The sequence below is a fragment of the Sciurus vulgaris genome (assembly GCF_902686455.1).
Source record: "Sciurus vulgaris genome assembly, chromosome: 7".
NCBI classification, from domain to species: Eukaryota; Metazoa; Chordata; class Mammalia; order Rodentia; family Sciuridae; genus Sciurus; species Sciurus vulgaris.
In genome coordinates this window covers 111,159,469-111,231,557 of record NC_136467.1, presented here as the reverse complement: position 1 = coordinate 111,231,557, position 72,089 = coordinate 111,159,469, and the positions used below count along the sequence as shown (strand labels likewise).

The 72,089-nt window shown below is 38.4% G+C and overlaps 1 protein-coding gene across 3 annotated transcripts; it reads right to left on the bottom strand.

The window, feature by feature from the left end:
* Positions 1 to 20,365: 20,365 nt before the first annotated feature.
* Positions 20,366 to 63,913, bottom strand: ADGRF1 (adhesion G protein-coupled receptor F1). Of its 3 annotated transcripts, none has more exons than XM_079147972.1 (15): positions 63,586 to 63,913; positions 51,883 to 52,038; positions 50,531 to 50,579; positions 48,161 to 48,310; positions 46,521 to 46,694; positions 44,856 to 44,956; positions 43,953 to 44,011; positions 35,247 to 35,398; positions 33,391 to 33,554; positions 31,497 to 31,685; positions 28,570 to 29,937; positions 26,878 to 26,919; positions 25,762 to 25,821; positions 22,056 to 22,119; positions 20,366 to 20,658 (listed from the first exon to the last, which is right to left on the bottom strand). In XM_079147972.1, the coding sequence occupies exons 2-15, from the start codon at positions 51,985 to 51,987 to the stop codon at positions 20,570 to 20,572; spliced, it is 2,766 nt and encodes a 921-aa protein (XP_079004098.1). In that variant the 5' UTR covers positions 51,988 to 52,038; positions 63,586 to 63,913; the 3' UTR covers positions 20,366 to 20,569. The 3 variants fall into 3 exon arrangements, with proteins under 3 accessions (XP_079004098.1, XP_079004097.1, XP_079004099.1); XM_079147971.1 differs by lacking the exon at positions 63,586 to 63,913 and adding an exon at positions 59,479 to 59,600; XM_079147973.1 differs by lacking the exon at positions 50,531 to 50,579.
* Between the last annotated feature and the right edge of the window lie 8,176 nt (positions 63,914 to 72,089).

Below are 72,089 nucleotides of genomic sequence, written 5' to 3'. Positions count from 1 at the left end.
AAAAATTCTCAATTTGAATGTGGGCTCTCCTCCATTTTGAAAGGCTATTGGTTGTTGTTTCTTTCCTCCGACAGGCTCAGTTTCCATGTTTCTCTCCCTGAATGTGTTTCTAGGATTGAAACACATTGCTCAGATCACACAGCCCTTAAATGCAAGACAGGGACTTCATGCAATACCAACACAGCCCACATTTCTAACCTTGAGATAACATTGACTATCTTGGGTTTACTGAGTTATAGTATGTCATAAACATTTACACTTAGATAGGTCTCATTAAGGATTATTCAAGAGTAATTTTGATAATATTTACACTTATTCAAATGCTGATCCAAATGACTATCAGGCCTTTAGCATATGTGGGCCTTTGTGGTACATTTAAGATCAAAAATCATGAAAATAATGAAGTCATGTTAGGGGGGAAAATGAACAAATTATGGAAGAAATGCTTAAAGGTTTGCAAACTTAGGCTTGACAATCACTTGTTGGGGCTATTAAAAATATTTCTTTGAAAATTATGTTTCTCTCCTAAATGAAGATCTGAATATAACGTCAAGATAAAGCCAATTATTCAAGAATAAATGTTCTCTATTGTACTCTCAGTTTCATAAGGGGTAAGAGACACCTACCTCACATGTCCTGACTTCAGAAAGTCTTTTTCTACCAGGAAGAATGTAAAGTCAAGACTGGACTTAAGTATGTAGGCAGAAAAAAAAGACCACTGACCATCATGTGAACTCTGGCTCTGCCACTTACTGTACATATGACACTGGGCAAGACTTCTAGCCACTGTTCGCCTCAGTTTCCTTACCTATAAAATAGGAACAAGTATGATCTGCCTCTCTCATGGAGTTGTAGACTTACATGAGTTAATATGCATAAAGTGCTGAGTCCAGTGTCTGGTACCTAGTAAGTGCTCTATAATTTTGACTAATGATATTATGACATACTTTTTTACTTAGTAGACTTAGAGACAATACTGAATTTTGTGGACATACTAATAACAGGTTTCTACAATCTGGAAAAGCATACTTTGGGGCATAAATGGGAGAATCATGATCCATGTATACTTTTAAAAATTACTATAATAGTTATAATATATTGTACATCAGGCAATGTGGTAAGTACTGCACCCACACTATCTTATCTTATTCAATCCTCATAATGACTTTTAAATGAAATTGTAAATTTTAATAGAGGCTAGGAGAGCTTAAATACTTGCCCAAAGTCACACAGTAAATAATGAAGCTGGTATTTGAACCACAGTGCTATGCTTAGGCAGACTGGGAACCACAGGCAACGTGGCTTTCTGGTACAATGCGGTTTTATTCTGTATGCAACTCTCATATATTTATCACTTCTCAAATCTTTAAAATTATAATTAAAAAGCAAGAGAAGCTAAGAATGAAAACTAAAGGGGAGACAATCTTCATTGAGAGTGAGATCTTTGTTAAGGGACTCACATGCTTAAAAAGGGAAGGCATTTCTCTGGTTAGAGGCACAGAATAGAAACATGTTCAGCTTGGCCCAGGTCCTAAGCATGGTCCTGCTATCTCTTCTAGAATCAGGGTTGCAGCTTCCTGGAAGAGTGGAGCCTGATGATTATATTTTTATTCTCTGGTCCATTGAGTGGGGAAGTATTTATTGAGTCACTCATTTGACAAAAATCAGTTGAATGAATTTTTTTTTTCTCTAAGGCTAACAGTGCAAAGAAGAAGGTGTATCTATTCCAAATAAAATGTATTTTCTCCTGGTAGGCTTTGCTCAAAACACAGCTTTTGCTTGAAACAAGCAGTTCTCACATTTGTTTGTCTCAGGACCCCTTTATACTATTAAAAATTAGACTTTTGTCAATGTTTTTGGTTTTTTTAATTTATTTTTATCAATATTAACTGTCTATTAAAGACATTAGAGAGGTTTGCAAAAATGTGAAACAATATTGTCACTCATTGTTTTTTGTTTTAGAAAGCATGACTACTCTTCATAAAAGTGTTATTTTAACATTAATAGGTTTATTATTGCCAAAAAAAATTGAAATGAAATAAATAAGCCAGGTGTGATGGTGTGTTCCTGTAATCCCAGTGACTCAGGAATCTGAGGCAGAAGAATAATGAACTCAAGACCAGTCTAGGCAACTTAGTGAGACCCTGTCTCAAAGTAAAAACAAAAAAAGGACTGGGGATGTAGCTCAGTGCTGAAGTGTCTGTGGGTTCAATCCTCAGTACCATAAGTAAATAAATAAATACACAAACAAATGAAATGAAATAAATACATTTTAAAATTTGTCATTTAATTACTCATGTAGTTAATATTGATAAGGAGGTAATGTTTTCTGGATGAGTGACTTAGTATACATTTTTCCACTTGATGGGCCAGAGAATGAAAAATGCAATCATTAGGCTCCACTCTTCCTGGAAACTGCAACCCTTTCTTTTAAGAGCTGTATTCTCATGTGTATTCATATACTTGTATGTCATCCCTTGGTATCCACAGGAAATTGGTTCCAGATCCCTGTGAATATCAAAATTGATGGTTGTTCAATCCCTTGTATAAAATGGTGTAGTGGGGGCTGGAGTTGTGCCTCAGTGGTACAATGCTTGCCTGGCATGTGTGAGGCCCTGGGTTCGATCTTCAGCACCACATATAAATGAAATAAATAAATTAAATAAATAAATAAATAAATAAAATAAAAGATCCATTGACAACTAAAAATATGTATCTATTTTAAAAAACAGTGTAGTATTTGCATAAAGCCTGTCCACCCTCCCATAACTCTAAGCTATCTCAATATTACTTATAATACCTAATACAATGTAAATGCTATATAAATCATTATTCAAGGAATAATGATAAAAATGGAAGTCTGTGCATATTCAGTACAGAAGCAATTTTTTTCCTCGAATATTTTTGACTAGGAGTTAGTTGAACACACAGATGCAAACCTATGGATATGGTAGCCAACTACATATTCCATCTGTGCTGATTTCACAAGACCTATAGCCATTGGAAAGTTTTACTGTATGCACACCCAAAAGGGTCACTTTCACCTGAAAGTGAAAAAGGCAAATTAAATATTATTATTATTATTATGAAAACCTAGTAAACTGTGGTCCATGATTGAGAACCTCTGGCTTAAACTTTGCCAGCCTTTGTGCATTCATCTCCTGGGTCCTTCTCTGAACAGGTCAAGCCTATCCTGTAATAGGATGATTTTAAGAGGGCCCCTGTGGTCACTCTCTGGTGTTACTCCTGTGATTAGATCCTCTACATGTACTAATATAATTGAGGTCACTAATCAGTAGACCTGAAGATAGACCTAATCTAATCACATGAATCTTTTAAAAGCAATTTCCCTCAGTTGGGAACAGAAGAGGAAGTTAGAGAGATTTGAATGTGAGCGAAAGTTCCTAACTTTGCTTAGAATTTTTTTATTTGCTTATTTGTTTTGCTTTCTCTTTGTACAGGTCCCAAATTCAAAGGGAAAAAGTATCACATTATATGATAAAAAATGATAATTGAAGTTTTGCAAAGGATAGATGTAAATACAGAGTACCAATTTAACTCATTTAAAAAATGAAAGGAAAACATAATATATTTCATAAATTCAAATTTAGTTTTAATTAGGTTTTCTTCCTTATACCAAAGGCAGAGGTAGATTCTGAAAGAAAGAATAGAGAAGAGGAAAAGAAACTTAAAGACCCTGATAAGAAAGGAGGATAAAGACCTAGAAGAGCACAAAGTGAAAACCGTTCATATATTTAGACACGGGGCAGAGAACAGACCAGAAAAAAATTAGCAGATTTTAAAATAAGTGTTAATATGACTATGGGAAACTGCATTGGTAAGATTACTTATTTCCTTGAGTTATACTTTTCTGAGAGCTACCCCAACTTTAAAATGCTTGTAGCAGTTTAGCTACTTAACAGCTTTTGGTTGCCCTCATCAGTAAGCTTTTTGAGAAGCTTCCTGTTATTAGGAGCTAGCATCTGGTGCATAATTTGCAGAGCTCAGTACAAAATGAAAATTAGGACCCCTTGTTAAAAAATTCAGAATTCTTAGTGACAATGAAGCATTAAACCAAGCATGGGCCCTTCTGAATGTAGGGCCCTGTGACTCACAGGTCACACACGCATGAAGCTGGCCCTGGTAGGAAGACAGAATTATTTCTAGGGCTACATTGGCAGTGAGCAGGGACCTATCATCCTTGGTCATCAACCAAGTTGCTGGAAAGTTGAACATCTGTTTTCCATTCCTTTCCAGGCCCAAAGAGCACTTTCTCTCAAAATACAGTAATTTCATCAATCTGTCCAATGTATATAGAAAAGTGTCCTTAGATAGCTGCAATATTCGAAGAACTTATACTTTCAAAAGGTGTCTATTTTTCTAATAACAGACCTAGGATTTGGGCACTGGCTTCCACAAATCTATCCATTTATTCTTTGTCATAACATTTATCAAGCACCCTATGTGTGCAAGAACCTTTCATGGGAGTGAAGGGCTTCCATTATATGTGTTAAGATATTGTTATGGTTTAGATATGAGGTGTCTGCCAAAAGCTCATGTGGAAGACAATGCAAGGCTGTTCAAAGGTGAAATGATTTGATTATAAAAGTTGTGACCTAATCAGTTGATTACTCCACTGATATGGATTAGCTAGGTGATAACTGTAGGTAGACAGGGCATGACGGTAGGAAGTGGGTCACTGGAGGAGTAATTTTAAAGTTTATATTTTGTCCCTGGTGAGAGGAGCTCTCTCCCTCTGCTTCCTGGTTGCCATGTCCTGAGCTGTTTTCCTTTGTCCCACCTTTCCACCATGATGTTCTGCCTCACCTTGGGCCCAGAGATATGGAGTTGTCTGACCATAAACTGAACCTCTAAAACCATGAGCCAAAATAATCTTTTCCTTCTTGAAGTTGTTCTGGTCAGGTCTTTTGGTCATAGTAATACAAAAAGTCCCTGTAAGGTTGAGCACACTTCACAAAATCACCTTCACTGCTGATGTCAGCTGTTAGGGGTGGAGGTTCTCAAGGACACCTTCAGTTTCAATAATGCACTAGAAGGCATCACAGAACTCACTGGAAGCTGTTATACTTGTGGTTACAGTTCGTTATAATGAAAGAATGCAGATTAAAATCAGCTAAGGTCAGATGCACATATGGCAGAATCCAGGTAAGTTCTAAATGGGAGCTTCCATTTGTCCTCTTCCAGTTGACTACAGAGTGACAACTCTCCTGGCATGTGTGTGTGTGTGTGTGTGTGTGTGTGTGTGTGTGTGTGTGTGTGTGAGAGAGAGAGAGAGAGAGAGAGAGAGAGAGAGAGAGAGAGAGAGAGAGAAAATGCAGAGTATTGTCAACCAAAGAGAAAACCACTTGAATCTTGTGTGTCCAGATATTTTACTGGGACTTGATCATGTAACCATAGCCGATTGACCATGTAACTGACCTTCAATCTCCAGCCCATCTGGAGGTAGAGTGGATACCACATGGCCCAAAGCCCCATCATAAACCATATTATTAGACAGTTACATGTGTCCCAAGACCCCAGGTAAACAAAGACATGCTTAGGATATTGCAAGGGCGTAGAGATTATCTAGGTAGCCAAGGACAACAGTGGGTTACTCTTTGGGTAAGATTAATTCTTTACTTTATATTTACAATGAGGGATCGTTTAAATTAAATTTAGTATAACACCATTAAAAAATAACATACCCATTAAAATTCTACTTTGAAACTTATTCATAACACCAGGAAATTTGTAGACTTTAGTCTTGTGTATCTCATTCAGATGCTCTGTGAGTATATGAGTGGGAGTGTGTGGGGAGTGGGGTATATGGAAGAGATGTTTAAGCTAAACAATTGAATATTTGCATTCTTCTGCCATAATAATTTTTTTCAATTGCCCACCTTAAATTTCCATAAAATGTGCCCCCCTTTCAGGTCTATGGTTTTTTAAATGGAATAACAGCTCCTCCTTTTCCTTCCTGTTAATTTTAGGCCAAAACCAGGCTTCACAGCAATATTTAAAATTAAAAAGTGGAAATCTTCCTTGGAAAATCATGAAAAGAGTTTTCAGCAGGATTCTCTGTTTCACTGCCCATTAATTCTTTCATTCATTCATTGAAAAGTTTTATAGAATTAATGCTAAGTCTGAGGATATATAGATGAGTGAGTCCTGTGATCTTTCACTTAAAGAACTTGAAATCTGGCAATAGAAAGAAATAGGTAAAGAACAAACTACCATATGTGACAGAGGAATCCTCTTACCCCATGGAAACCCAAACTGCTCCAGCATGTTCCAGTCTGGAAATAGAAAACCAGTAAGAAGTCACTGGAAGTTAGAGTCATGGAAGCTTGGGTGTTTAAACTAGAACTCTTCCTTTCTTTGTGGGTCCCCTATTTTTCAGACCATAAACAGATCCTGGCCTATGATATTAGGATGGGGACTCAAGCATGTGCCCCCTTATTGACCCACATTCTCAATTATCTTTCTTTTTCTCTCTCTCTTTTGGAATTTGACCACTTATTCTCCTTCCACTCTTGGATTCAAAAGCACATCTCATTGATTTTCAAGACACTAGAAAGGTAGAGCAGCCATGTTAAAAAGGTACCCCAAGTGTTTCCAAGGTTTCCATATCTAATCTTGAGTGATTTTACACGGATCCACCTGGTATCATTTCTGGCTTTACCATTTGTTGTCGAGCAAAACAAAACAAACCACAAATATAAATCATCATTTTATTTGGATTTGTAGAATGAAAAAATCAGAAAGATTCTTAGATGTGTACATTTATACATACATGCATGCAAAGTGAAAAGCACCACAACAGGATGAGAACGAAAACTGTAGCAATCCAGGAACAAAATCGACCCATCATACCTTGAGAGGTAAGATGCTGTCCCTTTCCCACACACAAGGACTTTGCCTCAACCCCCAGTACTATTTAGTCTCAGGACACTGAGATGGTCTTTGGCTCCATTTCTAATGACAGCCACATGCCGCAAATAACATCTAAGTCAGCTCTTTTATGCAACATTAGGTATTTCCTCAAGCATTTCATAAGTCAGTGTTGTTACTATTAAGTTAAAGAACAAGCCCACATTTTGAGCACCATTCAAAGCCCAGGGGCACAGCACGAGCAGGCAGAGAACACATGAGAACACACACAGTAAGAAGTTTATACACCAAACAACTACCAAGAAGGAAATGTGTCTCATTTTGGCTTGCCCACATGGGCTTGGCAAAAAAATAGAGAGCATCGAGGTGGAAAGCTACTTAAAGGTCTTCATTTTTGTGTTTACAGAAAAACAGAGGTGTTGCTTAGCGTCTTGCTTTTTGCTGAGACTGGCTTTAAACTGATGATCCTCCTGTCTCAGCCTCCTGAGCTGCTGGGATTTTCTCTAAATAAATTACAAATAGGGCTGAGATGTGACTCAGTGGTCAAGTGCCCCCGAGTTCAATCCCTGTACCAAAACCAAAACAAAACAAAACAAAAAATGGAGGTGTGAATGGCTTTGGATCATAGTGTGTTGTGGATATATGAAACCACATTAAATGAATGGGTCTTACTTTCCATATCTCATTTGACCAGATTTTACCTATCTTATCCAGAGCTACTTTTTTTGTTACACCAGGTTTAAAAATGAATAATAAAGAAAGCAAAATTGTTTTGACCAGGGTAATGTTCATTTTTCAGATTGCATGAAAAGGGAAAAGTCCTATTACTTAGGACCAGTGCAAGCACTAATTGGTTATCATTGAGAAAATACAGGTCAGTCTTCTGGTGGTTTCTTCCATACATTTTGAATATCTGTATGATGTTCGACTTTATCCAATTGCCTTGTTTTTTGATAGACAATTCCAGCATAATATAGAAGTTCTCTAAGATAGGTTACAGTTAATTCCTCTTATAAATAAAAAATAATTCACACCCCACACACTCACAAATGCACATGCATACACATATTCACATATGAGAAGTTTTTAGGAACAGAAACCAAAAATTACAAGATGGTGTTGTTTTTTAATCTCAAAATTATTGAATTGTTGACTCAATGGCAAACACTATGTTTTCAACTTCCTTTCTATCTTCCATGATACCATGTCATTTAGGATACAACAGGAACTTAAAATATGATAAATGACTACATATGTGAATGACTCAGAACATAACTCAATTATTTAAAACTTTTTAATTGGCAAATGAAAAGCCACCATTCAAATGTTAAGTTTCATGCCAATAAGCTGCCATCAAAAAATAAAGTAACATCCTCATGGTAAGGACTGTATAGTCTAGTTGGTGAAAGAGGATTAATGGAGGCGAAAACAAGCAAATGATGTAAAGAGTATGTAATAATGCCCCACCATAGCATCCTGGCAGCTATCTGAGTACTACAAAATTCAGAGGAGAGGGGGTTGATAGAGGCAGGAAAGTCTTCATGCAGGACATGGAAACCCTGTCCCTTGAAAGGCAGTGAAATTTGTAAAGGTGGAAGAATGAGTGGGTTTTCTAAGTGAGTGAAATAGCACAATGAATGAAAAGTTTTTCTTTTGGAACTAGACATGAAAGCAGATGAGCACTGAGTTATTTATTGACAAGGTCCATGTTCTCCAAATCAGTTTTAAAAAATGACACCTTGCAAGATAACAGAGGTTAAAAGCAAGAAGACACTAGCCAGACAAACTTGAAAGTTGCAGACTCGTAATGAGTTTGTAACAACATGAATGCATGACAAGGGACAGACACCTGGTTTCCATAAGGGCAGGAACTTCATTTCCCTTGTTCATCTTGTTCATCACTGCATCCCCAGTGCTAGAATAGTGCCTGGTTCATAGTAAGTGCCAATACTGTTTTTAAGGCCCAATGTAAGACCCAGTCCATACACCCAGTCCACCCAAGCAGAACCATTTTCAGAAAATGCTGTTTGTTTTCCTGAGTGAATTGTACTCCAATGGTGTTTGCTAAAAATACAAGCTGACCTAACAAGGTTAGTAAAGGTGAAAGAATTCAAGATATATTCTCTTCCCTTAGGAAGTGCATGAAGGTAAATGTCCTTTTCTAAGCCAATCTGCTCACTACCCAAACCTAGAATCACTAAACTTGGTTGCTCGTTCCAAAGTTTGCATGACTACCAATATTAATAAAGGCCACAATCTTTGCAAACAATCTGGTTAATTATTTTTTTCTGTCACATCTGTGCAGTCTGAGGATGGAGCCTGTGTGGTACAGCTTATCATGCATACTGAATTCAAATCTGGTCAGATCCCCTAATTTCCCTGCAGCTAAATGCAGAGAAAGGACCTGTTCCCAAACTATTAGAATACCTTCAGGAAAAGGAAGTGCTCCATGTAAGAACTTATGGAAGTCAACTCCTAAGCCCACATGGTGAAGATTTGGGCCCATTCTTTCTTCTTCTTAGGTGCAGGGTCTCAATTCTAGTGCTTAAGTCTTTGATCCACTTTGAGTTGAGTTTTATGCAGAGTAAGGGATGAGGGTTTAATTTCATTTCTACATATATGTTTACAGTTTTCCCAACACTATTTGTTGAAGAGGCTATCTTTTCTCCAATGTATGTTTTTGGCATCTTTGTCTACTTTGAGATAACCGTATTTATATGGGTTTGTCTCTGTGTCTTCCATTCTGTACATTTGGTCTATGTGTCTATTTTGTTGCCCATATAATGCCATTTTTGTTACTATAGCTCTGTAGTATAGTTTAAGTTCTGGTATTGTGATGCCTCCTGCTTCATTCTTCTTGTTAAGATTGCTTGGCTATTCTGGGTCTCTTATTTTTCCAAATGAATTTCATAATTTTTTTCTAGTTCTATAAAGACTATCATTGGGATTTTAACAGAAATTGCATTAAATCTGTATAACAGTTTTGGTAGTATGGCCTTTTTGACAGTATTAATTCTGCCTATCCAAGAACATGGGACTCCTAAAGTTCAAGAAGTAAAATCAAAGAATCAATAAATGTGATGGACACAAGCCAAAAAGCTTCTTCTCACAAAGGAAAAAATTTAATAACATGAAGAGAGAGCCTACAGAATGGGAGAAAATCTTTACCACACACTCTTCAGATATAGCACTAATCTCCAGGATATATAAAGAACTCAAAAAACAACACCAAAAATCAAATAACCTAATCAATAAATGGGCTAAGGAACTGAACAGACACTTTAGAGAAGAAATATAACCAATCAACAAACATATGAAAAAATGTCCCACATCCTTAGTAATTAGGGAAATGCAAATCAAAACTACACTGAGATTTCATCTCACTCTATTTAGAATGGCAACAATCAAGAATACAAGTAACAATAAATGTTGGCGAGGATGTTGGGAGAGGAGTACACGCATAGATTGCTGGTGGGATTGCAAATTAGTGTAACCATTATGAAAAGCAGTATGGAGATTTCTCAGAAAACTTGGAATGGAACCACAATTTGACCTAGCTATCCTACTCCCTGGTTTATACTCAAAGGATGCAAAATCAGCACAGTGCAGTGACACAGTATATCAATGTTTATAGCAGCTCAATTTACAATAGCTAAACTATGGAACCAACCTAGATGCCTTTAAACAGATGAATGGATAAAGAAAATGTGGTACATATACACAATAGAAGTCTCACCTCTTGGTTATAGATGTAGCTGGCCCCTGATAAAGTGCAGCTTTTTCACAAAGTTGCTCCTTGCTTATACCTGTGTCTCCTGTACATTTTTGCGCATGAAACTGGAGCTTATTGGCTGCAAGGGCAGGAAGGTCCCAGAGTTATACTTTGATTTGAAACTTGACAGCAACATTGGGATGCAGGGGGATTTGGGGGTGAGAGAATGGAGCTGGAGTTGGATAACAAGGGGTTCAGAGTGAATACTTCTCTTGGAATTACTCTGAGGGACAACGTAACAATCTTAATAACTGTGATGGAAACAATATTAGCATCTTTGAGATGGGTATGAATCTTTGTGTTTTTTGTTTGTATGTTTGTTTAAGAAAAAAAGTGCTTCTCTAGACCCACATTTTATGGGCATGAGTAACAAGGTAAAACAAGGCAGTTTAGTATTTCCTTCTGTATTTCATATTGGGTTCAGTTTTCATAGAAAATTTCCAAATTTCTTGGATGAATGTTTTTTCTTTCTTTCTTTCTTTCTTTTTTTTTTTTTTTTTTTTTTTTGTGGAGTGGGGTACTGGGGATTGAACCCAGGGTCACTTTACCACTGAGCTACCTCCCCAGTTGTTCTCTTAATATTTTACTTTGAAATAGGCTTTCACTAAGTTGCTTTCAGTTCTTGCTAAATTAATCAGACTGGCCTAGAATTTGCCATTCTCCTGCCTCAGCCTCCTGAGTTGTAGTGATTACAGGCATGTGCCACTGCTGGATGAATGTTTTTGAAATAAACCTCAAATATAAGTCTACAAGCAGAATGTGTACATGCATGTGGTGGGCTCCCATCTGTGTGGAGGGATAAAGTCTTGAAAGATACATTCTAAACTTTTAATAATGATTATTTCTTGGTGGGGCTTGAGGGGAGTAGAAGAAATCAGGAAGGTAAGCATAATAATGACTATTTCTATCTTACATATGTTTTTACATTAATAATAAAACAAAACCTAATAATAATAATAACTAACTTGTACTGAGCACATACTTTACTCCAGGAATTTTGCTGAAGGTACTATTTCTTCAGTTCTCTTAACAAGCCTATAGGCAGATACCATAACTTCCCTATTTTACAGTTGGGGAACTGAGGATTTGGAGGGACTAAATTAATTACCAGAGGGCACATGGTTACATGTAAGAGCTGTAATGCAAATGTGGAGTCCAGATTCTATGGTACTAGACTTCCTCAAATGAATAAACAAATAAAAGTAGAAATTCTTTTTTGGAAAACAAAGAGTCAATCTCACCAGCTCATAGTCACACCACTTATATATCTTCTACTTATGCTTAGAACATAAATTTTGGTTCATTTAAACCCTCAGTCAAATGCATATTACTGCCATACAAGACTATTCCCGACACCTGAAAGGACTGGATAAGGAAAATGGATATACATTTGCTGGTGGGGGAGGGAGACAGGAAGAGAGTCCAGAAGAAGGTCCCTAAGGGTGGTGGTTGGACTTCCTTAGAGTAAAAAAAAAACAGAAAGCAGAGAGAGAGATGGGCTAGAAAGGGATCTCCATATAACCTGAGAGTACAGTACATTTGGAAATGTCACAAATAGAAGTTATACTAATTGCTTTCTGGCAACGTTTTTAAAGCCTATTTTATATTAACAGGGAAAAAATTAGAAACAACATTATTCCCTTGAAAAGACTTCTTTTGCTTGGGCTGTCTTTCTTTCTCTGTGTCAAGGGTCATTTAATTTTTCTATAGAATAATAACCAGGAAAAACTATTAGAAATGTTCCTTTCCTTTCCACAGCTCCCTTGTAGACTTTCCACTACCTTTAGACAGGCAATTTCTAAGCCAGCTAGATAGAATACCAAAGAAGTATTTTATCTGAGTAAATCTACAGCACACTGACCTTTGTACACTTAAAATTTGGGGGGTTATTTTTCCACTGAATAAGAGGAAGAGAAGGAGAAAGATTTTTTTTAACCACTTTAGTATTCCAGGCACCAAACAGCCACTTTACCTACTTTTCGGTTTAAATATACCAATTACCTGTGAAAACATTGCTGTCTTTGACATTTCATACCTGGAGATAAGATGGCCTGTCTATGCTGCTCATGAGGGAACTGAGGTTTGACATTTGAACTCTATTTTCTATTTTCCTCCCCAACTCCCCACCACCACCCAAATTGTGTTTTTACTTTAAGCATGACTTTTTGCAGTAGTGACCCTGCTGTGTAGAATTCATGCTTTATTATTAACATCAGCATTATTAGTACTAATAATAGCCACTATTTGTTGTTCGTTTACCAAATGCCAGGCAGCTATACCAAGAACTTTCAGGCTTCTGTTCTGTACCCCTAAGGATAACTTTAAAGGAATTTCTACCCCTAACTTACAGATGACGTAACAAGGTTTGGCCATGTAACCAAGTCAATAAGTTTTGGAGCCAGGCCTCAAACCCATTTCATTCTTAGCAGTTATGTATTACAATGCGCAAAATACCACCATCCAATATGATACTTTTCTGCTCAGAACATTCCCAAGACTTTCATGATTACTGAGGCTCACAGAAGTATTAGCAATAGAAAAGGAAACAAGAAAGCCCTCAGGGGCTCCACTCTTCCACAGGGGGAAGCTTCCCATCCCCTGGGATACTCACCACTAGTTCTCAGCCTGTAACTCTCTCAGTCTCTATCACTCCATGCCAGTGGTTCTGAAATCTAAGCATGTATCAGTTATCTGGAAGGTGTGTGAAAACACAGTTTTCTGAGCCTCACTCTGAGAAGTGGCATTTCTAACAAGTTCTTGGCAACCCTGGTGGTGCCGATCAGAGAATTCACTTTGAGGATCATTCTCTAGACTGAGGGAAAGCAGCTCATGAGCAATTCATATTGTTGACGACTTTAATACATAAACAGTTGTTAACACAAATTCTGCAAGAAATTTCATGAATGTGATTTTTTATGTATTCCTTTGTCAATTAGTTGGGGAAGGGGACTGCATAACATTTCCTGCAATCAGGTGAAATAGATGACAGGTGGAACTGGCTCTCCTGCCCAGACTACTTCAGGAAAACAGTCACATTATCACCAGCACCAGGCAAAGCTTCATGCTGCAAAGAGTTATCCTTGGCAGTACCTGGTTTGTTGTTATGGAATTTGCAGATCCTTACCCATGCCTTGTTGAGGGATATGACTGAGATCTAAGAGTCAGGAAGCCTTATCCACAAAACCAATGTGTCCCTTGGCAGCACATCACACTAGGGAGCTCCTCTGCTCTGATTTCAAGCATCAGGTCAGAATTCCATAGGGGTGTTGCCTCCCGTTCAGTTGGCATAATGGAGTTGTTGGCAATGCTTTATCTGTGATTCCTACGCAGCAAGATAAGGTCTTGCCAAACCCACTTGGGCTGGTATTCTTTGTTGATAAATTTCTCTTCTCCCAGGGTGTTACCTATGAAGAGACATAGCAAAGGGTTGGAAGGACATTTCAGCTTATCTAATGAATGCAGATCTTGGTTTTACAGATGGGAAACTGAAATGAAGAGAGACAAAAGGGTGAGCTAGATCCCAGGCCTCTCAAGAGTTCCTTGACCTAAAAGGAAACTCTACATCGCCTCACAGAAGCTAGTCGAGGAAATGTCACAAGGCACATTTGGTTAAGATTGCCCGGTGCCATGTGGATTCATTATGGGACAGTTAGTGGTGATTAGTGAACTACAGGAATCTTTCACCATTACTCTTCCTTTTAGTTTTCATCTCCAGTTCCATTCCCTCTCCTATCTCGTGCTAGCTATCAGGAGAATCTGCCAGTAAAAACTCTTGGAAAAAAGTTACCTTGTGATTTGGTGTTGGGAATGGTATCCTTTTAAAAGATAACCACAGGGTCCAACTTTTATCCCAAAGAGATACATCTCTACCTATACACTTTCTGGCCAACACTCCTCCATGCCTGCCTTTTTTTTTTTTTTTTTTAAAGCAGTACTAGGAATTGAACCCAGGGCCTTGCACATGCTCTCCCACTAAGTTACTCCCTCACCTCTTTGTATTTTATTTTGAGACTGAGTTTTGCTAAGTTGCCCAGGTTCATCTGCAACAGAAGATCCTCCTGCCTCAGCCTCCCAAGTAGCAGAGATTATAGGCGTGTGCCACTGCCCCTGGCCCTGTCCAACCAATAGATCCTTTGTTTGCATACAAGTTAGTGTTTTATATTTGTTTGTTTTCCTCCTTTTGCCCCTAAGGCCTTGGGTACAAATTCAACCTGTGGGGGGCTGGGGATATAGCTCAATTGGTAGAGTGCTTGCCTTGCCAAGCGCAAGACCCTGGGTTCAATCCCCAGCACTGCAAAAAAAAAAAAAAAAAAAAAAAAAAAAATTCAACCTGCCAAGAGTTTGGGTAACTTGTCCATGGTAAAATGTGGTTAATCCTGACAAAACTGTCGAAAATTCTACAAACTATTTCTTCCCAAAATAAAAGATGCATCCCAAAAGCATAGGATATGTACTATGCCCTTGAATTAGCTGTGTATTTGCCCAAGGCATCCAAGGTATAGCCCACTGATACAGCTGAAATATAAATGAAGCACTAGTTTTCTAGCAGGCAAAACTGCTGTTTCCTTCAAATCACTGCCAACCCTGGCTCATTCTTCCTTTGCTTAGAAGCAGCCTTCACTGTTTACCAGCACCTTGTGCATAAATCCAGGAAACAGAGGCATTTGCCCTTCGGAAACTGAGCTATTATGCTCTTAGCTCCCTAATCTCTCTTATTATGATAAACGTAGCAGCAACAATGCAAATTGGTCATAATTAGAATAGTGGGATTAAAACATCTTTCATATCCCTAAATTGAGTGGATCTCAGGTGTGTTTAAGCTGAGCAATTTATCCATGATTTGTTTCTTGGTCAGAGCCTGCCCCCTGAAGTCTGATAAGGGAAGTACAGTACAGCTTCAGGGCCTTCTTACAAAAGGCAAATTCTTTCCACCCAACCACTTGGAAGGAAATAGATTTGAGGTTTTCACTAAAATCTCGTCTGTCTGAAGAACATTCTTTATTTTACAGAGTGGCAATCTCTCAGCCTCTTTATTTGTCCCAGAAGCAGTAGAGAAACTAAGAAAATTAATCTTTCTGAGAGTAGCAATTTACAGATCTGGAAGAACTTAAACAGAGCCATGCAAAGTCAAAGACCATTCTTATGTGTTTGATGTGTATTCAAATTTCCCACAGTTGAATTTCTTACTGTGAGTGCCTAGTATTTTAATACATCAATGGCCTTCAAGTTTCAAATTCAAATGGTCTAATCAGGTCTTATCTTCTCTGACTTGCAGCAATATTTATCCTATTGTTGTTTGTGAAATACTCTTTGGAATGTTTCAAATCCCTCTTGACCTGTTTCTCATAGCAGGGGACGAGATTGGTTTCCCTCCTACCTCATGAGGTTGCTCCTTCTCATTCCTCTTTATTGAACCCTCCTCTTCTCCCTATCTCTAAATGATTGGGGGTGCCAAGGACCTCCTCAGTTTTCTACCAGTACCTGCCAGAGGATCACCTTTGGCTCTGTGGCTATAAACAGCACCTCTATGCCACCTGATGACCCTAAGAATATAGCTCCAGGCCAGGTCTTCCCCTGAACAGTAGACTACTATAACCAATGGCTCTCTGACATCTCAAATTGGAAGTCTCATAGGCATCTCAAAGTCCTAGAGCAGCTAACCAATGCCACCTAAGCTTAGAGAACATCAAAGCCTTGGAGTTCAAGCATATGAAGCAAAGTGGCTTCTAATTATAAGGTATCCATGTTCCCCAATTAACACACACACACACACACACACACACACACACACACTTTTATATGTATTTAACCAAAGTTACATGGATATGGTTTTAAGAGCTAAATAACCCTTATAATACCCTACCTCTTAGAGACAAATCCCTTTATACTGATGATTTTTCTATTTGTTCTCATTTATAAAATGATCATAATGCTTCTTTTTTTTCTTTCCAGAATTGAAAGGAGAGAGTAGGCATGAGGTTGACAGTCTCATCCAATAACAAGCAAGTATTATTTTTTTGGTATTTTTAGATATACATGAGACATATTATACTTAATTGGAGTATAACTTCCCATTCTTGTGATTGTAACTGATGTGGAGTTACACTGGTTGTGTATTCAAACATGAACATAAGAAAATTATGTACGATTCGTTCTACTGTCTTTCCTGTTCCTTTCCTATTCACTGGTCTACTGTCTCTCTGTCAAATATTCCATATTTCCCCACATATAATCTATTGCTAGGATGGGGGAAGGGACAGTTGCTTGAAGATGTGGCTTACAGAGGGTTCTGGGGATCTCACTGTTTCCTAAAATGACTTTGAACCAACCATCTTATTCAGTCCTCTACTTTTTTTTTTTGCCTTTTTAAACAGGTTGATTTGTTTTTTTATAATAAACATAATAAATTGTTCATGTTAAAGATGTAGAGTTTGAAATGTGTTGATAGACAGATGGAAACATTGACAAAAAATAACCACAATCAAGATATGAATACATGCATCACCTTACAAAGTTCCTCAGGCCCCTTTGCTCTGTTTTCTGTCTTATTCTCCTCCCTGCTTCTGTCCCAAGGCAGATGATCTGCTTTCTGTCACTATAGATCATCTTTAATTTCTAGAGTTTGATGTAAATAGAATTGTGCACCCTGTATTCTCTCTGCAAGTTGGTGGATTTGGAATTTTTTGCTCAGACATTTAAGTAAGTACATGGTATTATCTTACCTGAAGGCTTTTACCTGAATTTCCCTAATGGTTGCAGATATTAACTATATATGTACCTTCCTGTCAGTGCCATGTCTTCCTGAGTAAAGTGTCTATGCAAATTAACTTTCATACCACCTTTTAAGGTACTTCCAAGTGTTGAGTTTCCAGGGAATTCTGAAGTGTCAAGTAAGTTGTTTCTTCATTTTCCCCACTGCTGGTTTAATGTTTAACTAAGTCAATCATCACTCACCCTACCTGCTTTCCAAAGTAGTGTTACTATTATCTTCTCTCTCACTTCCTATTCTTGGGAGTCCTGTCTGTGACCTTTAATGATCCCTACCTCTTTGTGTTTGTGACTTTTGAAATCTCCTTCCCTTAATTGTGGTCAGAACCAGTTTCTCTCACCAGTAAAATATGGTAAACATTATGGGATGTCACTCCCTGAATATGCTTATGTTGGAAAAGACTTTTTTAAAAGCAGGCTGGAGTGAGAGTCTTAATGATGTGAAGGGCCAAGCTGGGGAAGTCCATATGGCAAGGATGTTTGGTTGCTCTAGAGCATGAGACAAAGGTCACAGTTCTCACTTCCACACCTGCAATAAAATGAACTCTGCCAACTACCGGAATGAGTTGGAAGTGGATTTTTCCCCCAGTTGAGCCCCCTGATAAAAACACAGCTCAGCCAGCATCTTAAATAAAACCTGTGAAACCCTAAGCAGAAAACCCATCTAAGTGGTGCCTGGAATCTTTACGTATGTCACTGTGATAATTAATGTGCATGGTCGTTAGCCACTAAATTTGTGGCAATTTTTTACACAGCAACAGAAAGGTATTACAATAGAAATCACATCAATAGAGAACTATGACAATGTTTTTTTTCTTTTCTATCCTTTTATTGCTGTTTTAAAAGAATTTTTAGGCAAATGTATACAATCAATGGTTAAAATGCATATGGTGTGTGATCAAATACACATTTTTTGGTCTCAGATTATTATAAAATTTATTAAGTGAGAGACGCTTTCCTTTCCACCGGGTACACTGTTATATTCCAGTACGTCCAGGTAATAGCAACATCTCGATTAATTTAAATACTTGATATTAACTTAAATACTTGATACCCAGTACCATGTAATAACAAGAAACTACAAACAAATTAGCATTAAATTTTCTTGTTCTCCAAGTCCTGCTTTGGGTTTCTATGTGTACCAACACATCTTCTCTTGCTGGTTGGAGTTTTGCTTAGTTTTTCTCACACTTCTTCCACCCCGGCATTAACACCAAGGAAAGCCTCCCCTGCTCCAGGTCACAGGGAAGAGATGGGGGTCACCTTCAGGCTCTCTGGACAATAACTTGAAATAATGAAAGAAGAAGCATTCCAGAACTCTTTAGAAATTCCCTCAGCCCTAAGCTCTCACCTGTGATTCCTTTAATCTTTGCGGATTCTTCTGTGTCACTGGCGGTCACTTGTGACTTGTTCCTTTTCCCATGGCCTGGCTTCACCTGCAAATTCTTGATGTTGGATTTCTCTTCTTCTTTGGATGGCTGTATCAGAGAACCCAACACAACCCCATGTTGGCTCTCTGTCTAGTATATCTCACCATGGTCCATGGGATATCCTTTGCCTGACACACACTGGGCATGCAAAGTCCTAAATGGGCCCAACCACCAAAGCTATGGCCACAGTTCCATGTAAGAATCTAACCACTAATTAGGACCCCTTTCATCCTAATTGTTGTGGTCCCATAGAAAGCTATCTGAGAAGTCCTTTCACTATATTTGAGGTCGGTGGCCAAGCATCCCTCCTTCTCTTACTTTAGGGTAGGTAGAGTGAGAGCTCATGCATAAGCTCTCTCCAAGGAAATGTTTCTCATAAAATTTTCTTTGGAATCTTTTATACTTTTGTGGGATATGGAACCATCTAACTGGTCCACAGTCATTTCCTCTGAACTTTGGTATTTCATATATGCTGTATCTTGGTGCCTTATGGAAATTTAGATCTGAATTTCCTCTATGTATGTTTACTGAAACCACTTCCATAAACTAGAAATTCCCCTATGCTATCTTTATTTGATAATCATGAAGGTTTTTCATTTCAGGAACTAATAGATATTTTAAAACTCTGTAACTCTCAAAACAGCAAGGATGAATCTGAGGGCTTGGATCTTCTGTGCACTGTGGTCAGGGCTGAAACTCAGGTGAACCCCAAGTGACAGAATTATGTAAGAGAAACACTGCTTCTAGCATCTATTCACGTATACTCTGAATCTCATCCAAAAGCAGCACTGACTTTTTATGTAAATAACTTCCCAGAAGTACCTACAGTAAAAGAAAACCAGATGTTTGGAGCTACCTTCTTGGAAGTAGACAAATTTTCCATTAATTCCCCTCTTATACATAGAATTCTAGGAGTGGTGAATTATGTATTTAACTTCATAAGGATTTCTTAGGATCACATATAATTTTCTAGGCTGTCATGGCACTATAGGAATGGACAAGAAATCCAAAGAACTAAAGCATCCCCTGTTGCCCTTTACTGACTTCACAATCTTTGGTGGTCACTTTACCTCTGAGTCTCCATTTCCTTATCTCTGTGCTAGGTCTCTGCCTGGACCCTTCACTTCATTGGTGGCAGACTACATGGAAGTACATTAAAAAGTGAAAAATGCCACAACACTTATCAAATCACATCCCTGTACTTCCTGAGAAATCACTACCATAATATCTGATATGAAAGTTTTTATTTTTTTTTCTGATTAACTTTCAACCTTAAGGACTGTAACTAAGAAGCAAAAACAAGCATAAAATACAACTGGGAAATTTGGAAAGGAAATGTATTTTCTCTAGAAATTGGCACCAGTGACTTTTTGACAAGAAAGTGAGAATAGTCCACTACTTTATCTAAGGTTACTTCACGACATTTTCTTATTCCAATTCAGAAGATTAGAAATACTACATGAATACTGTTATTTTATGAAAAAGGAAACCACATTTCATAGTCAGGAAGGTACAACTAACACAATTTCCAACAAAACCTATTCTTCTTCAGCTATGTAGCATTTTTAAAAAATCAAACCACATGAAAATAAATTGTTCTATTTAATTTAAGATAAAGGAAGCAGTGATGAAGCCACTAGTGACCATGATTTCTTCACTGACATTTAACTCCAAAGGTTAAGTTGCTCCAAAAATTTTGTCCTTGATTTTATGATTCCTGACCTTCTTCAGTTGATAAAAACTGAGTAAGCATGATGTTGTTGGAGGAATCTCCCTTATGAGGGACTGCATTGTTGCCTGAGGGAGAAAGAGAGGGTAAAAATTACTGTTACCATGTTGGAATCAAGCATGAGACCAAAATGAAAATAAGCTTTGGAATCTCTCAGTTTTAGGAAGATGTTAGGAGAAGATCTAGATGTGGTTGGTCCAGCATTTCTGACACCACCGAAACTTGCATTTGTCAGGCATTTCTCATTTCAGAAGTGAAGTACTATCTTTTTCAGATATGGCTGGGAAATCATATAACAGATTTGAGATCACAGCATGTTATCACTGGAAGGAAGCTTAGCAATCTCTTAGTTTTTCATTTTACTGATGAGGAACAAATGCCTGAAAGATACTTGCATAAAGTGCTCAGGCAGGCTGGTGACAGAGATAACAGAACCCAAGGGTTCTAGATGAGTACCTTCTCCGTACACTTGAACTTCATCTGGACTTTAAATAATTTTTTTTGTACCAGGAATTGAACCCAGGGGTACTTAACCACTTAACCGCATCCCCAGCCCTATTTTTTTAAATTTTGAGACACTGTCTCACTAAGTTGCTTAGGTCTCACTAAATTGCTGAGGCTGGCTTGAAATTCTCAGTCCTCTTGCCTCAACCTCCTGAGCCACTGGGATTACAGGCATGTTCCACTGTGCCCAGCTTGGAATTTAAATAATTTTGATGAGCACATAAATACATTGTACATCCCTACCTTAATGATGATATGAATATAATTCACTGTGAAATGGGACTTAGGCTCTGAAGTAGGACTTCAACTTAACTTCCAACACAATGTCTCTTCCTCCATTCCCACTCTCCACACTTCTCCTCCAAGAGCACTGTGACTATTTGCAATTGGTCTTAGATTTCATGAACCACCAATATATGAATGTAGGACCAATGGGCATCATAGGTGGAGGTGACAGTCCTGTCTAACCCTCAGCAAGTGTGGTTCCTTCCTCCCCCTGGGACATTTTAAAAGGATATGTCCAGCATTTGAACACAAGTACATGGCCCCATTCCCACTGCTCAGCAGCTGGCTGAAGTGGGGTAATTTCTCCTGTTAGGACACGTGTTGATGTTGGTCAACCCTTACTTCTCAACATCATGGCTTGGATGATCAGTGCCACAGATATATACACGCATGTGTGTGCACACATGCATACTCACACCCTGTGTCTAACCGAGGAAATGGGCTAGTTTGTGATGAAATTACATAATGATACCTGGTAGTCTCCCTGAGCATCAAATCCCCAAAACTGCTGTATTGGCCCTGAGCACAATTAGTATTGGCCTGGATACTACAGCTGGCTGATGCCCTCATACTTCTCAATAAATTTTTGTAATAGCTGCCATTGAATTGTCTTTGCATTATGTTTTCATATTCTCTCTTCTCACCTTTTGTAGCACTTGGTTTTAAGATGACTTACCTTTGTTTTGCACTGAGTAACGTTTTGAGCATTTGGGTTTGGAAGATATCTCTGAGGAGTTTTGCTGTACAAAAAAAAAAAATAATAATTTGAATGTTCATAGTATTCTTTTGGTGATGGTGTCCATATTTCCTGACTTCTTGATGGTATCTTTACCATCTTTAATTCTGTCTACATGACTCTCTTTTCAAGAATTTAGAGTAGAACCTATTCCTTCTTTTGTTTTAATCTACTTGAAATGCCTAAGAACTTACTTCCAGATGAATTTTGTGTTTCTATATATCTTTGCAACTATTAACAACAAACTATACAATGACTTTAAAAAGCTATTGTTCTTTTTTCTTTTTCTTTTTCTTATTTTTTTATTTTTTTGGCTAGACCAGGGAATAAACTCAGGGCCACTCTACCACTCAGCTACATCCCCAGTTCTTTTTATTTTGAGACAGGGTCTCATTAAGTTGCCCAGGCTGGCCTTGAATTTGTGACCTTTGCCTCAGTCTCCCTAGTAGCTGGGATTTCTGGCATGCACCACTAAGCCTGGTAATATCATCGCTTTTCAAGATCATGCTTATGTTTCTTTGGTTCACACCTTTGCCACTAGAATAATAACCCATGGAAAAACCAATATTATTCCTAATTTAAAAAAAAAATGGCCTCTGTTGGAGCTTTGCCTTATTCTTTCACAACTTGCCATTATCTCTTGAATAATCCTTTAGTTATTGGTGCAGAAATTACAGAGTTCAGTAATTTAAAAACTGAATTATCAAATGGAAATAACATTTTAAAAAGAAAGCATGCATTTATTAGAAAAGATAAAAGCATTTAGACACTTATACCTTTTTCACTCAATTCATCATTCATCTATTCATTAATTTCACTTCTAATATTGAGTGCCTTTGTGTATTAGATACTGTTTAGGCACCGGGAACATTAGAAGGAACACTTTCCATTCCCCGCTATAGTCCATGTCATAGGGAAACTAAACCAAGATGGGAGAAATAGGTTTATATGCAGTAGGTAGACCAGTGAGTGTTTCCCAATTCTCACTAAGTTGAGAATGATTACCTCATTTGATCTCTAAAAATCAAATGATCAGTATGAGTGATTACCTCATACTGATCTCTAAAAATAAGTTATAGATAGAAATGAAAAAGGTTTGTAATTTGTGAAGCAACAGAATTGATTTCCCAGAGTTCAAGGCTGATATAATATTATAACCCTAAAGGAAAATCTTAAGAAGCATTGCATTTAAAACTGCATCCTGCCCCATGTGGAGAGAATAATCTTAGATTGCAACACACTCAAAAACTCTACCAGGTATAGGAACAAATATATCAGACATAAATTTATGTGGCTCTAAACTGTTAAACCACAGGATCTGAATTGCTAGAACTGAAAGGTGGGTTTCTAAATTCGATCTTTGTGGGAAAGTGTAGAGGTCACCAGAATGAACCTCTTAACAAAGTGTTAGTTACAAAGAACATGGCTAGGAGAAATGAAGGGCCAAGGAAACAGCCCTGAGGCTTAGCATGGAGAAGCTTTTGAAAGAAATTACATTGTGGGTTCACACAGAGTTTTGGTGGCTTAAAAGATGGTCCTTGCTGAGCATTGCTGGCTTCCTGTTCCCTTTCCTTCAGTCAAATATCATATTATCACTGCTCTTTCCAAATCCCTACCGTATTACCCCCTTACCATCTCTCAGTGAACCCTCAACACCGTAACACCAATCTGAACCTGTGTTTCTATCCGCATTCGTCTGGTACTTCCTGTGTCAAGAGTAGTGGCTAGTTACCCTATCTTTAGTCTGCTACTGAGTCTGTCTTCCCAGGAATCCTCTTGTGTCCCTTATCCTCACTTTCCCACTTGCTTTTCAACTGTGCCTTTACTGGTTCATCCCTCCCAAACACACAGACTTGCTTACATCCTGGTAATTCCAATGATCCCATCACTCCTGGTCCTGAGTCCACATCTTGTTCCCTTCCTTGGACTGTCAGTACCCAGTCTTACTTCTTCCTCACCTCATCATACAAAATCTGGGTTCCTGCTTTTCATTCGAATTCCCTCAGAAAATTACAAATACTCATCTTTTCTTCTGCAAAACGAATATTTATTTAGAGTAGATGAGCTATCTAACCAGATAAGAATATCATGCTAAGTGAGATAAGTCAATCTCAAAAAAACCAAAGGACGAATGATCTCGCTGATAAGTGGATGATGACACATAATGGGGGGGGGGAGGGGTTAGTGTAAGGGTTAGAGTTAGGGTTATGGAGGGGGGCAAGAATGGAGGTAGCAAGGACTGTATAGAGGGAAAGAGGGGTGGGAAGGGTGGGGGGAAGGGAAAAAATAACAGAATGAATCAAACAACATTACCCTATGTAAATTTATGATTACATAAATGGTATGCCTTTATGCCATGTACAGAGAAACAACATGTATTTATTTGTTTACAATTAAAAAAAAATGAAAAAAAGAAAATCTAATTTTATCACCCAACTTGGAAACAAAATCAGGGAAAGCTGCAATTCCAGAAAAAGCAAAGCCCTCACTGACCACTCACTGTTACCTTCTGAAAAGGACCTTAGAAACAGGGAGAAACACTGCAGACACTTTTCTTTTGCTTTTGTTTTATTTCACTTCCCCCCACCCCCTCTTTGGTTTCCAAATGAGAAAAAAAAAAAAAAAAAAAAAAAAAATCTGACTTCCTGCTTTGCTGGGTGGGGAGTGTCCTGTTTCATTTATTGACTAAAGGCCTTTCTTTTCCATAACTTCCTTTTTTTTCTTTAAAGTAAATAATGACATTAGTTTCACATTTTCTGCTTCAAAAGACTTTTCATTCTTCAAGACATAAAATCAAAATCGCAGAACGTTAGAACTTCCTTGAGTAACTAGGCCAACAATTAATTTTTACAGTTGAGAAAATTGAAGCTCAAAAAGACTAAGGAACTTTCCTAAGGTCACACAGTCAATTGGATTCCGAGTCAGAAACACAGGGCAGGTCTGCCTGCCCATGAGCTACACCTCCCTAATTCATAGCAGAGGTTTCCAGTGTGAGATGCAGACCAAGGAAGATTTCTTAATGCCAAATGATTTCCTCATTAATTTTTATTCAAAAGGATATACTGTCGCTGGCAAAAATCTCTGAACACCCACATTTGGACACAGTTATGTCAGTTGACTTTTTATCAAATACAGATATCTCTGCTTTAGAACCCTTTCTGAAAAGCCCATTGTCTCTTGCTGAAAGACAAAAGTCTAAGTCAACATCAAAAATAGAAAATATGCATGCAAATACTTTTGTTTCAAACTATGCTATTGTCATATGGACTGCACTCTTGTGCCAAAGAATGAAGCAGAAATCCTCCAGTTTCATATAAACTTATTACATGGTACACTTAAGAGCTAAAATTGCAAAGGACTAAAATGAACAATATTGTTCAAAGGTACTCACAAGCACTCACAGACCTCATGCTTCAGCCTCCTTGTTGGTTCCCAGGCCTTTACATTAAATTCATTTAATCACTTCTCCACCTAGCAGCTGCTTTAAGAGTATCAGTCTTGTGCCAGGCACCCTTACACACACACTAGGCTATGACAAGGGTGACAAAAACTCCAGGGGGTTCATATAGAATTGAACTGCTGCAAGACTCCACAAAGACAAAAATGCAAACCTGGAACTCCATGCACTGGAGTAGTAGATAATTACCTTTAGTGTTTGCATCCAAGAGCTTAGTGGGGACAACTTGCAGAACAGAATCTGTCGCAGCTATAAGGGCAACAAAGAAATAGAGAAGAAAAACACATACATATGTGTTTATATATATACACATGTGTATACACACACACACACACACACACACACACACACACACACACACACTAACAAACATACCAAGAAAAAAACTACAGATAGAAATCATTATTTCTAAGTATTATTTCCTATAGGCACTTAATAGACCACAGCCTGACCATCTAATAAAAAGATTATTTTCTTAACCTCTTTACCTATAAACAAAACTAGGATTAAAGAAGGAGCAACACTTCCAAAACCACAACAACTCAGATTCTAGACATCAGTAGTTGACAATAGTTGATAAATTGAAGTTTATCTGTGAAGTGAAGGGTTTCCTAATCATGGGAATGGTACAGAGGCAATTATTTAGTGCAATTAGAATAGCAGATTGCTTCTTTGTATAGGGTTTGTGGTGTGCAACAACTGTGCTAATTGTAAAGTATTCTTATCTTCTTTAAAAAATGACTACATATCAATTAGCTTACCGTCTTTACCTCTCTCAACAGAATTCCTCAATGCTTGAGGAAAATAATAAAATAAGTCTCATTAATTTTTTTTCTATTATCTTTCACTTAAACTGGTGATCCTTCCTTAGGAATTTTATCTAATGTGAGAAACTATTTAACATTTAGTATGCAAAGTTCTAGAAACATAGCAGTAGATATAATTTCAGCATATTCTAAATAAATGAATAAATGAAAGGAGCAAAGGGGAATTCACTCCCTATGAAAGGAATTTTACTCTTGAATCATTGTCAAACCAGAATCTAAGTCAGAAAAATCAAAGGTAAAAAGAATTTCTCTTCTTCTGATAGTGTCCACACAACAGGTCGTGGTTAATTCTATACAACTTTGCCAACAGTGACCATTCTATTTGTGTCTTCTGGCTGAAACCACTTTTGGTAAAATTATAGAATTTTATTACCAAAGTACTGGTTGCCCAATGCCCTACTATATGAACAAAAGCCTCAGAACTGAAGGCAGGAGGCTGTAAAGAGGCCTGTGTTAGAGAATGAGGATATCCACATACCTTACTATCCAACAGTATTCCAAAACAGAAGATGAAAAACCCCTTTAACAAAAAAGAGGAAAAAAGTCACACGTTTTATATATATATATATATATATATATATATATATATATGTATATTTTTTTTTTCCAGAATAGAAAGCACCCATATGTAACACAGTTCTGTTTTGTCACCCAACATTGAATTTGTTTTCTTGTCTGTCTCCTTTCTAGACTGCAGGTTCCTTGAGCACAGGAATACTGTGTGACCTCTCCAATTCCTGGCACAACACAAAGAACTCAAGGACTTTTTCATGAGGGTGTCAATAAGTAAATGATTGAATGAAAGAAGTTTTAAGTGCTGTGGAGCCAGCCTGTACTGTGCCATTCCAAGCCTAAAGCAAATAGCTTCCATTGGCTTCTGTATCTCAGTCCTTGTTTAGACCAGTCATTTTATAACATTTACTATGCATTTATGACAGCAGCTGGCATTGAGGTTCAGCCCAAGGGCCAAGAAGAGGAAGTTGACCTCTATCAACAATGTTTCCTTCAAGCACAGCTCTTGGAAAATCTTAACAAGGGCTTTCTTCAACCTTGAAATCCTTCTCCCAGTCAGACAACTTCCATTGATGTTTGTTCAGACAGAATACAGCCATGTGCCTGCCCTGATGGGAACACCATGCACTTGATACCATTGGGCGCATGTTCCTTATGACTGCCATCTACACCACTACCTGCATGATTTATGTTGAATAGCGAAGAAACAGCTGCCTTTAGGAGACACATGTTGAACATTTACTAAGTTCCAGGCACTGTGTCAAGTGCTAATTATCTCATCAAATCCTCACATTTACTCTTTGATGTAAGTAGTGTTATTGTGTCCCTTTAACAGATGAGGGAATTGAGAGACAGAGAGATCAAGTAAGGCCATACAGTTGACCTTCAACACATAATTTGAGTTGAGGCATACTTAACTCCAGAGCTCAAACGTTTGGCCACTATTTCCCAGAGTCATTGTTCCATGTCATCTGGCAATACCTGCATTAAACTAGAATTGAAGGCTTCCTTCCAGATATATTAATTACTTTCTCCATCTACTCGGTGCACTTTATGACTATGAAATATAAAAAGCATTCTTTGTGGCAGAATCAGCAAGCTGTTATCTGTAAAACCCTTTGCTGACCACATAATCTCCACTGCAACTCTTCTGCTATTATAGGGAAAGCAGCCATAGACCAAGGCAAATGAACTGGCATGATTGTGTTCCAATAAAACTTTATTTTACAAAAACAGGCTGCTGGAGGTCAGTTGCTAGCCTTGCTTATTTGTTGTCTAGGGACTTCTTTTGCACCATTTATAGTCAACAAGTACTTTTTATTTACTTTTCTGTCTCTGAACTTTTTCAGAGATCTGCACAAGAGAAAGAGAACTGAGCTAACAGCAAAAGGGATTAATGTTAGTTATGGGAACACCAACAGATTCAAAGCTCTATAATAGATTACTGGATAAGTCCAGTATTCTGCTTCAGTATGACCTTAACTTTGGAGGAAAGTGGATCTTGTTTAAAAATTCATAGTTTTCATACAATTTTCATTACAATATTACTAGAGAATTGCTTTGCCAACCTGAGTTCGCTATACTTATTCCAGTTGCATAAGAATATAACAGATTATTGTTATTATTATTATTAATATTATTGTTATTTTGGTCTCACCTGGAATGCATTGAGTAAAGCAAAAAGAACATGCCAAGCCGGATTTGGGCTATCCACCATTGTTCCTATACCAAAGCCCCAGGTGAGCCCCAGCAGAGGGGTCAAGATGAGGAGGCTCTTCCCCATGCGGATGACAGTGGCCTTGTCATCCTGACTCAGTCTTTCTCCAATAGTTGGCCTCCAGAGCTTCGAGAGAACTAACAGCACCACGACCAAATTCATAGCCACAATAGTCAATGCAGGGACAACGAAAGCCAAGAGAGGTTTGCTCTCATTAGACCAATTAAGCCAACACACATCTTTGCTTTTGTAGCTATTGCTAGGTTGTGTGACTGCAATGGTGATGACTGATATAATGAGAGGGCACCCATAACCCACACAGAACCCAAAAGCCATCATCAAAGACATGGATGTGTGATGGAACACAAGGATGATTCGATAAGCCAGCAGGAGGCCAAGCAAGAGCATCCAGAAGAACAAAGAGAGGTAGAAAAAGTGTGTAAAGAACACTGCAGCTGTGCAAACTCTGGAAGGGTTTATGGTAGTGTCCACAGTGGCAGCAACGATAAACCAAATGTCTGCAATCAAGAGGGATAGGGCTATGTTCACCATGCAAATGTGACGTGTGCGTGAAGTTTGGCTCTTCTTGATATGCTTCCAAAACAGAGCTTCAGTGATCAGGCATAAGATGAGACTTCCCATGGAGATACCCAGTCCCACATAGGTGATCCAATTCACAGCAGGGACAATTGCAGAGGGAACAAACCGTGACATCAGCATGGAGAAGGAGGTCAGGTGAGTACATCGACATGTAACCATGTCTAGACTTTCATTTACTAGGTGGCAGCCTGCATTGTCCCATTGTAAATGAGTGAAATCCCAAAACACACAATGAGGTTCTCTCAGATTTGACTCTATCTTAGAGAAGATCAGGGTAATTTCACTTATGGTGTAGTTTGGGATAACTGTGGATACCACAGGCCCATTGACCTGAACATTTTGGGTAATAGGCAGAATGTTTCCGAAGGTCAACGAGGCCATGCTGATGATCATTTCTGGAAGGGGCTTCTGGAATTGGTCTGGTCCAATTAACACATGGCCTCTGATGGGAATGGAGGTATGTTTTGGAAACATTTCAATCTGATAGTTGTAACTCTGATTGTACTGACTCTTGGTCACTGGGATCCCTTTCCAGTTAATGAAAGCTCGAGAAAAATTCAGAGGAAGAGCAGTTGGAGGTGTCAGAATGCTGATATTTTCCAATGTCCTTAGTAACTGTGAGCTGGCATCCTTCTCTTCTTGCAATAAAACTGTCCAATTAGTTACTGATGATGAATTAAGAATATGGTCAGCTATATTGATGACATTCTGAAACACAAGGGTGAAAGTGGTTTTAGTAAAGAGATGAGAGGTCTAAAAGTGGATAGTCATTTGTGTTAAGTATAGAGAAAATGCTCAGAAAATTGACTCAGGAGAGGATCACATTGAAGCTCATCAATTAAATTCAGCTTTGTTGCTCTGCACAGCAGATGCTTTGGGTCCAAGGTGATCACTCCAAGGCATTCAGAGACACACTGGGCTCCCTGCATGGCTGAATATGCATCCTTCAGCACACGAAGGTGTGTTCCCATCCTCCTGAGTAATAATTATACACTCCTCAGGCTGAGGATCAAAGGTGGAGACATAACTTTGACAAATTTCTCATATGTTCGTTTTGCTAACATCAGAAGTTAAAAATTCATGTCATGGAGGATCAAGTTTTAATTCATGTTTTTCATTTGTTTACTACATGTTAATATAAAACAAAATTCCTTACAAACTAAACCCAAGCACCAAATTGGTGCTGAATTGCTGTGAGTTTTAAGGGCCACTCTGAGTTTGAGAGATTCCTTTTCTAAGAAATTCCTAGAACACTGCTATTTCTGTCTATAGGACCTCTTTCTGGCTTTGAACTCTGGTTCTCAGGCATTTTGCTATAGGTATCTGCCAGGTTTTACCCTACCCAGCCCTCCGTGTCTTCTGGCCCAGATCCCAATTAGCATATTCTACTGCCCCCAGGATCCTCTGCTTTCTCTTGCTCTGTTTGCATGTTGTTTTTACTCTTCATTTTGTTTTTATCCTTTTTGTTTCATTTCATTTCAGCTGGCATGCAAGAAACAAATCGAGCATCTTTTCTTTGAGTTTAACTTATTCAATTTAATGTCATAATCAACATAATGTTCATTATACATTGTCAACTATAATTGTATGATTATGTAACATATGTTCTATAATCTGATTTTGAAAAATGTTACAGATTTTAAAATATAATATGCAAACATTCAAAAATGTTTGAAAGGACACTTATTGAACAAATATTTATTGAGCACCACTGTGTGCCACTTGTTATTCTTTCAGGCACTGGGGTGATAATTGGAATATAAGAAACAACTGCTATTCTAGTATGATGAGATTACGGATCATTTATTTTTATTTTTGCTCATTTGCATTTCTTACAGTGATCATATACCATTTGTGTGATCTTAAATTAATTTTTAAATATCCAAACTAAACTCTAAATTCCCTAGTTGAGAAAAGGGAGTTCTTAAAATGTACACAGCTAAAGTCAGACCTTACAGTCACAGGGAAGAATAAGCTGTTAACATGTATCAAAATGATGGTGCCCAGGTCATACAATAAAAAAGCCCATCACTTTCTCTAAACCAGATGCTGCCCAAGCACTGTGCTCAGGTGTAAATCCCACTTAGAATCACACTATTGATCTCTTGAGTTTCTGTATACTGCAGAGAAAGCAACAAAGTTCACATGAGGACTATTACATGGCTCTTTTGTCTTTCCCAAGGGTTACCCCATTATTTAGGACTTTGTCATTTCTCCTACAAGCTGCAGCATTTAAAGTAAGCCCTGCAAGCACAGGAAAATCATACCTCCAATGTCAAATTAGACACTTTGAAATTCTTTGCCATTGACAGGGACGAAATACTGCCCAGAATCGACACCACGGAAGCCAGATTTCCAGCTGTAGTTGATGGGTTTTGTTGAATGATGACTGAAAGATTTTGTACCAGGAATGACACGTCCATCTCTGTGGCACTGTTTGCAATCATGCTGAAATTCTAGAAATAAAAATGGTTACTTTATGGAAAACAGAAATGCTGGGGCTCCATCAAATTAAAATCAGATGTCTTGACCACCTAGAACTAACATTTGTATGGTGTGGTGTATCCTACGATATATACAATAGTGATAAAAAACAATGGCCGTTATTCACAACCATTGTTGTATGTTACAGACACTGCCAAATGCTGTACCTGGGATTCCCTGTTTGAATTCTTTAAAGCACCTTTTGAGGGAGATACCATTATTGTTGTCATTTTATAGCTAAAGAAACTGCAACTTGAAAGATTTATTAAAAAATCTCCATATAAATCATTATTCTAATTATACAGAAACTGTTGCTCAGTGATATTTGATGACCTTCCAAAGAGTACTTAATAAGAAAGTGGTATGTAAGGTCTAATAGTACTAATCCTAGGTAATACTCCCCCAATGGGAAGATGGAGGGCCAAGGTGGAGGTTTGGTTACTGGGCTTGTGCCAGCCCTGACTTTGTCCCTGAATTTGGACTTTTATATCTTCTCTCAGGCTCCTATCTGCTTTTGCTGTGCTGGGATAAGGTGGAAAGCAGCAAGGGAGGGGTGCTACCTTCCCACCACACATGTCACCCCAAGATCCCAGACCCTCTTCTCCTCATTCCTTTCAACTGAGAGTGCTGTTCTCTGCTCAGGGCACCTGGAATGTACCTTCCTCACATTCTGGGTTGAACTAGTTCTGACTATTTCCCATGTTCAAAAGTAAGGCCAAAGGAGAGACCAGACCCTAGAGGTCACCTGCTCTAACTCCCCTTCCCAGTTTCCAGATGAAGAAACTGAGTTCAGAAAAGGAGAAATGATTATTCCTCAACACTTTGATGAATACTGTTCTGGGGTTCTCTACTGCAAGAGCCAGGTCTGTGGCCAGGATATAAATTCTGCCCAATAGAGAGACTTATTAGCAGAATGGTGTTTGTGAACTGATCTTGAGGTCCTTCTTTTCTGTGACGTTGAGTTCTTCTCTTTCCTGACTATTCATTTGCTTCTTTCTATTTATTTTGTCGTAGTATTTGAAACCTTCTAAAAGAGCAAAAGAGGAGAGATCACATCACTGGATTGGGAATCAAATGACTGTTTCTAGATCAATGCTATTGCTTCTAGAAGGATCATTGGTTCCTTGGTCTTTCATTTCCTAACCTGAAGAAGAAGGTTGTACACCTGATGACCCTAAGGTCCACTGAAGATTTGTCATTCTATGTGGTTCCGTTCTGCCTGATCCACTCCCTGCCCTATTTTCTGATATGTGTACAGTCTCACTTGTATTAACCTATTGCCCTCTGACTCACACTTCCACTTTAATCTTCAATTCCTAGTCCTCTGGACTTCTAAAGCCAGCTCAGTTGCTGTTCTACAATTAGGATAGACCTTAGCATTGATTCACCCTCCCAGACAAAACCATCAATTCTGATGATGTTAAGTTCCTAGACATGTTAGATACTTAGTAAATATTTGTTGAATAAACATTGTTGAAAGAAAGTGGCACAACTCTGATATCTTCTGACCTTTTCAGCTGTCACCAAGACTCTGCCATTTGTGTCCACATTCTCTGGCTTTGCCCTTACTTTCTCTGATGTTACCCTTACTTTCTGCACATTGGCCAATGATACAATTTGATACATTTTGCCCTGAAACTTAAACCCAGGCCAAGTCCACAAAGGAAAAGGCTTCACCTTCTGTAGTTCTTCCAGCTGAGAGAACACACAGGACTCCCTGATGACCTGCCACCCAGAGGACTGGCACTTGGCTGTGATGTTTCCAGTGTAGCCACTGCTACAGGGCAGGGTGTACTCATCATTCTTAGACCCAAATCCAAAGAAAATGCTGTTACACTGAACTGGAATATAATGGAAACAAGAAAAATTATATCGGAATATCCAGCTTTCTGTATGAACCATGTAGTCGTGTTTAAAGGCTTTAGAAGTCATATTTTCACATCAAAACCCAGGCAAAATTTAGAAGTAGGAACTGTATCTTTGACACCCAGCTTCTTTCCTATAAGCACCTGTACTCTTTCCTAATGCCTTGGACTCGAGGATGACGCCTTCTTCTGTGTGTCTGATCTATGCCAGAAATACTTCTTTTGATGAGCTATCAACTAGGAAGTGTTAGGTGAAAATAAGGGAAGATGTGATCAATCCTAGGAAATATTTTCTTTCTTTAAGTAAATACCAGAAAACTTTCAGAACATTATGGTCCAGAGCAGTAATGATGTGGTTGAAAGATGAACAGTCGATGGTGGTAACTCCTATCTCATACCCCTTTAAAAGCATCTCACACTGCAACCAGTCTAGTTACTCTTGAAACTGGCCTTTTTATTTATTTATTTTATTTGTTCTTTTTAGATATACATGACTGCAGAGTGTATTTTGACATATTGTACATATATGGAGTATAACATTCTAATTAGGATCCCATGCAACTGACTCTTAATAATATATTCTTACTATGACTAAAACTGGGAAAAGGAAATATCAGATGCAAAATCTACAGGGCTGGGATTTTTGTTTGTTTTCCTTATTGCTGTGTCCTAAGTGCCTAGATACTTAGTAAATATTTGCCAAATAAATGTTATTCAAAGTGGCACAAATCTTGGCAGGAGAGGTTTAGGATTGAATACAAAGAAGGAGAAGGAATGAGAAGGAATATACATTACTGCTAACTACAGGCCTCTAACTCTAAATAGAATACCAGTTCCTATTCCTTTCCCCGTCTCCCGCTGCTCCACCCACTCTCTTCAGTCTCTGGATCTCAACCTCTGTGAGATCAATCAACTTTTTAAAATCCCACATATGAGTGAGATCATGCAGTATTTGTCTTTCTGTGCCTGGCTTATTGCACTTAACATAATGTCCTGCAGGTTCATCCCAAGACAGGATTTCATCCTTTTCCATGACTGAATCATATTGTATATTTCAAAATAACTGGAAGAAAGCATTTTGAGTGCTATCATTGCAAAATAAATAAATAAATAAATATTTAAAGTGATGGATATTCTAATTGCCTTGATTTGATCATAACACAATATAGTCAAATGTACTCCATAAATATGTATGATTATTATATGTCAACACAAAATAAAAAATTTAAAAAGAAGCAAAAGGAAAAAAAATTTAAGAAAAAGTGTTGTGTGTGTGTGTGTGTGCCTGTTTTTGTTAAAGACAAGGATGTATGCGTCCTTTTCTTAGGTCCTCAGACTATGATTTAGAAATTGTGTCAGCCCCAGGGCTCTTTCAACATGTACCAGTAAACCATTGCTGAGTAATTCCCATCACAGCTTGCCCTGAAATCAGTCTTCCATGATGTTTATACGAGGAGATGCAGATCAGATCAGCAATGAGTAAGGTTTTGAAACAGTCAGCTGAAGTTGAGTTTTACCATAGTGGGGGAAACAGCTGCCTGTTTCCACTGAAAGTCTGTTTTAGAACAATTCCCTCTTGAAAATAATTCCAATCTGCTTCCTGAAGACACAAATGCACTAATGAAAGAAGTCCCTTAACCAAAGCAAAAGATGGGAATCCAGTATCACCTTTTCCAAACACTGTGAAGGACCCGTCTTCCAGTGCAAACTTCTGACGCAGGGTGTCCTTCGCCTTGTTAGCCTCCTGTTCCACGGCTGAGAGCAGCTCAGAGGAGCTGCTGGAGCCAATCACTTCATACCCAACAACGATGCTTCCATCTCTGCAACGATGGTGGGAAAGAAAAAGGAGATGCACTATTTATTCCTTCAGTCACTCAGGGCCTAATCTCTGTGTGCATGGAGTAGGGTCCACAGGAGTAAACCAGACAGACTTGGTACTCACCTTCATGGAACTTACTTTCTAGTGGAAAAGGAGGGTAAATGAGAAATGAGTTACTACCAAATACACACATGCACATGCACACACATGTACACCTATGTATATTTCCAAATTTTATTCAGTATTATGAGAGACAGGCACAGTGATTAGAACAGTAGGTGGAGGTGAGGCCCCACAATAAACAAAGCTGGTCAGGGGGGCTTCTCTACGTGAAGGAACTTTCAAGCCCAAAAAAGAGAAGAGAAGGTCCAGCAATGAAAAGAATATTGGATAGTATGCCAGCACACATAAAGATCTGGGTCAGGAAAATGAATTTGACAAATGTAAAGACTAGTCTGAATAAAATTCAATGAGCAAAGAAGAAAGACATAGAAGGTAATATTGGAGAAATCACCAGAAGCCAGATCACAAAGGCCCTTAGAGTTTGAATTCAATTTTTTATTTTAAAAGTTTTAGAGTTTACTAAGAGGCAATAATAGTATGATCATGTTTATTTTTGGTTTGTCACTTTGGCTGCTATGCAGGAAATAACTGAGAGGAGGCAAGCAAGGAAGTAGGTGGTAGGCTTGCTTGAACTTGTGGGGTAGCAGTGCATAGGAGGGAAGAGTCAGATTCAGATTAGAGTGGGAGACAGCATAGAACTTGCCAGTGAATCAGATTTGAGGTATGAGAAAAAGAAACCAGTCAAGAATGATTTCAAGGAATGAAAGAACAAACTTTAGTATACTTATATAATGGAATAGTACTGGGCAATATAAAGGATGGAACCACAGATACTCAGAAAACAAGGATGAATCTAAGACTTATGCTGAGTAAAAGAAGCCAGTTACATAAAAATCTACCAACGGGGTGATTCCATTTATATGAAGTTCTAGAGAAGGCAAAACTACCCTATGTAGTAGAAATTAGACCAGTGGTGGAAATTGTGGGAGGTAAGTGTGGACACTGACTAGAAAGAAACATGAGGCAACTTTCTGGGTGATGGAAATATTCCATCTCCAAGGAAGGGCTTAAACAAATGTTTGTCAAAACTGATTAAAGTGTACTTAAGATTTGGATTCTCTTCCTCAGAAGCCTGCTAGAGATGGACACACAAAATATATTCCTTGGCCCCACATTCTTCTAAACATGTTCATTCAGTGCTTACAATGGTTCACTGCTTGGTAATATTATAAGCCACTAAACACTTTCCCCTTTAAAAAATAAACATCTGGGGAGATCCAAGATGGCGGACTAGAGGAAGGGTGTGTTCTTTGTCACTCCATAACTCTGGTTTCAAGTAGAGGATGTCTGTTTCTTGGTGAGGTAGTTTTTGCTGCTTATCGATCCCCTGATGTTTACCCCACTTGTCTACTGTGATCACCTGCAGTCTGCCAGCATATCACCGCCTTTTCTGAGTGCAGACTGTTCACTGTCAGGCGCCTATGATCCACCATTTGCCTGCCTCTCGCCTGTCCATCGCCTGCCTTACACCTATCCATCACCCAATGCATGAGGTTCACCTCCTGATCATCCGACAACAGTCAGCAAACTGATCACCAACCACCAGGGAGCACCAGCTGCCTGCTGTTGCCTGGAAGTTCACTGTCACAGTACCTGCAGGTTTGGTTACACATGGATGCCACCATTTTGAGACAACAGCCAGGCCCCGTAGGACCCCTGGCCGGACTGACTGAGCCCCGTCTCCAGGAGCCTTCAGCCCAACCAATCACTCCCTGTCTCCGGGGCCCTCACATCGACTGACTACTCCCTGCCACCATGACCCACGGACTAACTGACTGCACCCTATCACCTGGACCCCAGACCAACTGATTGCACCTGACCTCCAGGATCCTGCAACCACACCAAACACGCTCGACCTCCAGGACCCCTGCCTGACCAACCACACCCCGCCTCCAGGACCTCCAGCCAACCACGTCCACACCCAAGCTGCAGCTCCCCATTTGCCAACACATTTGGAAGCCACAGCGGCCATCTTGGATAATCCTGGAAGCCACAACTCCAATCTTTAGGTGGGGCAAATCCCATCCAGAGATGCCTGCTGGAGACCTGAAGCTCATTGTCAGGTACCTCTCATGCATCAGGCTACTGAGGACTGGGAGGTTTGACTACTGTATGACTGTTTTAGTGTAGATTTTCCTTTTTCTCCTTATTGAACAATTTTAAGTTTTTATTTCTTTACTTTTCTTGCTCTCTTTTCCTTTTGTATACCTGTTCCCTCAGAGTCTCTTTCTCCCATTTTGCATGCTAACACCCAATATCTTCTGATTATACTCTCACCCTTTCTATTATCTAGAACTTCTGTATATTCTTTTCTTAGCCCATTAAGAGCTACATCCTATATCTCTCTGCATCCTCTTTGCCCTCCATTAGAAACTGCAGACCTTATTGCAAATCTGTTTGTTATACTGAAGATAATATTTGAACTCATTCTGTTTATTATGACAATAATGTTATCATCCTCAAAGAGGCTATTTGGTCTAGAATTGCATAGTGTCTGAAGTGGACACTGCTAATATTGATGTCCCCTTAAAGAAAAGGTTTTGGAAACCAATAGGGTCACTATAAACCTATAGGGGGGAATCTGCAATACCCCAGATCTGCCCTGCTAGAGGGGAAGATACAAGAGCAACATGAAAAGACAAGGGAAGAAAATGATCCAAACAAATCTAGATTCTATGTTATTAATATAGAATCCAATGACAGTATGTTAGAAGAAATGTCAGAAAGGGACTTCAGATTATACATCATTAAGATGATTCATGAAGCAAAGGATGAGATAAGAGATCAAATGAAGGCAATGAATGATAATACCAATAAGCAGTTGAAAGAGCAAATGCATGAAGCTAAAGATCATTTCAACAAAGAGAGATTCTCAAAAAAAAAAAATAAAATAAAAAGGATATCCTTGAAATGAAGGAAACAATAAACCAAATAAAAAACTCAATGGAAAGCATCACCAAAAGACTAGACCGCTTGGAAGAAAGAACCTCAGACAATGAAGACAAAATATTTAATCTTGAAAGTAAAGTTGCCCAAACAGAGAAGATGGTAAGAAATCATGAACAGAATCTCCAAGAACTATGGGACATCATGAAAAGACCAAATTTAAGAATTATTGGGATTGAGGAAGACACAGATACAAACCAAAGGAATGAACAACCTATTCAATGAAATAATATCAGAAAATTTCCCAAACCTGAAGAATGAAATGGAAAATCAAATACAAGAGGCTTACAGAATACCAAATGCACAAAATCACAACGGATCCACATCAAGGCACATTATAATGAAAATGCCTAACGTTCAAAATAAAAATAGGATTTTGAAGGCCACGAGAGAAAAGCATCAGATTACATATGGGGGAAACCAATACGGATAGCAGCCAACTTCACAACCCAGACTCTAATAGCTAGAAGGGCCTGGAACGACATATTTCAAGCTTTGGAAGAACATGGTTGCCAACCAAGGCTCCTATACCCAGCAAAACTAACCTTTAGATTTGAAGATGGAATAAAATCCTTCCATGATAAACAAAAGTTAAAAGAATTTACAAATAGAAAGCATGCGCTACAGAATGTTCTCAACAAAATATTCCATGAGGAGGAAATGAAAAACAACAATGGAGGGCAGCAAAGGGAGGAACTACCTTAGAGAAAAACCACTCAAAGAAGAAACCAAGCCAACTTAAAAACCAAAAATAAGCCCAAATGACTGGGAATACAAATCATATCTCAATAATAACCCTGAACGTTAATGCCCTAAACTCATCAATTAAAAGACATAGACTGGCAGAATGGATTAAAAAGAAAGACCCAATAATATGCTGTCTGCAAGAGACTCATCTCATAGAAAAAGACATCCACAGACTAAAGGTAAAAGGATGCGGAAAAAAACCTACCATGCACATGGACTCAGTAAAAAAGTGGAGGTTTTCATCCTTATATCAGATAAAGTGGACTTCAAGCCAAAGTTAGTCAGAAGGGATAAAGAAGGACATTTCATACTGCTTAAGGGAACCATAATCAGGAAGACAATAACAATAGTAAATATTTATGCCCCAAACAATGGTGCATCCCTGTACATCAAACAAATCCTTCTCAATTTCAGGAATCACATAGACCACAGAACAAGAATTCTGGGTGACTTTAACACACCACTGTCACCACTGGATAAATTTTCCAAACAAAAACCAAACAAAGAAACCATAGAACTCAATAACACAATCAATAACCTAGACTTAATAGACATATATAGAATATTCCATCCATCAATGAGCGAATTCACTTTCTTCTCAGCAGCACATGGAACCTTTTCAAAAATAGACCATATGTTATGCCAACAAAGCAGCCCTTAGGAAATGCAAAAAAAAAATAGAGATACTACCTTGTGTTCTATCAGATCATAATGGACTGAGAGTAGAAATCAACAACAAAATAAAAAACAGAAATTATTCTAACACCTGAAGACTAAATAATATGCTATTGAATGAAACATGGATAGCAGAAAACATCAGGGAGGAGATTAAAAAATTCTTAGAGGTCAATGAGAATGATGATACAATATATCAAAATCTCTGGGACTCTATTAAAGCAGTACTAAGAGGAAAATTCATTGCATGGAGTGCATTCAAGAAAAGAATGAAAAGTCAACAACTAAATGATTTAACATTACAGCTCAAAGCCCTAGAAAAAGAAGAACAGAATAACAGCAAAAGTAGTAGAAGACAGGAAATAATTAAAATCAGAGCTGAAATCAATGAAATTGAAACAAAAGAAACAATTCAAAAAATTGACAAAACAAAAAGTTGGTTCTTTGAAAAAGTAAACAGAATAGAGGACATGGACACAAACCCAAATAAATACAATTTTCTCATACTAGACAAAGGTGCCAAAAATATGCAATGGAGAAAAGATAGCCTCTTCAACAAATTGTACTGGGAAAACTGGAAATCCACATGCAACAGAATGAAACTAAACCCCTGTCTCTCACACTGCACAAAAATCAACTCACAATGGATCAAGTACCTTGAAATCAGACCAGAGACCTTGCATCTTATAGAAGAAAAAGTAGGTCCAAATCTTCAACATGTCGGCTCAGGATCAGATAACTCCCATAGCACAAGAAATAAAAGCAAGAATCAATAACTGGGATAGATCCAAACTAAAAAGCTTTCTCTCAGCAAAGGAAACTATCAGCAATGCGAAGAGAGAGCCTACAGAGTGTGAGAAAATCCTTGCCACTCATACTTCAGATAAAGCACTAATTTCCAGAATATATAAAGAACTCAAAAAACTCTACATGAAGAATACAAATAATCCAATCAACAAATGGGCTAAGGATATGAACAGACACTTCACAGAAGAAGATCTACAAGCAAACAACAGATATATGAAAAGATGTTCAACTTCTCTAGTAATAAGAGAAATGCAAATCAAAACTACCCTAAGATTCTATCTCACCCCAATTAGAATGGCGATTATCAAGAATACAAGCAACAAGAGGTGTTGGTGAGGATGTGGGGAAAAAGGTACACTCATACATTGCTGGTCAAGTTGCAAATTAGTGCAGCCACTCTGGAAAGCAGTGTGGAGATTCCTCAGAAAGCTTGGAATGGAAACACCATTTGACCCAGCTATCCCACTCCTTGGTCTATACCCAAAGGACTTAAACTCAGCATACTACAGAGATACAGCCACATCAATGTTCTTAGCTGCTCAATTCACAATATCCAGATTGTGGAACCAACCTAGATGTCCTTCAATTGATGAATGGATAAAGAACTGTGAGATATATATATATATATATATGTATATATATATATATATACACACATATATATACACACATACACATATTACTAAGCTATAAAGAATAATAAAATTATGGCATTTGCAGGCAAATGGATGAAATTGGAGAATATCATGCTAAATGAGATAAGCCAATCTCAAAAAAACCAAAGGACAAATGATCTCGCTGATAAGCGGATGATGACACATAATGGGGGGTGGGAAGGGGGCAAGAATGGAGGAAGGAGGGACTGTATAGAAGGATAAGAGGGGTGGGAGGGGTGGGGGAGAGGAAAAATAACAGAATGAATCAAACATCATTACCCTATGTAGATGTATGATTACACAAATGGTATGTCTTTACTTCATGTACAAACAGAAGCAACATGTATCCCATTTGTTTATAATAAAAATAATAAATAAATAAATAAATAAATAAATAAACATCTGCAAAGATAACTCCAAAAAAAAGTGTACTTAAGATTTAAACACACTGCTGTATGCAAATTATATATCAGAAAAATATCAAAACAAAGATGGTTCCAAGATGTTAGTTTGTACAACTGGAAAAATAGCATCATTGTAACTGAGATGTGGAAGACAGTGGAGAAGTGGGCTATGGCCAGAAGGGGAGAGTTGGAGGGACCTATGTGGGTGTGCTGTGTTTGACATGCCCACTGAAACACCAAGAGCAGATGTCAAGTTGGCAGTTGGATATTTGCATCTGGACTTTGGGGCAGAGACCAAGCTCAAAAGTAAAGAAACCATCAGCATATAGATGTGCTTGAAGGTATAAAATCACAATTGAGCTCACATGTATTAATTAAGTGACCCTGCAATTAGGGTTCACTGTGTTACCTCCATTTTAAATGATAAATGAGGCCTAAAGAGAAGTTGGGTCAAGTAGTCTTTATTTATTAATTAATAGGTTAGAAACCCTGAAGTTCCAAAGCTCAAATTCTTTGCTAGGTCACACTTTTGCTCACTTCCCAATAGATCCAAATACTCTTTTGTTTAGCAGTGGTCACAGTGCCTTTGGATTTTATTGCCCTTCTAGGTTGTTTACAAAGTATTTTCCTGCCTATTATTTCATTTGATTTAATGAACTAAAACAGGTTCCATGGGTAACTAACTCTCTTATTTGACAGATAAGCAAATTGAGAGAATGAGAGAAAGAATGATTTTAAATCATGTACATTAAGAGTTCATCATCTGATTTGGTCAATGTAACTTGTTTCCAGGAACAACCTGGAGCAACTTCTATTGTGAATTTCCTGCTAACAGGACATTCTTCAGTGCAGCACCAATGGCAGCCAATGGCAGCCAGCTAATGACCTCCAGGCACCAGCAGGCTGCTCAGTAAGATGACGGGAGGTTCACAAAACATCATCCTGCTGTCCATCAAAAGTCAAGAAGTGGACCTGGGTAGGACTGTCTGGAAACTTTTCTGGGATCCCCAGTAAAACTGGAGTGCAGGAGAGGCACATTGTCCCTACTCCTCTCTGAGAGGATCTACTCTCTCCTTTGAGAGAGTTCATGGTAATGTTATGCCTCCTTTCACTGTGATTAAGTCTACAAATTACTGGGGATAGCTTATAAGACACACGTGATGGAATGTAAATTAGACATGTAGGTAGAAAACCTACCTACTTAAAGAAGTCCCTTAAGCAAAGCAAAAGATGGGAATCCTGTATCACCTTTTCCAAACACTGAGAAGGAGCCGCCTTCCAGTGGAAACAGCTGGCCCAGGGTGATCATTGTCATTGAGTTTCAATTTTGGCTATGAGTTTGCTGACAGGAAAGTCAAAAAGGTAAATAGGATCAATGATATAGACTCAACATTTGAAAAAAGGAAGCAGTGCTTTTCCTAGTACTGAATTTAAAAGAAAATTATTTACATGGGACTTTATAAGAAGACATGGGATGACTTAAAGGGGAATGCCCAGAACAATAAATTTATAGCACATGTTGTTGAAAATACTCAATGGTTATTTTTAAGTTAATTGTTAAAAAAAATAATAAAGAGTCAAGTTCTCTGAACTCTAAGATATTTCTTCTATCAAGAACACTATTAATAGTTGGCAATCAATGTACACATGGTTAACTAAGCAAATAACTTTTGGAATTAAAGTATAAACCAAAGGATAATTTACTAAATATCTCTTTATTTCCTGTAGACAAAGACTACTGGATTCTGAATCATGATATATACATGATATCTACACAAAAAGATAATATTTCACCCAAGGCCCCCGTGTGTCTCTAAATCATACATCATCATGTCCCTTGTGGCTGTGGGAGGAAATAATTCATCCCTCCAAACCCCACACAGCTCTTCTCCACCCTCACCCCTTCTCACACACACACCATGATCTCCTGCTTCCTTCCAGGGTTCTGTTTTTGTAGCTCTACTCCCAATCCACAGCTTTGAGAATGTTCTTCAGTGTTTAAATTCCCAAATTCACTTACAGGAGAATCTAAGCTTTCCTCTTCAGACTTTTGAAAGCATTACAGTAAGAACCCCACTAGGAAGACTAGTTCTGCCCTGTTTTCTGTCAAGGTCACCTGGGAATAATAGCACATGTCATTCCACAGGACTGGTACACAGCTCTAGGGATGCCCTTCTAAGGACATTGTGCTACTTACCGAAATTGGGTAACCTCCACTGACTCAAAACCTTGAATTCCTTTGTATACTTTTGTAAGCTTAGAAAGAAAACAAAAGGCAGCATGTTAATCTTTGTCCTTGAGCTTCAGAAAGACATCAGAGCAAAAAATGGCTGCAGACGGTAAGTAAATCAAAAATAGCAAATGAGCAAAGGAAAAAGGTACTGTGGGAAATGGTTGTAGGTCATAAAAAATACAGTTAAAAATCACAGCTGGGAATGTACATACACATACATGCATCTGCATACATAGAAACTTACAAAATTTATTTTTGAGGTTGATACTACACAGTGAATGACCAACTGCTTAGAATAGGGTATGAATCCAATGCCAAATAAATTTACACCAAATCAATTTTCTGCATATCAAAATCAAGCCATTTAATTTTCATAGGTCTTTAAACTGACTCCATCTGTTCATGTCTTCAGTTAGAACCACACCTGAGCCATCACTCTTACAGAGGGGGACTGATGAACCTAGTTTTCACGTGACTTCATCATACAGTCCAGAGTTTGGCTCAGTAACTCGCTTTGGCCTCCAACAAGACAGTCTTCTTTATGGAACAAATCTAGAATGCTGACAATTGAGCTTAGGTTGTAAAAAATGTTCTTTTGACACATAAAAATCAGAAAATTACCTAGAATCCTTAGTATAATGTTCAAATAAGTTAGCAAAACTGAACACCTGAGAAAGTCAACTGACAAACATTCCTAGAAAGAAAAAATAGTTCAGTGAATGACAACTGTAAGCACAGCAAATAACTTCTCTGTAATAACTCAGTGAAAATTAAAAGAATGTGTATTTAAATATATATGCTGAATTGAAGACATCTGAACTTGCATTTAGCAAAAAATTCCGTAGGTAATAAGTAAAATGTGCTTACTTGATCTTTAATGGCAGTTGTATATGTGGAGTACATAGCAGAAGATGAATTTAAAAGGTCTTTTGTAAATTTTTTATTGATTTTGAAAGTGCCCCAAATCTCTATGAGAAATAGAAAGAAATTTTTAGATGATGAGTTTCTAAATAATTTTATTAGCAGCATAAAATTATAGAAGTATAACTCAAGAGTCCATCTATTTAACAGTGATATTTCAATTATTTCAAAATAAATATTCACTTAAATAATATAGGAAACATATATAAAACCAGAGTTTTCAAACTGTGTATTTGTAACAGTAATGAGAAACTGCTGGCCATCAAGACAACCTTCAAAGTTGATACATGTATGGCCACTCACAGGTGGATAGAAAAGGCAGTTACTGAATTCTGAAATAATGCCTATCTAGGTATTGAGTTTAAGCATAGTCCCCATCAAATTTTTTTAAAGTACTAAAGGCTAACCCTGACATGCTCCTTGCTTACTTGCCCCTTGCTAGTACTTCTCTGCACTGGGATAGGTCGCTGAATATACAAATTCTGTTTTTCATTCAATCAGGACCTAATCCAATGTCAGCTCTTCTGCAAATCCTTCCCTGGGCCCCAGAGGAAGTGTCTTTTCCACTTGTGAATTCCTATTGTTTTTTTTCCATAACTCCCTTACAGCATTTTGTACCAAAACATCTGCATATGTGTCTCATCTATACACATCTCCACAATACTATGGAAAGTCCCTTATGAGTGTAATCCCTCTTTGATCCATCTTTGTATTTCTTGAAGATGGATCAGATATGGACCATCTTATAAAAGGTGGGCTTCCATTTATATTCACTGAAGAAATTATACTGTTTCCTTTCTTGTATTATAGCCTGGCCTCTCCAAGTAGCCTGCTAACTCACAGATAGCAAGAAAATCATTTGTGTGTGTGTCCTCCTAGAACTGGGTGTAAAGATGGTACTTTTCTATAACCTGCCTTGGTCTTGGGAAGGAAAACCATGAAAGCCCAGTTATTTTAGAATCCTCTCTGTCTTTCCTGAGCTCCACCAAAATCCAGAACTTCAAGATAACTAGGGTAGTCTTTGAGGAAGCTTCTTAAATTCCATAAAGCCCTGGAGTCCATGTTATTTGGTTCATTTCATCATTCATTGAACATCATTCTAAAGCAACAGTGTCTCCCTCAGCTTCCACTGGTTTCCAAAGCTAAATTTTTAACATCTGCTTCTTGCCTTTTTTTTTTCCCCCCTAATGTTCTCAGCACACATATTGCTGGCAATTCAGAGTTCTTTCAATAGAACTACTACATGCATATAACTAGAATTAATATTGGTAAAGGAGTGAAAAGAAAGTAGGAAGAAATATGTTGGCTACTCAAGAAGTTACCCTACTTGGGATTTTAGTGACTCTCTTTAAATCTCAGTAGAATCATACAGTTGCAGAGTTGAGCTGAATGTACCTAGACATTGAAACGATACCCAAATGCGAACTTGCATTTCAGTGGCTCCTGCACTTATGGAGCACTGACTGGCTGTAGACAAGCATAACAAGGCACATGGCTGTCATCTTCCAATCTCCCGTAAAGCATTAATTCTCCGCAGTGAGACAAAGGGGCAGAGTATCCTCCCTTTGATTGGGAGACATCCAGAAGTTCAATGAACCCCAATGTGCTTACTTGCTCTCTCACAGAAATTGATACTCTGGCTGAGGTTGTTGAGGTGACATTCACAGCTTGGGAGAGATCCAGTTGTGTGAAGATAGCAGTTCTGGGGATCAAGGCATGAAGGAGGAAACCAGGTGTGGCTGTCTTCACAGGCACACTGCAGGACCCCATTCAGGCTTCTACAGTCTGCACAAAAAATAGAACTTGGTCTCATAAAGTCTTATCTATAAAAGTTCTGATCCTTGGCACTGACTTGGAATCTGAAGCACATATATCTCACCAAGAGCTAGAAAGAGGAAATCAAGATGGTGATATGTTTAAGTTAAGGAAATGTCCACCTCAATAGAGTCTGAGGTTAGTAATGGAAACCTAGCAAACATAAAACTAGCATGGCTGGACTTAGCATCCAAAGGAAGGATGTATGGCCTATAAATATCCATTGCAATGCAAGAGAGAAGCAGAAAAGTATATTTGTAACATGGGAGTTATTTGAAAGATTCTAAAGGGCACTTAACCACTATCTTATTGGAGTTGCCCTTCTTTCACAAGCTCCACTCCAAGGTAGGCCCTAAAAGTAGGATGGCAAAAACCAAAACTATTTGCAGGGAGCCATGCTGAAAAGTTCCACTAGCCAATCCTGTATGTTCATTCTTTTGTATTGGGCCAAAATCTTTTTTTTTTTTTTGGCGAGAGGTCGGGTACTGGGGATTGAACTCAGGGGCACTTGACCACAGAGCCATATCCCCAGCCCTATTTTGTATTTTATTTAGAGACAGAGTCTCACTGAGTTGCTTAGCACCTCACTTTTGGCTGAGGCTGGCTTTGAACTCTCAGTTCTCCTGCCTCATCACCTGAGCTGCTGGGATGACAGGCATGCGCCACCATGACCAGCCACCCCAAATCATTGTTTTTAATAGGTTAAAAAAGGGACAGGGACAAAGTCACCAGTTACCTTTGTGAAAATATGCATAGTGGCATGCAGTGTATGGTTCACTGGAGATATTTAGTGAGTGGTTGTTGAACTTTATTATGCACAAAAAAATCCCCTGGAGGGTCTCACTCCAGAGTGTCTGAGTCAGTACACCAGAAATGGAATCAAGAATTTCATTTCTATTAGGTTTCCTGATGTTGATGCTGCTCCTGCTTGTCTGAACACCACATTTTAAGAATCGTTGCTTTAGACAAGTCATTTAATTTCTCTGAACCCCATTTTCGTGGTTACTAGTGCTGTTTGCCAAACCTTTCTTGCTGCCTTCCAGGCACAGGGCAGGATTGCACATCTTGGCCTCGTGAGGTTGAGTGGAGCTATGGAACCAGTTCTGGTCAATATATTGGGAACAGAATTAGTGTGTGTCACTTCTAAAGCAAAGTCTTCTATGTGAAACTTTCTAGTATTTCCTTTCTTTTTGTCTCAAAATGGGTACATTTCCCATAAAAGTCTGATTCATTCAGTCTGGGTACCTGACCAATGACCACAGACATGGCCCCTGTGCCAACTTGCAAGGACACATAGAATGAAGAAAAAAATCAAACCTTTGTTCTTTAATGCCTTGGAGAAGGTAGGGATGATTTTTTCCACAGCATAACCCAACCTACCCTGGCTGATGAGCTCACCTTCCCCACTTACATCCCAGGCACCACAGCTGACTTACACGTCGTGGTCTTCACTCTGATGATCTCCATTGACCCTGGTAAGCATGTCGATGGTGACTTCAGTTGCTTCAGAAGACTCTCTAAGTCTCTTTTTTCTTTGGAATCTCTGTACGTCACCTGAAGCAGCAGCTCATACTCCTGATTTAGAACTAGAAAGGGAAAGATTGTCAGAAGCCTCCTTTTTTGCTAGGGGAGGATTGCTGAGGAAGTGGCTCAGAGGCAGTTGGCAGATTCTGTTTAGAGGTCACAAACTGAGCCAAGATGCTTGTTACTGAGTTCTGCTCTTCCAGACACTGACTGAACATGAACATCCTGAGTAAACACAAGCAGTCTGTTCCCACACATGCCTAATATATTCCTGTCCTCTCACTTCTGCCAGACCAATGGCTCTAGTGCCCTCTGTCCCACCCAGAAAGAAAGAAGAAGAATGAGAAAATCCTACTCATTTTCCCTCCTCCTTCCTCAGCCCTGGTCTCCTTGAAGTGGCTCTAATTGAAAACTCTCAACCTCACACTTTCCAAGGAACACTTTCTTTTCCTGTAAAAAATGTTCCACAAATTAGCTGAATTTGAATATTTATATGAAATTCAAAAACAAAACAAAACTAAACCTCGACTAGTCTTTGTCTATCCTTAACTCCAGCTAATTATTTCTGGGATTAGAAATTTTCCTTCTGCAAGGGCAGATCTGCTGCACCTGTTGTTTTTGGTGTCCTCACTCTGCCTTCACATGTCAGGCATATTCTTACCCTTGGATCTTTGTACATGCTGTTTCTGGAGTCAGACTGACTAGGTTTGAATCCTTCCTATAGTCCCTATCTCTGTACCTTAGCTTCTCTATCTGTAAAATAAAGATGACCACTGTACCTAAATCAAAGGACTAATGTGAGCCCTCTAATGTTTTTGCCTGACTAAGAGAGAAGATGAATCCCAGGAGTCTTCTCCCACCCCAAATTCATTTTGGCACATTCATATGAAACTTGTTCTGAAATTACTGAGATTCATTTATAGATGACTCAGAAATCATCTCAGCTCTATTTTATATACTGTCCATCTCTTTACAGGCCTGAATCTCTTCCCAAGAGGTGGGAACAGGAAAAAGGATAATGCCAGTCACACAATCAGGCGTTAAAGGCATTGGTTCTGCAACCAGATTAACTGGGTTCAAATCCTACTTACAGTCTCCAATTTCTGTGCCTTTGTTTCACTAACTGTATTGTCATGGGTTGGATGTGAGATGCCCCCCTAAAAATTTGTATGGCAATGTTGGAATGTTTAGAATGTTTAAAGGTGTAATGATTAGGAGAACTGTACCTAATCTGGATTAATCCACTTAACGGATTAATAATTTGAATGAATTACTGAGTGGTACTTATAGACAAGTGGGGTGTGGCTAGAAGAAGTAGGTCACTGGCATGGTCTTGAGGATTATATTTTGTTCATGGCTCCTTTTATGCTCTCTCTCTCTCTCTCTCTCTCTCTCTCTCTCTGCTTCCCAACTACCATAAGGTAAGAAACTTTCTCCATTATGCTCTTCCACCATGATTCTGCCTCACCTTGGATCCAGAGTCATGTAGTCAGCTGATAATGGACTGAATCTCTGAAACCATAAACCAACATAAAGTTTTTCTCCTAAGTTGCTCTTTTTGGTGTCTTGGTCACAATGACGATAAGCTGACTAACCCAGAAAAATATAGATAATCATCATAATTATCTGAGAGGGCTGGTGTGAGGATTAAGGTACTTAAGATAGTACCTGGCAAATAACAACAACTCAACATTTTTCCCTGTCATTTTTACTATCAGGGATAATGTATTAATAGCATTCCAAGTTGAAATTTGTATTTCATTCTCCTAAAGAAACAGTCGGTTGTGGTGGTACGTACTATGGTACTATTAGCACATTAATGTATAGCAAATGCATTGCATGGTTGGAAGATTTTTATGAACTGACCCAGGAATCTTATTACTAATTGTGTAGATTACTGTGTCTATGAGGAAATACATTCTGTGCTTGAAACACTGGACCTGTGAATGAAATTTCAGAATACAACTCGTTCCTAGCCTGAGGAACGAGTGATTTACACTGCTAGGATTAAGGCATAGAAGAAAAGGAAGTATATGGAGCAGCCACTTGCTGCAGGAATGGCACAAGATACATGTATTTATTATATCAATTAATCAGCACAGATATTACTGTAATATTACTGTTATTACAGATATTACTGTGAATTACTGTTATTCTCCTTTCACAGGCATGAACTGTTTCATAATGTGCCTAAAGTCATGCAACCAGTCAGAGACACTGCTGGGGTGACAGCCCTGTTCTCTTGGAACTGAAGCCCACCATACTAGGCTATGGAGGCTCACCTTTCTTATCCACACTGAGTACTCTTTTTGTTTTGATGCCATCATTTCTCTGTTAAAAAGAAGGGAGGAAAAAGATGGTTATTGTGATGCTTTAGAAAGTTGCACATCATAAGGGTTTGAATTTCCCAGATGAACTTAAGTTTTGAATCTAAAATCTAAGCCAAGGATGGTGGAAAAGTTGCCCTGGGGCTAATTTTGAGCAAAGACCTAAAGCAGATGAAGAAGTGGCGATCCTGGGAGGAAGAGCTCTCCTGGAAGAGAAAACAGCAAGTGCGCAGGTGGGGGCGGCGCGGGGGGGCGGGGTGAGTGGCGGAGGGCCGGGAAGAATATGCCTGATGTGTGAAGGTAGAGACCCCGGATGAAAGAGCTGAGTGGGCAAGTGGAAGAAGAGGAGCAGATGAGGTTAGAACTCTGTCTGGGCGGGCAGGTTGTGTTGAGCTTTACAGGCTTCAGAAAGAGTTTTACCTTATGCACGAGTGGGAGATGGAGAGTTTTGAACAAAAGAAACACATGCTCTAATTTACTTTTCGGAAGCCTCAATCCTTAGACCATGTTGGGAATAAACAAGCGAAGGAGTAATGAGAGCATTTCAGGGGTTCTTGAAACAACACAGGCGAGAGATAAGGAGGGCGTGGAACAAGGTTGAGCCATGGAGGGAGTGAGAAGTGTTTGAATTCCGGATGTAAATTAAAGACAAAACAAAAAATAAATAAATAAATAAAAGACGAAGCAAATGATATAGATATGGAATACAAGAACAATCAAGCATGACACCATGCTTTTTTGCCCAAGCAGCTGGATAGAGAAGTGATACCACCTGCTGAGACAGGAAAAGGGGAGTAGATTTGGTGAGATAAAATGAAGAGTTTGATTTAGATACATGATGTGGAGAATTCTTTGGGTGCTGAGCAAGCTAATAGGGGGTATGCGCATGGGGAGTTCAGGGGAGTGGTCTGGGATGGAAGTCATCAGCAGGTAGAAATCATTCAAACCGTGGTCCTGGATGAAAGCATCAAGAAAGTGGGTAGAGAGACGGAAGAGGGTCCAAAGACTGCTTATGTCAACTGATATGCTTTTTCTGTGTCCAAAAATCCATACTAGAGAATGTTTGAGCTAAACAGTTTTCCAAGATAGTTTTAAAGATCATTTCACAGTTCAGAGATCCAAGGGGACCGAATGACTTATCCAAGACACCACAGTGAATGTTGTTAATGTTGACCCAAGAACTCAGCGCTTCTGAATCCAAGCCCATTAAATTATGTAGCTTCCGTTGCCTGGAGAGTGATCAATTCTAAAAGTGCCAGGAGGGAGGAGAGATGATTGAGAAGAAAATCGAACCTTTGCCAACTCACCTCCAGGAAGCTGCTCTGGCCCTTAGTGACGGTGAAGAAAGAGATGAGCCACAACACTCCGGCTTTCATTTTCCGCAATCCCTCTCCTCTCTCTGGACTGCACATGAGCAGCCAGGTGCATAGTCTATGGTTGGACAGGCAGCACACCACGTAAGGCTGAGACACAAAGACAAGCATTGCCAAGTCAAAATGGAGAAATACACACACCAAACGGCCTCACTGAGCCCAGCAGTCCCCCTGAATGTTTGAATATTTTTCCACTTCACGTAGCCCGACACCATTAACTTCAGCTCCCATTTGGAACTAGTAAATTTGTGTGTTTGCAAGCTTATTAGAAAATTTCTGTAGACCTCTCTTCTAGGTGATGAAAGGTGATTAAACAGAGATTCTTTAAATCATGAATTGCTTAATATAATAACTAGGTGCACGTATGCTTCTTTTTGTCTCAGGAATTAAAGCATTAAAATAACCCAAGACCCTGAGAAGCATAAATAAAAGTATAGCTTTTGAATGTTTAAACAAAAATAATAATAAACCACTCCAGAAAATTTCCTTCTTTTTAGTTGCTGTAATTAGCAACAAAGTTGTTCTCAAATTTATAGCTATCTCAAATAATTTGAACAAAACTCAGCACATAGACATGGTCACAAAATTAATCCTTCATACCCAGGTTTTTTGGTGTCAAGAAAAATCATGATAGGTTAGAAATGTCCTGTGCAATATAGTAGCAACTAGCCACATGTGGCTCTGTAAATTTTAATTTAAATTAAAATTTAATTTAATTTAAAATTCAGTTTCTCACACTAGCCACATTTCTCATGCTCAATAGCCACATGTTGCTAGTGGCTACCATGTTGGGTGGCATATGACAAACACTCACATCTTTGCTAAGTTTTATTGGACAGCATTGATAGAACTTGAAAGAACACTTCCCTATGGTCTTTCAACATTTCTTTTACACCTCCATAGGAAAATATTTTTAAAATGCAATTCCCACCATTGGAATAAGGGACCTTGTTTACGGTCATACCACCCCGAATGCTCTCAATCTTGTCTGATCTCGGAATAAGTGACCTTGACTAGCAGTATGGAGAACAAGGTGGGGCTGTCCCTTCCTTCCCTTCTCCAGCTTCCTGTGTGCACTTTAAATGGCATACAAGTACTGCCATCCCCACCAGCTGTCCCACACTCTCCTCCCTGATATAAAGAAATGGGAAAGGACTGGAGGCAGAATAAGGACTACTACAGATATTTTGCAACAGAGATCTTTCCTGGGGCTTTCTAAGGAAGCATGAAGAATAAGCAATGTGACACATACAGCTATGCATTTACCTTCCTTCTTGGGTGAATGGTGCTCTCAGGCCCCACATTCTGCTCACCAAAGACTCCTACTAAATGCATTTCCCTAAACATCTTTAGTCCATACCCCATGCTTCAGGACAGTTTCCTAGTCTTGCTTCCCAAAGCTTATCTGCAGTAAATCCTATTATCTCTGCCCTGAGCTTTCTATTTTCCAAAAATTATGGATACTTGTCTCTATAGAACAGTTTTTCAAACTTTTTTGATGAGATCCCATAGAAAGAAATAAATGTATAACATGAATATGTGCACATACACAAACAGATTTGTCCTTTTGTACCTGCCGGGAGCTGGATCCAGGACCACTAAAAACACCAAAATGTGTAGACATTCAGGCCCCTCAGATAAAATACATAGCATTTGCATATAATTTACCCACATGTTCCCATATAAATCATTGCCAGGTTACTCATAATGCCTAATACAATGTAAGTGCCATGTAAATAGTTATACTGTATTATTTAGGAATAATGACAAGAAAAAAAGTCTCCATGTGTTCAGTATAGAAGCATATTTTCCCTTCATGTTGGTTGAATCCATGGATTTGAAACCATGGACACAGAGGGCTAAATGTATTTTGGTATATGTATATGTGTATGTACACACAAACACATATACATAGAAAACCAAACTATTTCCTGAGATGTGCCTTGAATACCTGCTATTCATTTTTATTTACTTTATTTTTATTGATATATTTTCAAGCCTGACTAAATTGATTTGATAATATCTTCATGAAGCACAGCCAGAAAGCAGAGGGAGGTTGGGTACTTTCCAGTCTCTTTCATACACCTTTCCTCACTTCCGGGGAAGATTCTTTTAATTTGAGTTCCCAGGTATTGTTTGAGCCATGTTTGTAGTGCTGGAGATGTCCAACAGAATAACAGTGGTTTCATTCAGTTTTTCATTGCTGTGACCACAGGATTTGACAAGAACAATTTCAAGGAGGAATAGCGTATTTTGGCTCATAGTTTCAGAAGTTAAGTGCATGGTCAGCCCACTTGACAGCTCTTGGCCCAAGCTGAGGCAGAATATCATGACAAAAGGAGTGGTGGAGGAAAGTGACTCAGGATTTAGAAAGCTGAGAGAGAAGATCTGCTCACCAAGGACAAAATATAAACCCCTAAGGCATGCCCCTTCCAGTCACATCAATTACTGCCCAGTTAATCTATATCAGTGTATCAATCCACTGATTAGGTTAAGGTTCTCATAAGCTAGTCATTTCACCTCTGAACATTGTCTCACATGTGATTTTTTGGAGGGACACCATAACAAGTCTTGGTGCATGTGAGTGTCATCTGTTTTCTTTAAGCCATGGCCTACTTCCAGATGAAAGACCTGGCGGTCATATGGATCACTCCCTCTCCTTCTCTCTCTCTCTCCCTCTGAAAAATCTTTTTTCCATATGTAATTCAGGCTTGAGGCTGAAAAGCCAGCTCAAGAAAGACTGGCAACAGCTCTGGGCATGATAAGGAAGTCTTCTCTCCTACCCAGTCTCCTTATTTCTTCTTCCTCTTACTCTAGGGGTGGTCCTGGGCTGCCTCCTTGGACTCATGAGAAATGTTAATTATAACTGACAGTCAGGGCTTGGATTAGTCTTTAAGCCAATCATGAATAGATGAACTATGAAGAAAGAAGAGGGGTAGAGGAGGAAAAAGAGAAGAAAGAGAAGGAGAGAGAGGAAGAGGAGAAAACATTGAAGATCTAATTAGGAAATACAGATCTCCCTATCTCATCCTAAACCTCCTAAATCTTGAATAGGTCAGGCCTAACCATGTATATTATTAAAATTATACAAGTAATGCTCACATTCAGGCAGGTACAAGTGCTACTATTTTATACTGTTTCCAGAATAGGAAAAAGATTTATGATCTTAACCTAGTCTTGTGATAGAAGTTCTACCTTGGGATTTGGTACCAAAGCTTGAACCAATGAAAATTTTTTCTTCAGTTCTTTGGTGCATACAGTTTCCTTTGGATAGAGTTTGAAGATTTAACAGATAAAAACAAGACACAAGGAAAAATTCGAGTAATGAATAATTTTAATGTAAGTTTGGGACATTATTAATTATCACAAATTGTTATTTATCTAAAATTCAAATTTAACTGGGCATTCTGTATCTGACAATCAAAAGTTGGAAAAAGATATCTCAAGTCATATAGATTAAGGAAGATCAGAGCAGGCTCTGTAGCTAGACTGCCCAGGTTCTGGCTTTGACACTTATCATCTAGATGCCCTTTAACATTTTCTTACGTTTTCAATACCTTCGTTTACTTATCTATAAGATGGGGAAAATGGTATCAAATTCATAGGTTCTTTACAGAATCAAACTAGTTACTGCATATAAAATACCCAAAGCAGGTATTAATCCTCAACTATTATTAGCCATTTTTAGTCAGTTTTCCATGTTGGAAAAAAATACCTGAGAAAAACAACTTAAGAGGAAAGACTGATTGGGGCTCATGATTTCAGTCCATGGTTGACCACCTGAGGCAAGGCAGAACATCATGGCAGAATGGCGTGGTGGAGGAAAGCTGCTCACTTTATGACTGCCAAGTAGGAGAGAGAGAGAGAGAGAGAGAGAGAGAGAGAGAGAGAGAGAGAGAGAGAGAGAGAAAAGAAGAAGAAGGAGGAGGAGGAGGAGAAGGAGGAGGAGGAGTCAAGGATAAGATAGACCCTCCCAGGGCATGCCACCAGTGACCTATTTCCTACAGCTAGGCACCCCCTCCTACAGTTTCCTCAAGTTATTAATCCATCAATAAACTAATCCACTGATGAAGTCAGAGCCTTCATGATCCAATCTTTTCCTAAAAGTCCCTCCTCTGAACATGGCTACATTGGAGACCAAGTCTTCAACACATGAGTCTTTGCGGAAAGTTTCATAGCCAAATCAAAATAACTGTTAATATTGGTGTTACTATTATTTCCATCTTATTGATGATTTTTATAGTTATTTGTTGGATTGAGTTAGAGTTAGATTTCAATTCTGTATCAAAATAACCTCAAAAATGGTGCTTCTGGCTTGATGGCTCCCACTGTGTAAATGGAAGGATCCCAACCTCCAATAAAGGACATTTTTACAGTAATCGAATGATCTAATTCAAAGGAAGGCCCTCAGCAGTGAGGATGTAGGAAACACATTGTGTGTATACAGAGTCATCACAGATCCCACAGAACTTTGCCTTTCCTAGACATACGCCCCATTGTATTTTCATCACTTCCCCTGGAGGATAGAAAGATCCTGATCGTTAAAAAAAGTTCTCAGAATCCGTGTGTCCTTCCACAAGCCAGGAGCTGTCGTCACCCAAACATGGCTTATTTACATCACACCTGTGGTAGCTGGAGGCCAGCCGAGCCTGACCCACAGCTGTACTGGCACTGGCTCCATGAGAAGGCCAGGCTGTGGTGGCACCCCACCCCCACACTTCCTTGAATTCATGCAAGCAGTTCATTTCTGATAAACCCTGTCCTTCACTCTACAGTGAACAATCGTCAGAATTTGCTGTTATGCTTCAGGAGATGTAGTCCATTGTCCCCCTATTCTTTCACTTATGTATTTATGGACTCCAAATATCATTTATTTATGTCAACAGCTATCTCCTTAACCACAGTGCTGTTCACATGCACACTTTCTAGCGTTTTTTGAGCAACAATCTAATCTTAGGTACAGTTGAACTCTGGGTTGCTTTTCTGGCTTCAGTATTTGTGGGATTATGTTTCATACTCTATAAATAGAAGAGTTCCCAGTAGAATTGCCTCCTCTGTGTCTTCTATTCACATGTGCACACACACCATCCATACACACACACACACACACACACACACACACACACACACATTAATGGAAAGAGCAGGTCACCACATAAGAACTAAAAGAAATCATGGCTCAAATAGAATTAGAAAGAGAATCTGTAAAGCCTTGGTTGTTTTTATCTCTCACATTAGAAGTTTTTGGTGACATTTTCATTGGGATCTGTCCGTGGAGGAATCTTTGGGTCACTTGCCTTTGAGACAACTTTCCTTGTATTTCCTTAAGTAGGCAGATTAATAGAGAAGAGAGTTGAGAAAATAGGTGGGAAGACAGGATATATAACCAATTCCATATTTGAAAAAAATGTTTGGAGATTTGGGGAATTTTATGAGCCAAACTTCCTCTGGAAGGATAATAAATTGCTTAAAATCACAGTGGATGTCTACATATGCGTGTGCCCAGTAAAACTTTAAACATCCACTTCATATGTTAGCAAGTTTTTAGCATGTTTATCGTGGTGGGAAGAGATTGGATGAATTAGATCCTAACCTCAGGTTTTTCCCTGATGGGATGACTTGTGAAAAATCTCTGGAGTCAATTTCCTCCTCTACTAAGTAGAGGGTAAAACGAGGCAAACTCAGATCCATTCAGACTCTATTATAATATGCCTACTTCCCACTTCCCATTTATAGATTATTTAATTGTTCTTTTGTTAATTCTGTCAGTCACCAGATCTAAACCTGAAAAGACTGAATTTTTTTTATTTTTGATTTCTCTTCAAACTGCTTATTAAATTCTCAAATGTATTTTAAGATGAACTGAGACTCTACTAAGAACTAAGCCCTTGGGTTGAGAACAGAGGTATAGTTCTTAAGAATTCTAGAATTATATGTCTGGAAGCGACAAAAAGAATTATTTAGCTCAGTCACCACTCCCTCAGGGACACATCAGCTATCTGCTAAGCCTTCATTTGTCCAGCTACTGCATATGGAGAGCCTCCCATTTCCTGGGCATTACGCCATGCTCTGGCTATTAACAATGTAGCCATGCAGGGCTGTCAGCTATTGTCCTTGCACACATTAAGAGAATTCCAAATTTTGCTAACAGCTGGTGGGTGGCTGAGTGTTGTGGCAGGATCCCTATTAAACTCTCCGAAATAAGTCAATCCCAAAAAACCAAAGGCCAAATGTTTTCCCTGATAAGTGGATGATGATATATAATGGGGGTTGGGGGTGGGGAGTGAGAGAATGGAGAAAATTTAGATTATGTAGAAGGGAATGGGGGGGCATGAAAAATCATGGAACGAGACAGGCATCATTAACCTATGTACATGTATGATTACACGAATGGTGTGACTATATCACGAACAACCATAGAAACGAAATGATGTACCCCTTTGTGTACAATGAATCAAAATTCAGTATGTAAAAATAAAAAATAATAATAATAATTTTTAAAAAGCTCTCCTGTTTGGTTGAATATGTCCCTTCAGAGTCCAGTTGGTGACCCTACTCCCTGACTCATCCTTTTTAAGCTCATAATGGGGATAGGTTTTTTACAAGAATGCATGTCCTTTGCCATTCCCTAGGACTTTGGCTAGAAAGCACTGCTTCCGTTGCTGATGCTTTCAGCCTAGCACTGTTCTCTGCTTCTCCTAACAAGGATTCTGTTTTCCAATCCAATCTATATATCCTAATCCTATACTCTGTATCTTAGAAAAGTATTATTCAGGATGATTTGTTCTTCTTAGCTTATCACCCTGTGTCTGCTGGTGTCCAGCTAGAGTTCATTTCCTATGGAAGACAAGTTCAGCTGAATTGCATTGTAAAAATCATGACTGTAAGACTCACAGGCTGGCTCTGTGCCAACTCCTTGTAACTGAAGATTTTTTCCAATCACTAGTGGTTCACCAAGCCCTTACAGGATGACTAATAGCATTCCAGAGAAGGTAACCAGCTGTTTCCTCCAGCCAAGCCTTCAACTTAGCAGGAAGCACTCAGCCTTCCTGGAATTCCCAGATCAGACACTTTTTATCTTCCCCTGTTTAACTATGCTTAATTAGGGGAGGTAAAAACAGGGGAAGCTGAGCTTCCTCTTAGGTTATTTGCTTTAAAAAAAAAAAAAAAAAAAAATACCTGACCAACTGCACTCCGAGAAGCAAAATAAGAATAATTGTTTCTAATTTATTAAATGCTTTCTTATGTGTGGATCTGATTATTAGACAATCTTACAAATTAAATAAAAATTATTTCTGTTTTATATTTACAGAAAATGAAAAGGGTGGACCTGAGTTCTAAATAAAAAGAATTTTTGAACTCTCTCTCTCAACTTCTCTCCCATACTCCCTTGGAGTATGAACCAGTCAGTTTTTTTTTTTTTTTTTTTTTGCTTGGGGTATGATGTTATTACAGTCATGATTGTAAATTTGTACCCATCTGAGTTCCATACACACAAAACTCTTTGTGCAGAAAAATAAATGTGAGTACCGTGAAGGTCGGAGGAGACTCAGGTGTTTCAGGATGAAACTGCTGGGAAGAACCTACAGAACAGGTTCTAGGTGGGATCCACATGTGAATGGTCCACTTAAAGCTGCTCCCATCTCTTCTTCTGTAACCTACTTTAAATAAGGGTAAAGTACCAAGACTTCTCACTCAAGGCTGTATGACGAATCTTAATGGTTTCAAACCTACCCTAAACCACTACCTCTTATTAAAGTTTTCCTATACATTTTAATATTATTTTCATCACAGTTTGCTAGAGAGTAAAAACAAACCTTTCAATCATATTTCCCAAATGATTCTTCCAGAAACAGAACCAGTTACCTGCCATTCCCCCTGTCCTGAAAATTTCACATCCACCCATACTCAGAAATCTTCGAGACTCCATGCTGGGCACAGAATGAAAAGCAAACACTCTATCTTGGCACTTTGAAGTCCCTTGCTCTGCCCTAGGACTTTCCTTCTGTAAACTTCTCCTGCATCCTAATTCCAGGCAAACCAGATGTCTATGTTAAAATGAAAGTGCTGTTTCAAAAGGTTTATATATTTTGAATTTTGACAGACATGACAAATTGCCCACCTAACCCATACCCATTTCTTCTCTCCTGGTAGGGTGTGGAAATGCCTATTTCGTTACACTGTCCCCAACATCTGTTTAATGTTGACAAATTAATAAACTAAATATGTTACTGTTTTGATATCCATGTCTTTGATAATTAGTAAGATTAAAGATTTTTCAGATGTTAATCAGCCATTTTTCTTTTCTGGTTTCACTATTTAAGTCATTGTTCCAAGTTTTCCTCCTGGAACATCTATCTTTTTCTTAAGAACCACTTCTTTAGAGCTAAAGAACTCCAAAGCATGGGTGTTAGATCTTGGGCACTTGTATTGAAAATGTTTGCTCAAGGTTTGTCTTTCATCTTTTAACCTTTTATGTTGTTTTATTCTGCACAAAATTTTTAAATATTTATGAAATCACAGTTGTCAATCTTTTCAATTATGAATTTTAAAACTTGGGGTCATGCTAAGAATTTTTTTCCTATAAAAAGACTGTCAAAAAGATTCCCCTATGCTTTTTTATAGTATTTCTTCAGTTTTTATTACTATAATTTTTATAAATTTAAATCTTTAGTCCTTCTAGAGTTATTTTAGGTTTTGGTGTGAAATAAAGTTTATTTTCACTTCCTCAAAATGAATAGATAGTTAAATCAACTCTATGACTCAACCACTCTTATCTTATGATAAACCACTCTTATCAAGACCACCTTGATAATTCTGTATTAATTTTAAAGATCACCTTTTATATAATAAAATTTGACAATTAAAAATATCTGCTATGTGTATCTTTTCTTTTACTAATTACTTGCTTAATTAATATCTTGGTCAACCGCATAGAAAAGTGTTACATTCCTAAGAAATATGTCAGTAAGTATTTTATCAAAAATAGTTCACCAAACTCACTAAGATTAAGCATAGGAATGTCTCTAGAGAGAGTGTGAAATGTTTTCATGGAAAATATAATCTGCTTAATAAAACCTGTCTTTATCCAAAACTTTGCAGGTGTGAATTTATTCCATTGTGACAAGCTGTCATAACATTACAAATTTATAATAAGCAGTTGCTTATCCACAAACAATAGAGGAATTCCTGTGATCAGATTTTTATACTTTTATTTTATGAGAAAAAATCAAATGATAAGAAACTTTCTTAAAGACTTTAAAGTCTTTATTTAAAAAAACAACTTTATTTAAAATATAAACTTTATTTATTTAAAACAGCCGGGCCCGGTGGCACATGCCTGTAGTCCCAACAGCTTGGGAGGCTGAGATAGGAGGATTGTGAGTTCAAAGCCAGCCTCAGCAATGGTGAGATGCTAAGTAATTCAATGAGACCCTGTGTCTAAAAATAAAAATACAAAATAGGGCTGAGGATGTGGCTCAGTGGTAGAGTTCAATCCCCAGTACCACCCCCCCAAAAAAATAAAAACATACAAAACCACTAGAGTTTCCATGGTTCGTGGAACTCTGAGATTACAAACTACATTTGCTCTGAGGATCCAGAGACATGGGGACCTTCACCAACAAGTCTTGTATTTTGCAGGTTCTGGTTTTATATGTACCTCATTGCTCTTCACTCTTTGTATTTTCTTTATTTAATGGATTGTACATGAGGAATTCATTGTAGCTATAACATCACGAAATAGCAGGAGCTTCTTCTGCTTTCTGCTTCTATTGTTAATTCCTATGAATTTTCATTCTCGACATGGCTGAGCCCAGCCTATTTGCACTATTCCTTCAAGTTTTCAAATTATCTTCACAGCTATCAAGGCTGTGTATGAATCCAGTGAAAGACTGTAGAGATCTTCACATCATACAAGCCCTTCTCTGGTGAGACAAATACCATCCAGGCAAAATCTTAAGACATTATTTGGGAATAGTATTTCTCCTTTGTAGATATCAGTACTCCCTGCCAAAGAACATTAAAAAGGGAGCTAAAGGAAATATTTTGAATGTTGCATACATACACATTTAAATAAGGGGTGGTCTTGGCAAAACTGTAAATGCAGTGACATTTGTTATAGGGATGTCACCCCTACATTTTCTGAGTCAATCACCCTTGTAACACATGTGCCTGCCACAACTATGCCCTGACATACCCAATATTCTCTTGCTTCTTCAAGTATCCACTTTTCCCTGACCAGAGCACTAAAATAATTCCTTTATATCATAGTTTGAATAACTGCACTCATTTATTTTTTTGTAGGAGGATATTTGCAATCCTTCATTGTGAAATGAAAGACAATGGAGGTATATTGATGTTCTCCCCTTGTCCTCAGTTCAGCAAAAGAAAGATCCTATGATGAAGGCACTTTCCCTATTTTTAAGAAATTTACCACCCTTCTGGAGAAGCAAGATGTATGACTTTCAGTAATAATTTATATCAACTTGTGGTTGCACATGAAGGAACAGAGTTAGCACATCAAGCTTATTCCAAGACTCAAGGTGCACACATATTCCCATTTTCAATATTAGCATGCTTTGCTACCATTTTACAAATTAAGTAACCAGAGCAAGAAAAGCAAAATAATTTCCTTATGGTTATACTACTTGTCAATGGTACTAGCAAGTAGTATTATTTGGCCATTTTTGTAAAATTGTTTTTAATTTTGGTTAGGGGGGACAGTTAATGGAAAAAATAACAACAAAAAAAAGCTGGTGCTAATATTCTGATAAATTGTAGAATGTACTTTTATCTTTGTTATTTTCTTCTTTAACATCTCTAGCCTAGGTCATTATCAAGTTTAGTTAAAGGAAATCACCATGAAAAAGTCAAGGCCACACTTCACCCCCCTAGACCTTCCTTGTATACTTCCTTCAGTATCTGCTCAATATTTAGACTCCAGCATGAGATTATATAATACATCTGGTTTTTCATTAAAAAAAAATTTGTTATGAAAAAGAAGAAAAGGGAAAAGAAAAAATCATGAATTTTTGAGGCCTGACAGAAAATATAGTTTGTCACTTTATATTTATTTGGAGAAGAAGCAAGGGATGATGATTAGGCTCAATTTTTTGTATTTTCCGAGGGGCCAAGGAGGAATTTAAATTGGGAAGTACCACCCAGGTTTATACTGATTCAGACAAAGTTTAAATTAATTCATCCTAGAGTGAAAATAAACTTAATTTTCCCAAATACAATTTTATTTTAGGAGATTGCTCTTGTTAACATATTATTAATTGGCAGTAGCCATGTGACTAATGTTTTTAACAGGTATCCCTGGTGAAATCATCTTTATTGGCATTGGTGTGCCTCTCAGGCCCACAAGGACTCTAAGCAGTGCTGGGTGGTTCTAGAGAGGGGCCTGGGCTTTGACACCCAGCAGGTGGCTCCAAGTCACACAGCAAGAAGCTGAACAGAGGCTACTGTTTCTACTAGTTGCCTTTTCAACTCCGTTCCTTTATTTAACATTCCTTAGAAAATGAAATATAGAAACCAGAATTTTCCCCATGGGAAGAAAAAACTTCTAGATTAACGGTCAGAGCTGGAGATGACAACCTGCGTTCTAAGAAATCACAACACAGCTGTGGGGCTTACCTGGTGATCTGTCTTCACACTACAGGCCCTAAGCCCATGGTCCTCAGTGCTGGAGGCTCAGTCCTTCCTGTGCAGTCTAGAAAGACTGTGTTGAGCGCTGCACTGAAACACAGCAGCTGGCTGGCCCTGGCACGTGGCCACTGAGTCACCCGCAACTCCTGGGCAGGTTACTGCGTTTGTAGGAGACAAACCTGGAACACACCCACTTGGAGAAGGAAAATAAAAAATAAAAGACTTTTCTGCTAACTCTCCCTCCCCTTTAGTGTTGTCAACAACATCAGGGCTGGGGAGAGGAAGGAGTATAGAGACAGCACTTAATGACACACCCCCACCCCAGCAACCATAGGTGAGTGTCTGAAATCACAAAAGGGAAATGTGAGGAAAATGTTCTAGAGGAATGCGGAACACCCCTGCTCTATATCAGTTTATTGCAAATTGTCACTCCTTGGATCTATCCTGTTCAGACCCTGGGCACCCGGGGTCACACCCCATGAAGCTGAAGGAATGCAGCCCTTCCTGGGTAATTCCAAGGAGGAGAGGTAGGTGCTCCAGCGACGGGGTAGGGATGGTTAATAGAGTTTTCTTTTCCAGCTTTCTCACTCAGGGCTGAAGAATTAACTCCCTACTTCCCCAGATAAACTCAGACCTCTGGGTCGGTAGTATAGAATGGGCTGGCAAATAGATGTCACCAGAGTAGATGCTGAAGGTGGATATTTTCAGCCTGTTTTGGTCCTTAGAAAACCTACAGCTAACCATGTTTTTAAATAAAGATCGGTATCCTTCCTAAGGAATCATCCAGTTTGAAAACTAGGAAGGGTCAAGTTTTATGTGGTAAAGTGAGGCACGTTGGCTCTTAAATTACTTCAGTCAAGGTATCTACAATGCTAACCATCAGGTCTAAATGAGCCAGATAAATTCTGTACTGGAACAGTAAGGGGGACAACAATATGCTTACTCTGAAAAACATGTCACCAGAAAGAAAGGAAAGGATGTCTCAGAATTCCATTAGCTTATTAATTTTATCTTGCTCCTGTTAAGTACTCCATTTCCTATATGACTTGAGATGGCTTACAATATAAATGCACAAAATAAATAATATTAGAATAAAAATAAAGAACCATGAACTGGAACAGTTCTACATAAACTAAATGAACCAGAGAAAGGGAAACTATATTATTAGAAAACAGGAAAAATCATGCAAATAATAATCTACCTGATTATTTTAGACATTAGAAGCTTAACTCCAGGGGCAGAGCTTCCCAAGAGTCAGAGAAAAGGAGAAGTCGGTCAAGTACATTGCTCTCATCTTCAGAAAAGAGGAAGCATCATCTTCTTAAGAAGGAAAAAAATGGTCTTAATTCTAATTGAAATATCTTTAGTGGTGGGAAAAACTTCTAATAACTGTTGATTACAAACCTCCACGTTGAAGACGTAGTGCCCAACAGGCCTCACCTGACTCCCACCACCCTCTTGTTTCCCATGCGAGCTGGGCCACTGCATTCATATCATCTATCTTCATAATCAGGTCTAGAACTGACCCAATAGAAAAGCTGTCAAGGGAATGGATCCTACCTGGTTGGTAACACCCAGTTGTTGCAGGGCACAAACATTGTTCCTTTGTCTCCTTCCAGCCAAGGAGAAATAAAGCTGATATTATAATTTAGTCAACTTAATTCAACTCTCCTCATGTGCCTTTTCTGCATATGTTTGCCTGTCTCTGAATCCAACATTTTAAGTAGAGATGAAATTTCCATTCAATACAAATGGCTGAGGACTTATAAAAATACATATTCTCATTCAGCTGATCCAGTGCCTAATGAGGTAGAATTAGATGCCTTCTTTTCAATTTAGTAGTATCCTTTTCCTACTCTCTGTATAAAAATGCATGGTTTAAAGGCTAATTGTTTTCTCTGACATGCAGATGCTAACTCACAATAAGGCAAGGTTGGGGTGGGGACAGAAGTACTTTGGATTAGACAGAGGGGAGTGAAGGAAGGGGAGCGGGTATGGAGGTAGGAAGGGCAGTGGAATGAATCAGACATTATTACCCTATGTGCATATATGATTACACGACCTGTGTAACTCTACATCATGTACAACCAGAAGAATGAGAAGTTGTACTCCATTTATGCATGATGTGTCAAAATATATTCTACTCTCATGTATAACCAATTAAAATATATAAAATTTTTTAAAGTGCATGGTTTGCAGGGGCACCTGAGTCACTGACTTTTTAAAAGGAATGTGTTTATAAAACAGGAAAAATAAGCTACTAATTATTTGGGTGGGAAAGTGGTCATGAAACTGGAAGAAAAGAGAGGAGGGAGGGAGAGAGGCAGGAGAAGGGCTAACAAAATGTCCAAGTGGTGTGGAGCTGAATGTGAGGAGGGCCAGAAGCTCAGAGGGAAGCTGTTACTCACCTCCAGTGCACTGTGTCATGGAAACCCAGCGACTTCTTAGGGGCTGGCATATGGCCTTCAGAACCAAAAGGAGCCCTGCAGTTTCTTATTAGTAGTCCAAAACCATTTTAGCAGATACTGGAAAACGCAGCAACCTATAGACATCAGTGAGGTCATGAATGCATTGATTTTTTGAATTGAAATCAATGATTGCGTTTAATAGTTTTTAAATTCCATTTTTAGTAGAAGGAGCTCCTGGTGTGTCCAATATTTCAGTTGTTTAACAAACAAGGTGTACTTTTGAAACTAATGACTCACCAATAAACCATTTATCCCTTCCAGTTTCCTCCTAAAAATCTGTTAACAAATGCAATTCTGAATTCCTAGTTGCTTCCTGATTGTAAGGCCTAACCCATGTACCTGCAAAGGACCTAATAAAAGGAAGGAGCATAGGGCTGAGCACTGTGGCACCAGGGAAATGTCATTACATAAGGAGCCCAAAGTAAAGTTAACCTTCTGCAAAGGCAGAGCTGGGGAAGCACTGCCCCTGGATTTTGATTGTAATGCTCCATCTGCTACAAATTGTCACATGCTAACCTGTGAAGCAGGAACAAGGTTATTTACCTGAGCAGCAAAACCTGCTGAACAAATGTGTTTTGGTCCATCTGCTATACTTCACATTTTTTTTCTGATGATCTTGCCCACAGGGACTCAACATTCCACAAAGAAAGGAGGAGGAGGAGAAGAAGGTGGAGGAAGGTCTTGGGCTGAGGAAGAGCTTCCAGCCTTCTAAGTTCATCCCTTTGTTTGTGCTGGTTTTATATACAGTCAGGTGACTTGGTTTTCCAGACCAAGAGCAGGATCACAGGAATAAACAGCTGCAAACCTAAATCCTAGAATAAAGGAAATGGCAAACAGAATCATGTCATTGAAGCTTGAATCATATAATGTCAACATACTTTCCCTGAGGGATTACTGCTTAATGAGGCAATATCTTAATTAGGCAGGTAGACCAAAGAAAGACATGAACCCTCTCAGAGGAGGGGGACTCCAATGGATGGACCATTTGTCAGAAGTACAGGGCATTCCTTGAACTTGATCTTGAAGAAGCTCTTCTCCAAATACAAATGGTTGACTGGAGTGCCTTGGTGATTCAGGGTGGGAAAGATCTTGAACTATTTCAGGTGACTTCAAAGTGATTCAAAATGATTAGTAATTTAAAAAAAAAAGTTTATATGTTGACAGAGCTTATTTTATTCCTTTTTTTATATGTGGTGCTGAGAATTGAACCCAGTGCCCCACACAGGCTAGGCAAGTGCTCTACCACTGAGCCACAATCCCAGTCCGAGTAATATTTTTTTAGTACAATTTTTTGAAGAACTAGAAGGAGGAGTAAAGAGTGGAAGAGTGGACAATAGATGTAAATTAAAGTTTACATGATGTTTGTGATTGACATGGTAAGACTTAAAGCCAATATAGACTCACAACTAGGACTTAAAGTGAGGTAGGTGGGAAATTATTGGATTATTTGAGGTCCAGCCTTGGTCATTGTGATTTAAGAGACACTTTTTGAGGGGAAAAGGGTAGCATTGCATAAAAATTGTATTGCTATTAAACATTAAAATAAAGGGCATTCCCATAAACAAAGGGGCAACTCAGGAAACTGTAGGAAACCTTTACTATACATATTAGACAAGTATAGTAATCTGCAAATATGGGAGCTGACCTGGACAGCAGAGGAAAAGGTAAGCTATCAAGTACTTGGTACGAGCTAACATTTACCGAGCACTTACTATGTGCCAAGTACTGTTCTGAGCAGTTTCCATGAGCCTTTGTACTCTCAGCAACCCCTGAGGCAGTTACCATTGTCATCCCTATTTGACAGATGAGGGAGTTGAAAACAGTTAAGTACATGATGAGTTAGGAAACCAGCAGCCTGAATCCAAATCTCTTCTATTAATCTATTCTCTACTGCTTCTCAAGAAAGATGAGAAACACAGCTAGCGGTGTTCAACGCATGATAAATTACCAAACCAAAAAATAAATAAATAAAGGCATTTCTTACCATCAACCTTCCATAATAAACTGAAGAGCCACCAAAAGCCTATAGAATTCATATTTCTATTTCATTCAACAATAAGCTTCAAATGTCACTAAATTCAAGGCCCTGGGTAAATTTGACAGAGTTAGATCAAATTCCATTTGCCCATTGCCTTTGATCAGTTCAGAAGGTATAATATTTAAATGCTAGAGATAACACTGAGAAGAAAAAACTATGAACTATAAAATTAATATAATATTTTCCCTCTCATTTTGCCTGCCCTTAAAACAAGAATTACACAGCACCAAGTAGCCCACCTCTTCAAGCTCAGAAGACCCTCCTGGGGTCAGGGAAAGGCACAGTCCCAGCAGAATACATCTCTTGCAATCGTGTGATGTATGGGAATTCACAAAGGGATCAGGGTTCTTTCAATGGAAGAGTTTAGCCTGCTACAGCTTATAAGGATGCTGCTTTTCACAGTGCAGATTCTAGAGCATCAGACCCTTTGCAGTAAGATTCCTTTCTGCCCCACCCTACAGTGGTCAAGAAAAACAAAACAAACAAGGCTTCAGAAATCTGTCGGATTAGAGGCAAAAACCAACAGACTGTCACTCAGTGATCTAAGGGTGCATTCCTGTGGAACAGAAGCTGTTCTAGAACAAAATCAACTTGAAACCATCCCTGGGCACCTTTCTTTTGACGTAGCTACACTCAAATTCTTCAAGAGGACAAACATCTGAAGAAGATGTCTGAGACACATTCTTTTCACTGAAGTATTTTTTCTATTTAGCAAACCTCAGGTTGACCTTAGTGCTTTAAAATGTCCTGTAAGCAAAGGGAGACATCTGGTGGCCAATATTTACAATGTGGAAGAGGCCACCTGTTTATGAAATCACTGTGGGAAGGAATCTTTGACGTTCCATTGCACCAAGGGACTTGAAGAGGGAACTGGAAGGGGCAGTGGTCCAATAAGGTAATCTTTGTGAACCAGAGCTGCCTTGTCTAGATCCTCAGAGCAGGGAGCCTACTGAAGCAGAGTTCATTCATTCATCCCTCTATTCATTCAACCTTTATAGTAAATGTCTACTAAGTGCAAGATACCGTGCTAGGCTTTGGATCTCAAGATCTATATATACTACCTTCAAGGATCTTATAGTTCAGTGGAAAACCTAGGCCAGCAACAATCAATTGAAATGCAATATGATAAGGGCTGACCACGCTATGCTACAGAATGCCCTAGAAGAGGCAGTTAAATGAGTCTTTGAGGGTTAGAGGAAGAAATGTCTAAACCACAGGTCTCAAACTGGCACTCAAAAGCCCCATCTGGCCTGCAGATGTGTTTTGTTTGGACTGTACAGTGTTTTTATAACTCTGAATTAGTTCCCAACATTTAAACATCAGGGAATTTCACATGAAAATCCAGATTTCAGCTTCTTTTGAAAAATAGGAAGATCTGACAATTCTAGTTTCACATTCCTGCAGGGCGATATTTAGAGCTGGGTAGAAACATCCTTCCTAATATATTTTCGTAACTGCCATTAATTTCTTTATTTCAATGAAATATTGGTAGATTTCACAGAAACATGGTATGAAACTCAAAATTGCAAAAGAAAGCATATTCAATGAAAAATAGGTCAACGAATACCCTTTCTCTACAGCCAAACAGTTCTCATCTATAAATATGTATCTCTCTCTCACAATTTACTATGAAATTAGTTTTATCTAGATTAAAAATTTAAACATGAAATATGAAACTAAAAACATGTTAGAAGAAAAGAGAGAGTTGTTGCTGATGCATTCTTTAAATAACCTATTGGCTTAATAACAAAGACATTTCTGGGGACTGGGGAGATAGCTCAGTCGGTAGAGTGCTTGCCTTGCAAGCACAAGGCCCTGGGTTCGATCCCCAACACTCAAAAAAATAAAAAAAGCAAAGACATTTCTGAAATAAGACCAGAACCTAGACATCCCAAAAGAAAAAAATTGACATAAAAGGGAGAAAAAAATTAGCATGGCAGAAAATATAATGATGAACATACAAATATAAATAATGATCTGGAAAAAGATTTTCAAGTTCTGTAACAAATAACTTTTTCTTAAGATGTAAACAGTTCTTGCAATACAATAAAGAAAAGATACAACCTAAGAGACAAAGGGACAAAGGAATATGTACAACCCATAAAATGACAAATGGTTCTAAATTATCTGAAAAGCAGGAAAACATCTATTATAATTTGAAACACGAAGAGTAAAACAATGATGAAATATTATTTTTCACCTCTCAGGTGAGCAAAGATCAAAAGAGTTGATGATAATATTATTGTAGTCAGAAGGAAACAGGTTCATACATAGCTGATGGAAGTATAATCCGATAAGTTTGTCAAATTTGAAAATTCACACATTCTTTTAAATAGCCATTCTACTTCTAGTAATATAACCTGTAAACATACTTGTACATCTGCAAAATAATATCAATACAAGTAATTATTTCAGGATGTAACTTGAAAGCCTATCAATAGGTACAGTGATTTGTATTTATTTAAAACATGTTATATACACTAGACATAAACTTCTTTTGTTTGTTTTAAGCAACTGAAAACTTATTGTAACAATATAATCTAGCTTAAGCAGATGAATGTAGAAAATGGTAACAAGAGTGGGTCACAAGCTGCTGTAAGAAAAATCTGACATGTGGTCTTTGCTTCTGGTCAAGTCAATGGGTAGCAAAGAAGTTTAGTTCTGGAAATCAGAATAGAGGTGACCTGTATAATAAAATGAAGCTTTTTTTTTTTTTTTTTTTTTTTTTTTTTTTTTGCGGTGCTGGGGATTGAACCCAGAGCCTTATGCTTGCAAAACTAGTACTCTACCCAATGTGCTATATCCCCAGCAAAATGAAGCATTTGTGATAACCTGGTGTCTTAGTTCATTTTGTGCTGCTATAGCAGAATACCAGAGAATGATTAATTTATTTTAAACATTATTTCTCACAATTCTGGAGATGGGAAAGTCTAAGATGGCCATGTGGTGAAGGCTGCTGTCTCATAACATTTGGAAGGCATCACATGGGTGTGAGTGAGAGAGAGAGTGCTCATGAAGCAAGAGTTTGAACACACAGACTCAGGTCCTTCTACCATTGGCTCCACACTCATGACTTCCAGATGGTGCAAAGTAAATCCATACAACCACATTTTTTCACCTTTAGTACAGTATTCAATAAATTACATGAGCTCTTCAACATTTTATGATAAAATAGACTTCATGTTAGATGATTTCCCAAAACTGTAGGCTAATGTAAGTGTTGTGAGCACACCTAAGGAAGGCTGGGCTAAATTGTGATTTGGGAGTAGGTTAAGTGTATGAAATGGATTTTGACCTAAAATATTTTCAATTCATGATGTATTATTAAGAGATGACCTCATTGTAAGTTGTGGAGCATGCGTGTGTGTGTGGATGTGTGTATGTTTGTATGTTTAATTTAATAGATGCTTGATGGCATGGCACAATTTTCTGCTTATGTAACCCAGAATAACAATTTAAAGTATTGGTAGAAATGTAAAATGTACTACCCCTTTAGAAAACAGTTTGGCAATTTCTTATAAAACTAAAGACCATGTTGCAATTTTTAAAAGTAGAAAAAAAGAAAAAGACAAGAAATATTAAACATATTTTCTGGGTGTGGATGCCCATGCCAGTAATCCCAGCAACTCAAGAGGCTGAGGAAGGAAGTTCACAAAGTTGAGATCAGACTCAGCAACTTAGCGAGACCCTGTCTCAAAATTTCTAAAAGGAAAGGATGTAGCTCAGTGGTAGAGAATTCCTGGATTCAAAGCCAGGTATTGGGTGCAGGGGTGGGGGACGAGTTTTAAAAAATAAAAAAATGTACATACCATGTAATCCAGCAATCCCACTTGCAGATATTTACCCAAAAGACAGGATAATAATACACCAACACAAAGATTTGCATACAACATTCATAACAGTCAAAATGTGGAAATGATCTAAATGTCCATCTATAGGTGAAGGAATGAACAAATGAAGATATAGTCATACAATGGAATATTACC

What these genes read in the sequence shown, in the direction of transcription:
- ADGRF1 (XM_079147971.1), bottom strand. Translation starts at nt 59,562, where the DNA reads ATGTGGATCCCACCTAGAACCTGTTCTGTAGGTTCTTCCCAGCAGTTT. An exon ending in GTGGAGGTTACCCAATTTCG is followed by an intron (nt 35,399 to 43,952) that starts GTAAGTAGCACA and finishes CCATCGTTGCAG; the next exon opens with AGATGGAAGCATCGTTGTTG. An exon ending in AGCTGGAAGAACTACAGAAG is followed by an intron (nt 31,686 to 33,390) that starts GTGAAGCCTTTT and finishes TTTTATTTCTAG; the next exon opens with AATTTCAGCATGATTGCAAA.